At 31.9% G+C, this 72089-nt stretch overlaps 3 protein-coding genes across 3 annotated transcripts in view; all 3 read left to right on the forward strand.

Moving 5' to 3' along the window:
* LOC143049054 (von Willebrand factor A domain-containing protein 2-like) overlaps positions 1–1975 on the forward strand; it is a 17259-nt gene extending 15284 nt beyond the window's left edge. The window contains exon 5 of the mRNA XM_076222848.1: positions 1767–1975. The gene's annotated coding sequence lies outside the window, so the exon portion shown is untranslated. The remainder of the gene's footprint in view (positions 1–1766) is intronic.
* A 25186-nt stretch (positions 1976–27161) lies between these two features.
* On the forward strand, positions 27162–34463 carry LOC143048901 (matrilin-1-like). The gene is made up of 4 exons (XM_076222767.1): positions 27162–27255; positions 29560–29868; positions 31281–31538; positions 34444–34463. The coding sequence occupies exons 1-4, from the start codon at positions 27162–27164 to the stop codon at positions 34461–34463; spliced, it is 681 nt and encodes a 226-aa protein (XP_076078882.1).
* A 33479-nt stretch (positions 34464–67942) lies between these two features.
* LOC143047243 (microfibril-associated glycoprotein 4-like) overlaps positions 67943–72089 on the forward strand; it is a 5196-nt gene continuing 1049 nt past the window's right edge. The window contains exons 1-6 of the mRNA XM_076220258.1: positions 67943–68068; positions 69044–69127; positions 69595–69725; positions 70313–70409; positions 71174–71338; positions 72005–72089. The exon at positions 72005–72089 is cut by the window's right edge and continues 1049 nt beyond it. Coding sequence (XP_076076373.1) covers positions 67987–68068; positions 69044–69127; positions 69595–69725; positions 70313–70409; positions 71174–71338; positions 72005–72089 — 644 coding nt within the window. The 5' untranslated portion in view covers positions 67943–67986. The remainder of the gene's footprint in view (positions 68069–69043; positions 69128–69594; positions 69726–70312; positions 70410–71173; positions 71339–72004) is intronic.

Below are 72089 nucleotides of genomic sequence, written 5' to 3' on the forward strand. Positions count from 1 at the left end.
TAGTCCTGGAACAGTGGTGCAACAGAATAATACAAGAACTTCACTAAACAATAAACAAAGAACGCATATGATCAAATGCAACATACAACAACCACTCAAATGCAGACTCCTATCTTAGACAGGCTTAGACTATTTGTTTTTGTATATCAGAGAGGTAATTAAGGGGAAACAGCTTACCCTGTCCGCATTAACTGAAAAAGCTAGCTTAATCCCTCACTTGTTTGACAGTCGCATAGATTTCTATTATATTGAAAAGGTAAAAGTGTTAAACATTGGAATTCAGCAAACAACATTGTGTTATAATCTTAATCACTATAAAAAAAATAGTGTGATGATGATTTTGTTAAGTGGTTCCAAACATTCCACTAAAATTTCAATATATTTAGAAAACGGATTCTGTATTCATTGTCCGAAAACCACAAAATTTACAATTTTTCAAACAAACAGGTACCATACCTCTTGAATGGTTGAACATGTTGAAGTGAAAACGACGAAAATCTAATTTTAAAAGTAGTGTCCTGAAAAAGACGAAAATCGATCTTATCATAAGAAAAACACAGAATATTTTTTAACAATCATAATGGTGAAAGTAAAGACGTCGAACATTTAAAGAAATATGTATTTAGTGGTTCAAAACATTAATGATTTGATTAGAATTTCAATCAATTTCATAAAGGGGTTTTCTATTTGTAATCCAGAAGCGAACAAAAATTTAAAAAATCCACCAATCAAGAAACATTTCTCTTGATTGATTAAAGTGAAAATGATTAAAATCCAACTTAATTTGAGGTGTCTTCGGTGGTCCAACACATTGTACAACATTTCAATCAATTTGATAAAAGAGCTTCCACGTTTATTATCGAGAAACCACAATTATTTTTGTTTAACAATCAAGTACTCTAAAACGGTGAAAGTGAAATCAAGAAAATAGAACTTATCCTGTTTTTAATGCTCAATCACATTGTATTAAAATTTCTTTTAATTTTAATTTCAAAAAGCATTTATCTTCTGGAAACAAAGGAATGAAGGACAGACATATATATGATATACCCCAACTCTGTCGATCGGAGGAGTCGAGCGGGGTATGAATAACTAGAATGTGGCTTCTCCCAAACATTTTGTTAAAAGAGTTGCAATTATCTTAAAAAATAAATAAATTAAATGCTTTGTCTTAATATTCTATATATTTATTACCTTTGGTTTACCTTTACAAATGACTCTTTTCTCGTTTGTATGGTTTTACATTTGTCATTTCGCGGCCTTTTATAGTTGACTAAGAGGTATGGGTTTTGCTCATTGTTGGAGGTGACCTATTGTTATTAACTTCTCTGGCATTTGGTCTATGGTTTAGAGTTGTCTCATTTGGCAACTACACCATATCTTCTTACTTTTATTAGTTGGTAAAATATAGTTTCTTTTTTACATTTTTCACAATAAAAACAAATACTACTATAACGTATACGTCTTCCTACACAGTGAAAACGGATGATTCCGGTTTTCAATGACCACTTTGTTATATTTTATATCATGCTGAAATCGACTTCAAATTTTGGGGGTAATAATTAAAGGCCAAACCCTTGTAAAATATTTAGTTGGTGATACAATACGCTTGCTCCCTGTTTACTTGTGAATATATCTGTAAATACATAATGTAATCATAATTTCCTAGGTAAGTAATTTAACATGAAATTCGTACAAAGTATGAGTGAGAAGTAATACATTATTCCGTTTAATGGACTACATTTATTTTAAAATATATATTTCAGATCAAATAGTAGCAGTATGATGAATTTATCCGTTGGAGAAAATGAAAATTATATTTATCAACGTATTGCTGAATTTGTATATGAAAATATTCAGTGCCTACTATCCCCTAATTTATCCCCTATTAATTTGAACACTGTATGTACATTTTTTGCTCCTTCTTAGTTCGTAATGTTCTACAATGATTATGACAATAAAGATATTAATTTAACATTGTTACTTTTATTAAAAAGTTAAAAAAGATTCACTGCAAATAAATCTCTCTCGTAATGCTAGTACGAATTTGAAATATTTCTTTTCTAAATTCATTAGTACAAAATGAATAAAACTCTAATACAGATTTGGTTCCTCGCTGTAACCTGATATTTTTTCTTGCAAAAACATGTATAATATTTAGTGTTGTCAATGGTTAACTGGTTAACCGTTCGAACGACCGAATACCGAATACCAAAAACGCTAACCGGTTAACCGGACTTTTTTCAATATTAATAGATTTGATATAAATTAGTATTGAAGTCATTAAATAGTTGTGTTTTCTTTAAAAATTGTCGTCGTGGTAACTAATTTGACGGATCAATTGTCCAGTATATTGATCGGTATTGTTAATCCAGAAATATATAACTAATTGGAACTTGTCTCTCAGATCTGGGCAAGAAAACATAATTAGTTTCATGTTTTTTAACAGTAATTTTTAATCAATAATACGATTAGATTTTACGATTTACTTCATCATTTCATTTTTGATCTTATATTGTGTAGACCTACATCTGAATGACTTTTGTGCAATGTCCGTCGTACAAGTCTATGTCATACTTTAAACTAAATGCTAACTCAAAAACTTTAAAAAGCAAACCAACGTGAATGTAATCAATGTATACTTGATGGTACGAATATCAGGATTAATCAATTTTAATTGAAACACCTTGAATTGTTTTCGGAAGAAACAAGACAAAATGGAAGAATCATCGGTTTCAGACATATTCAATTCTACGAGATAAAGACGTTTTTTTTATTTTTCGATTTGAAGTTAGTACAACGCCATAGTTGATACCGTGTATTTGATTATCAAAAAGTCAAACTTCGACAGGAATCTTCACAGACAATCCTTATAAAACCAAAGGCCAAACATCAATTCATCGTATTATAAAAACGTAAATGAATGACATAGATGGAATGTAGTTACACTGACGCTCATACCGGCCACATCTTCTTAATATATCAATGTATAGGGTACGATTGATAAAGCCGTCAAACATTAACTTAAACTACCGGTTAACCGGTTAATATATCAAACGATTATACGAGTAACCGGTTTGGCAAAAGTGTACGATTTGACAACACTAATAATAACATAATAATTTAATAAATGTAAAATTTAATACCAGTATTCATTTGACATTTTCATCGATATATTATTCAACACTGTTATATGTACATACACATTAACTCTTTATGATCTATTTTTATCAATATGACCATGAACGGCAAAACTATACATTGTAGGTACTTTGAGCACCTTCGATAGACTAACAGCTCGTTTATTTCTTTATATCGTTTATGGTAACCGCAAATTTTAAACCGCCATATGATTTCACTTGCATATATTTTCAACAAATTTAAATCCAAAATAACAACAACCGGCTCGAGATATCTTTTATACATTCCTTAGTATAAATAACACAAAACTCTGATATAGATGTGGTTGCTCGCAGTACCTTTGACAAAACAACGGAGAAGATACAATTGAAATAAAATGCCAAGATGACATATTTGAAATTCAAAGAAAGAACTTCAGCGAATAAAAGTGTTTATCATAATTACATTTTATCGATAACGATTAGATTCCACATTGGACACACTTTTTCCATGATGAAAACGTCCACCAATAAAAGGTGAAATGATACTTTAATCCATATGAAACAGAGACCACAACCTGAATTTCTCAGATAAATCAGGCGACCAAATAAAATCTTGTATACGAAACATAACTATATTGTTCAAACTAATTGTAACTCAAGTCATCCTACGTGAAATACATAACTACAGTTCACACAAACTGTAACTCAAAAGTAAAAAAAAAACCAAAATACTGCACTCTTAGGAAAATTCGAAACGGTAAGTCCCTTTACAAATGGCAAAATCAAATGTTCAGTCACATCAAACGCATGAAACACAATGCAACCGTCATATTCCTGACACGGTACAAGCATTTCTTTATGTAGAAAATGATGGATTAAACCTGGTTTTGTAGACGTAATCACAGTTCACGCAAACTATAACTCAAGTCACCCTGCATGATATACACAACTACAGTTCAAATGAACTGAAACTCAGGTCACTCTGCCTGACAATAATGCTCGATCTACAAATTTGAGTTAGCAACGTTTTGTTCTTCCCTCAACGGGATTCGAACCCTTGCTTCTGCGATATCGTGACAACAACGCCTGCACGGTGTCCAACGCCTTTGCGTTCGTTGGTTGAGTAATGCCTTTCGTTGTCGCTTTAAGTAGGGTTGTAACACATTATAGTATATGGTGTATAATGACAAGTTAATGGTGTAATTTTCATATCAGCTGTTTTGCCTGTCGTAAATGATGATAATGTTACTTACAATGCCGTCATATCACATTTCAATTTCATTTTCTATGACCAAATTAACACCTTTGATGATCGTTAATCTGTTGGCCATTCGATCTCGGGTTAATAAGTGTCATCACTTCTGATGACACGTTTGCAATACTTCTAATGTTTACTTTGCAATTTCCTTCAATCGAGACAACTTGTAAGCATAGATGAATCAGCTTATTTTCGAAATCAATTGTTATATTAAAAATTTGATGAAAGGTGTTAGTAATGAAAAACAATCGAGTAAGTAAAAATTAACACCTTATTTAGCAATGACCCACAAATTATTATAAAACAACATAGGATCATTTTTAAAAATCATAGTCTTTAGAAAACTAAAATCCACGAATTTAAGAGCCCACGAACATGTAATTTTTGCTCAAACCACGAAAATTTATACCCACGAATAAAAGTACGTTCACAATATGTTAACATATAGCTTTCGTTGGTCCGGTAATGCCTTTCCTCGTCGGCCTTTTTTATGGTTATATAGGACGATGTACGATAAGTATCAGTTGGTTGTTGGTTTGACATTCTAAGGTTCATCGGGTCATTGAAGGCAGATTAATTAGAAATTGTAACAAATCTCTTTGTTCATCAGAAAAGAAACAGCGGTTCATAAGATTTTTCCAAGCGATTCTGCACCCCGCAATACATTGATTTTGATTTGCAAGACCATGACTAACTGGATCTTTTTAAAATCAAAAGACAGTGCAGCAATTTGTGCCAGACCTGTAAGTGACTTTAATCAGTTGTATACACCGGAACATGACATGAGAAAGAAACAAATATGAGAATTATTCTTCCGGATGTGTTTGCTAATGAACATATGGTAAACAGTATTAAAGGGATCGCATGTATTCATCCCCAGAACCTTATGTTTTACTTATTTGTATAAGATATTTTCCTAATGTAAAACATGATGAATTGTAGTTTTCGATTGGATGCGTTTCTTAACCAAAAAATGCAATCCTGTTCATGCTATATATGCAAAATTATTGGACCAATGATATCTGTCTCAGCTACTCACTCTGAAACAGGACGCGACACTCTTCTTTAATTGGAATTTACATAAAAGACAGTTAAAAGGCTTCGAAACAAATCCCTAATATGTATCAAAATATGTCAATATAGCTGGTTCCAGGGTTTCCCCTGGGTCAATTAATTTTTTCGCCACCTCTTTCGCCAAAAAAATATATTTTTCGCCACTTTATTATTTATTTTCGCCAAGTAACATAACTATATTTTTCGTTTAAAATTTACCTTTTTTTACAACCCCCCCCCTTTTCCCTTAAATAAGATGATTTTGCCCCATTGTATCTATGATTATTCTCTCAAACTTATTTTAAAGTCTACTTTTTAATGAATAAACACTAAACATTTACTTAAAAACAACAGATTTTTTTAACTTAAAAGGGAAAAATATTCATTGTTTTTTAAACAACTTTTCTAAATGAGGGGCCACTATACTTTTATTAATAAAGAAGATATAAATAAGTCCTGAAATATAACAAAATTAATGGACATGTTTTGATCATATAATACCAGTATAGTTCGTAGGGAAAGTTTCTTTAAAAGGAAAAACTAATGCGCCGTTGTGTACTAAGAAGTTGTTTTTACAATAAAACAAAAGCTTTTTCACATAAAATCACATGATATTGATCCCTCATTCCATGTGTAGTCATTACATTGAAGGGTTACTCTCATTTTCGAGGGGTTGTTCCCAACCTTTTTGATAGATTTCTTCATAACGACAGTTTTCTTCTATTGACCATCGTAAATGAAAAAGTTGAGACCTAAAACTATGCTTGAAACACGTGTGTCACTCAAACGACTTTAAAGTAGTCTCCCTAATCAATTACCTGTATTAAAGTCAAAGGATAATTAAAGTTTTAAATCGGAGAATTTTCTTGCTTAGAACATTTTTCGTCACAACAACAGTTTTCTTTTCTAAACTATCTTCAAAAGGAGAGGAGACGTCAAAAGTTTGCTTCAAACACCTGCGTCGCAAAGTGGTAAATAAATTCTGTATGTGACATTTAGCGGAAGCCATTTAACCAAACCATTTTGTCAAACAGTTCAATCAACACCTTTATTAATTAGTCCTTTGTTGTCGATAGCGATTAAATGCAATCAGCTGTTTATTGATTTTCTGTCCAAATCTTAATGAGGTCAAGGTGAATTCCGAGTATTGTCTGATCCGGTTAAGTCCGAGAATCTCTAAAAAAAAGTAAATAAACAAGATGGAGGAAAATAAATTGTTATATATATTTCTTTCGCCAAATTCTTTCGCAAACGACGAATTTTTATCGCCACAATTATTATTTTTTCGCAAATTGCCAAAATGGCGACCGCCAGCGGAAACCCTGGCTGGTTCTAATTAAACTCATCCTAGTTACCATGATTGAAATTTAATATTTACGGCAGACGCGCGTTTCGTCTACAAAAGACTCATCAGTGACGCTCGAATAAAAAAATATTAAAAGACCAAATAAAGTACAAAGTTGAAGAGCATTGGGGACCAAAAGTTTCTAAAAGTTTTGCCAAAACAGCTAAGGTTATCTATTCCTGAAGTAGAAAAGTCTTAGTATTTCAAAAATTCAAAGTTTTGTTAACAGTTAATTTATTTTAATTTTATGAACATATCAATGATAACTCTGAAGTGCTGACTACTGGGCTGGTGATACCCTCGGGGAAATAAATCTCCACCAGCAGTGGCATCGACCCAGTGGTTGCAAATAAACTCAACATAGATCGGCCTTTTCTATGGTTATATAGGACGATGTACGATGAGTATCAGTTGTAGGTTTAACATTCTAAGGTTCATCGGGTCATTGAAGGCAGATCAATTAGAAATTGTAACAAATCTCTTAGTTCATCCGAAAAGAAACAGTGGTTGATAAGATTTGCAAGCGATTCTGCACCCTGCACTACATTGATTTTGATTTGCAAGACCATGATTAAATATTCTTAGTGGGATCTTTTCAAAATCAAAAGACAGTGCAGCAATTTGTGCCAGATCTGTAAGTGACTGTAATCAGTTGTATACACCGGAACATGACATGAGAAAGAAACAAATATGAGAATTATTCTGCCGGATGTGTTTGCTAATGAACATATGGTAAACAGTATTAGAGGGATCGCATGTATTCATCCCCAGAACCTTATGTTTTACTTATTTGTATAAGATATTTTCTCATGTAAAGCATGATGAATTGTAGTTTTCGATTGGATGCGTTTCTTAACCAAAAATCCAATCCTGTTCATGATATATGAAAATTTATTGGACCAATGATATCTGTCTCAGCTACTCACTCTGAAACAGGACGCGATACTCTTCTTTAATTGGAATTTACATAAAAGACAGTTAAAAGGCTTCGAAACAAATCCCTAATATGTATCAAAATTTGTCAATATAGCTGGTTCTAATTAAACTCATCCTAGTTACCATGATTGAAATTTAATATTTACGCCAGACGCGCGTTTCGTCTACAAAAAACTCATCAGTGACGCTCGAATAAAAAAATATTAAAAGACCAAATAAAGTACAAAGTTGAAGAGCATTGGGGACCAAAAGTTCCTAAAAGTTTTGCCAAAAACAGCTAAGGTAATCTATTCCTGAGGTAGAAAGTCTTAGTATTTCAAAAATTCAAAGTTTTGTTAACAGTTAATTCATTATAATTTTATGAACATATCAATGATAACTCTGAAGTGCTGACTACTTGGCTGGTGATACCCTCGGGGAAATAAATCTCCACCAGCAGTGGCATCGATCCAGTGGTTGCAAATAAACTCATCATAGATACCAGGATTGAAAATTTATATTTACGCCAGACGCGCGTTTCGTTTACAAAAGACTCATCAGTGACGATCGAATAAAAAATATTAAAAAGGCAAAATAAATTACGGAGTTGAAGAGCATTGAGGACCAAAAATTCCTAAAGGTTTTGCCAAATACAGCTGAGGTAATCTATTCCTGAGGTAGAAAAGCCTTAGTATTTCAAATATTGACACATCTGTTCAAGTGAAAAGTCAATTCATCGCAGATCTATATGACCAAGAAGTAATTCTTAATCAGTACATGATGATCTCAATAAACTCAAAGAGTTATGTCGGCGCTTCTTATGATGCTTCATCATTGTTCATTAGTTAGACTGACTCCTTTCCAGGAATCATTCAGACAGCTTTTTAGTCGTGTTTTACTCTAAGTGTATATCCGAATGAATACATTTATCGCCAAACCACCACCTGTATCGCTTTTTGAATATGAATATGTTGAACATGTTGAAAAACTACATAGTTTCAGTATATTTTGAATCCAATATCCTCTGACATTTTACAGGACCTTCTTTGTACATTGAAAAGGCAGAACTATTTGTAGAAAATCTTTCGTATGCACTAGCATTGTTGTTGTTAGAGCAGTGGTTATTATTGATCTCAATGCCTAATACTTCATGATTCTGTTGCTAGTGGCATCAGACTTGATGTGGTTGGGCAGCTATAGGGAGGTCGCCGATGCGATTATCGTAACGCCAAAGATTTTCTTGCGACAGCAAAAAAGTAAGATTTTACCCAACTACAATTGCTTAGAAAAAAATGAAAAAAATATTTTGTGACAAAAAAATTGATTTGTAGTTAAAGTTTAAACATTTATCTAACTAAGTGTATGGGTATTGAAGTGCGTTGGTACGATAAAAAAAACGTTTGAAGTGGAGATGTTTTGAAAAAAAATAGCCTCCGGAAAAAACTATATGTCAAAGGTACAGCTGATTTTGTAAAGCATTCCGCAAGCTGTTACTTATATGAAATGTTCTGCATTGATGGCTTAAAATTTTGGAAATATATTCAAGTTTCATGATCCGGTTGTCAGTAATACTTTAGTGTCGATTTTCAGTATAGATATGAAAATTCTTTGAAAAAGATGTGGAAAAAAAAATCGATTCCGCCTTTATAAACATCACTGACACTCGGATTCGTTAATTCCAGAACTTTCTCCTTCCATACGCATCCATGGTTTCACATGGAAAACAATAGCTGCTTGTGGAATTGATTGGATATTTTTTATAACCAGGGCGTGGTTTTGGCAAATTTGTGTGCGAAGATTTATCTGTTCTTGCTTAATGGAAACTTACAAATCCGCCACATTTCTTGTCACGAAATTTTTTACTTTAAAAAGATGCTGACTGAGGGTGTAGACAACGATGGACATAGGCTATGGAGGCCAATCAAGTATGGTAAGTACATATACTATATCTTAAAAAGCAAATTCATCCGATTTCAGTGAGGGGATTCCTTGTTCGATTAAAGTCCTAAGAAAAAACTTTAAATTGTTTCTAAGTTGTTTTTTTTTTTTTTTTTTTTTTGGCATTACTGTTAATTTATAAAATAAAAGGGACTTTCTACCAGATTATTTTTAAAACGCTCCCAATTGCCTTTTTTATTATTAAATATGAATATGTAATGAGGTAAATTCTCCTAACGTCCGATTGTGATCCGTTCGGAATATATAGGGTTTTATTCATTGAAAATACTCGGATTTTTCAGTGCCTTACATTGCGTTTTTATGATAGTTGGGAGAATTTGAACAGAAAACATTTCTATTCTTCATTTTTGAAACAGAAATATGTTGTTTTAACCATATAATAATATTTTATCAAAAATATATTCAATCTAAGCTTTTGGATGAGTCAAAATGAACAAAATTTGTCGTTTTTATAGATGCTTACTGTCAAAAATGAATATGATAGTTGGGGAGAATTTGCACACAGTACATTTCTATTTTTCATTTTTAGCTAGATATATGTTGTTTAAACCATAGATTGATACTAAACAAAGTATACATTTATTTTTAATTTGCAGATTAGGCATAATGAACAATATTTTTCTTTTTCAAAGATGATTACTGTCAAAATTGTCTATGATAGTTTGGGAGAATTTGCACACGTTACATTTATGTTAACACTACAGTATGTTATTAAAACTATATCATATAACATACAAATATATTATTTTGAAAACTTGTCATGATACACAATAGTTTTTTTTTTTAAATATGCTCACGGTTTAAAATGTGTAACACATTTTAGACCTAAAATATTGAATGTGTGTCAAATATCTATGTACTCTTTTGTGTTAAAATTGTGACTTATAATGTATGCATATATTGTTATCACATTTTCATTTCAGTTTATTTTATTTGTTTTTTTAACTTTATTTCATTCATTTTATATTATTTAAGAATTTTAGTTGATATTTACAGTTTCTATTTTATTCCTTCAGTTTTAAGTTTAATATATCACTTTTAATTCATTTTGTAAATTAATATTTATGCCTATTTACTGACACATTTATGTTTAAACAGGATTACAGATGCTGTGTTTACTCATAACTCATGTACTATTACTACTTAAATATATGATAAGGATTAAACATCTTTTTTTCCTTTGAAAAATTTCAGTTATAAAAATTCAGATCATTAGAATAACAGTTAAAGTTACATTTGCCTAAATGTTTTATTGTCTTTAAGATTATAATCAGTAAATCCTTATCTATCTATGTGTAGTATGTATATATTCATACGAAAGACAACTTGCATTTCAATTTCAGAATTGTTTTCTATCACTCTATGATGTATTTCAGAATAAAGTAAATTATACTATACAGACTGACTAGAACGTCCTTAATTTTGTTAAGATATTCATTCAAGAGTGTACATTGATTTTGTTATCTTTTGTTTATAACTAAGTTTGTTTTTTTCGTCATTTTAGTTTGATTTTATTGAGTTCTGGAGATTTTTTAACACATGGTAAGTAAATTTTTAAGTTTTTTACGGTCTCAGTTAAAATACATAATATATAGAAGAAAATATTGTATTAATAGTACATGTATTCAAAAAAATTAAATAGAAGAATTAATTTCGACTCTTGTAATAATAAACGAGCCAACAGCATGATTTAGTTTTTCTAATTTTTGTTATTCTCTGTGAATCACAATGCCATGGCTTGTACATTAAAGATTATTGTTTATTTATTTCAGATGACTTGAGAAACACAGCTGATTATGCTAGTAGACGTTTTGAGACTGAGTTTGAGGTAGGACCATCTGGGGTGGAATGGTGAGTGGTACTCAGTCCAAAGTAAGTATGGCAGATATGGTCTAGACTGGTGTTGGTAAAATACAGCTCAGGGTGAGTGAGTTGGTAGGTATGATAGATTATTTCTAAGAAGTCAGCTTGATAGAGTAGATCCTACTTCAACAACACAGGTATGTATGTCCCTCTATCCAGACGACGCCAGTGTCAGAGATGAGTTGGAGGGCTTTCCAGAGTGCAGACGGAAAGAACTGACAGAAGCTGACTTACTCAACACCGGTGAATCAAGAAAGCTTTTTTTCTGGACAGATTTCTCTAGGACTATAAATGCAAAACTACAGGTATATATATAGGTAGTATAGTAGTATTAATAAAGTAGACAGATTTCATAATATAATACATTCTTTGTTTGAAGTAACCAAGATGACTGACACTGAGAAGAATACCATGCATGTTAGTGTAAAGTGAGAAGTTGACAAGATGAAAAAGATGAAGAAAACAAAGCAGACTAGCCAGATAGAGATGCTGAAACCAAGAGTTGTTCCAAATGCCTGGTAGAAGTGATGCCTTGGTTGAAAGATTGAAGTCTCTCAATCTGAAGGTAGGAAAAGTAAGTATTCCTTTATAGTGAAGAGGATTGGTTGGATCTTTGACTGAACGCTGATTTCTGTATTTTGTCTTTTCAAGCGAGAGCCAGAGCACTATGTGTTGTATTGTTATGATTTAGTGATCGTATCATTAAAATAATCGATCTCGTGTTATCCATATATAGTTTACAGTAGTAATTTTATGAGTCAGCTGTTTTTGTTTACGATTTCGCAACGCTATTTTTACGATGGAATGTCACCTCGTACAGAATATTCACGGTTGGTTGGCATGTATTTCAATGGTACTTGATGCGATAATGTGTTTACCTTATTTGCTTATTTATTTTGTTAATGTAATAACTTGTGTTTTAGCCGTAATCGTCTAAATACCAGCAGTGCAATAGTTTATTTACAAGAAAAGCCGAATTATTTGTGTATTGGTGGTCTGTGACACGAGATTGCCAGTGAACATAAAAAACGTTTTGATTTGTCGATCCATTGACCGGAAAATTATAAATAGAAGGTTGGCGAAACGAACTTTAGATTTAATCTCACCGCCTGCAAGAGCAGTCGGAATTTATGATGTCTTGATGTCTTTATAATTTACTGTGAAGGTTTTAAATATTTTAAGAAGACTAAACCTTCTTACACATGGCAATTGTTTGTTTTGAAGAAAAAGAAGACGATCTTCGACCTACGGGAAAGTCACTTCGGCTGTCGTTCCACTTAGTCAACTTTCTATAAATATGATATGAGAGAGGTTTTCTGGAAATCTACTTTCATTTTAGCAAAGACAGAGACGATTACGGCAAATTGTATATAAATTTAAATGCATGTTTTTATGATCAATTGTAAATATTTGATTATATAGATATTATTTAAAATAACTGTAAAATGTTACCTGATTTAGTTATTATTTCAACCATATACCAACTCAAAGGATCCATGCAAATTATGTTCGATCGAGCCTCCTTATTCAATTTAACTTACCAGTCGGTTTAAGGAGCGAACTCGTTACAGTATCTAAAATGGTGACAGGGCCAATGTGGAGATTCTGATGATAAAGTATTTGATAAATTTTTAAATCCTGCCCCCCCCCCCCCAGTTAGACAACCTTACACAACAGATGTTAGAGCTTTTGCTTTCATCCTTCAAGGTTGTTTGTAGCAGACAGTGGAAAGATCACATTGAGGGAGGTAAATATGCTACAGGTTGGTCACCAGAGCTTCTCTGTAGGAGTCGGTGACGGTTCTCAGGACGAATGTTGGATCTGAAAGGATCTTTACCAAGTGAGACTGCCTCATAAGAGTCATGCCGAGAGCCTCCACCAACGCCATGTAGGGGATCACCATGTGGACACAAAACCATACAGTGAAATGGTTAGGAAGTTTGGATGAAGCACATCGTGAACAAGTACAAATGTATGTGTATGATTAAAATTAATTAATACATTTAATTCTATAGCTCAAATAAATGAATTAATTTATACAATGCCAAAAGTCAGTGCTATAATACCACCAGTTAAAGCAGTTAATTGAAGTAAAATCAAGGGTTTCCTATAACTAATCAGCGTGTATGCTGCGCCATACAAAAGATGAGAGAGAGGAAAGACAAGCAGTGCAACAATTAAGTGGGCTGGCTATCCCCCTTTCTAGTCTGCAAGCAGAGAAGGAGAAGTTTCAAAAACTTGCAAAAGAAGAACGGCAGAGACATACAGAGGCTCCAGAGAAAAGGCAGAAGATACAAGGTGGTAAACGTAGTAGTAGGGCAGTTCCAAACACACCAGCACCTGACAAACCTTTTGTGGTAAGAGAGTTCAGCACTTGATGGATCCAGCAAATGGTACTATGGTATAATTACAGGTCTAAAGGTAAGGCGTGGTTAGTATATGTACACCTTAGTTTATGGTGGTGAGACAAAGACTGGCAGCTTCTCTTTGTTAGACGACATGGAGAAGGACGAGTTGAGGATTGTGCCCCTGGATCCGGTTTAAATGGATTTATTTTTTTTGGGGTCAAAATTTTGGTTTTTTTTAAATTATAGATATTTTTTTCATACAGGCATAGGACTAACCAAATTCCATCTAGGATAAATATCAATCAGCCAAATACAATGAAATAAGGTTCATTTGAAAGCTAATATTTTAAGCTTCAATATGATAACAAACATGTGCAAGGAATCTCTAGTTTTTCGTTAAATTTTTGCATAACTGCGCACATATTTGAAAAAATCTGTGATTTACAAAAATGTTAAAACATATCTTATTTATGACATTTTTTAAAAAATTTTACTGCATTTAATTATATTGATATATGACAACAAGGTGCCTTTACATGTAACAGTCACTGACTTCTGTGAAAAATTGCTGTCAATTTAAAAATATAAGATTTTGTGTAAATGTCAGTGTTTTTTTGGCCAAAAATTGACGCCAAAATACTGATTTTCTAAATTTTGTTTAGCTTACAGAGCTTGTTTTATTTGTGAAACAACTTAATACCAATACAAAACAAGTAGAAGAAAAAAAATCTGATTTTTTTTTCCAGCGTTTTCTGACCAAAAATGTATTTATTTTTTTTTGCCAAACAAAAGTACCTTATAAATGAGGCTTGCAGGTATGATTTTGAGTCGGCTAAAAAAAAAATCAAATATGTTGACAATACGTCTGTTAATATCTTTCCGTTGACGGTATAGGTCTCTACATAAATGTCTAAAAATAGCAGTTTATTCATAGATGGCCTTGACACATAGAAAAAAAACTAAATCCAAAATTTTTGTTTACAAAGTTTGAGATATTGTAGTTTTCTTAATATTGATGTTACAAAGGACTTTAGTGGCTTAAATTAGCATAAAAGAGTCGTATTGCAATAATGCTGATAGAACTTGCAGTTCCTTACCCTTTAGTTATATTTGGCCTAAAAAATAGCAAAAAATATGATATTTTTGCCTTCGCAAGAAAAACGCCAAAATTTTTTAATCTAAATGGTCATAACTTTTCGACTACTGGATCGATTCTAAAAATGTTGTCACCAATGAATTTCTTTTTTTTTCTGCTCTTTCATAATAATGTAATTTTATGCGCTTCCTCTTTACTTCATATTTTGGATGACCTCCCTAGCAGCTCTCTCTTAAAAAAAAACTCAAACCAAACCAAACAAAAAACCGGCCAGTTGTCTCGGACCTTTATTGCTGTAATACATGTGTCTTCAAAATAAGATCAAAACTAGCCCTGATATATTTGAGTCCATTAAGTTTTTGATTTCACCGTACTATTAATGGTTAGCTTATTAGAGATGAGCATTATGCACATGTTTAACGTATGTTTAAAGAAGTAATAACAATAATAATAACAATAATAATAATAATAATTAAAACCAATTGTTCAGAAAACAATTGAAGGTCTTTCCACATCAATTTTATAAATTATTGATGAGAAGCTACTTTCGGTTTACTCCAAGTTACTTTTGGCTTCCAAGCATAGGTTTCTTTATACTGATTCAATAAATAAATGTTTCTATATATTTTTGCCTGAAATAAGGGAGATAATTGTCAACTTCCGGTTTAACACATGTCAGTTCCGGTCTCACATGATAGCTTTATTTACACTGATTCCAAAAATATATGGTTTCTATATACTTTTGCCTGTAATATGGGAGATATTAGGTACTTCCGGTTTAGTAAAATTCAAGTCTCAAAAGATAGGTTTTTTGTATGCATATTTAAAAAACATTTAGTTTCTAGGTACTTTTCCATGAAATACGTGCAAAAACAGCTACCTCTGATTTACTCAAGGTTACTTCTGGTTGATATTTTTGAAGGTCTCATGTCAACCAACAGTTTGCAAAAGTCCCTATGGCTTTATCATGTACCAAGTTGGAGTAATAATCAATTAACCTTAAATTGAATCATTTCAGGTCCAATAACTCTGATAAAATGTCAATGGATTGTTTCAGACAAATGTATCGTATCTTAATCACAATTAGGTAAACATTGTGCACAAGTTCTGTTTTATATATCTTTAAAGGGTATCACCAGCCCATTAGCCAGTACTTCGGTAGTGGCATAAAAATACGGATTTTTTGTGTTATTAAAATTTGCTGTTACAAAATGTTAGAAATTGTTACAAATTAAGGAACGTATCTCCCTCATGCAAAGCTCTGATTCCTTTCATGGATTTGGCTATACTTTCTGGACCTTTTGGGTTATAGCTCTTCATCTTTTGTATAAGCTTAAAAATATTTTGGCCACGAGCATCACTGAAGAGACATATATTGTCGAAATGCGCATCTGGTGCAGGAAAATTGATACCGTTAATGTTATTTAAAAGTGACAGAGGAGATGAAGGAACAAGGACAAGTCAAAATTTAGAATTTGACCTTGACCTTTTACCGTGACCTATTTTTTATTCTTTGGACTAAGGACCTCAAATCAACAGACCCTTTGTCTCTATCGATGAGTCTTTTGTAGACGAAACGCGCGTCTGGCGTAAATATAAAATTTCAATTCTGGTATCTATGATGAGTTTATTTACAACCACTGGGTCGATGCCACTGCTGGTGGAGTTTTATTTCCACGAGGGTATCACCAGCCCAGTAGTCAGCACTTCTGTGCTGACATGAATTATCGTTGATATGGTCATATTTATAAATGAACAGTAAACAAAACTTTTTTTTTAAATACTAAGGCTTTTCTACCTCAGGAATAGATTACCTTAGCTGTATTTGGCAAAACTTTTAGGAATTTAGGTCCTCAATGCTCTTCAACTTCGTACTTTATTTGACTTTTTTAACTTTTTTGGATTCGAGCGTCACTGATGAGTCTCTTGTAGACGAAACACGCGTATGGCGTAAATAGAAAATTTCAATCCTGGTATCTATGATGAGTTTATTTACTTATGGCTAACCAGTTACAAATGCATTAGGGGAAACAACTCTAATATTGAGTCTTCGTATCGATTCCGTCAAAATTGGACAAAAAATCCAGAGGATATAGCGAGCAATTTGGTAAAATAAATTTGTCGCTTTCTTTTACGGTTACGGAAGCGATTTCATCACAAAAAAAACAGTGGTTGGGGAGATAACTCTGACAATAAAAAGTCTTTGACTAAACAGGGTCAGTCTCAAAAGCACAATAACTGTTCGATATCATATGCAAATTATCTAAGCGACATCTTGCGAAACCACAAAACAGTGCATGTAACTAATTTGGCGGAAGAAGAAAAAAAATAATCAGAACAAATACAATAGGTCTTTCCGCAGAAAAGTGGAAAGACCTGATAATAATGATAATGATACTGTTGCTTGACTATTTGTCTTTATCATTTTAGACATGGCGTTGCCAGTTTATTTTTGACTTATAATTTTGAATGTCCCTTTTGTATCCTTCTTCTATTTCAAATATTTTTGATAAAAAAAAAATCTAAATATGTAGTTGTACCTTATATGTTGCAGTTGGTACTAACATTCATTACATTTCCTCTAGATAACAAAATGAAATAGTTATCAATTTGTATTTTCGTTTTGGTGATAAAGTATCGTAATTTGATAGGTACAAACTGTGCCCTCTAAGATATGTTCCTTTCATGTTATCAATAATAATTTAGGGACACTCTTGACACAACTCAAACTATCCACAGCTTGTGCAATGTTCTATGTTTTCTGTATCTACAGTGACGCATTATGGAAATATAATTTCACCAGCAGGTATTCAACAAGAAAAATACTTATAATAATATTTACCACAACAAAAACATTTTAAAAGTATATTCAAAATCTTTCTTTTTTGCTTAAAGACGTCTATAAAAGATGATACTTATATTATTTTCATTCACTCATTGTCCCTAGTACTGTTGGTGTGAATAAATACCAAATTCTGTTGTTTTATTTGTTTTGACTAGAATTAAAGTAGATATTCTTGATGTTTCATAATAAATGATAAAATGCTTTGATCTTGATTTCAGTAACTGGTAGCATTCTTTGATATGGTACATTTCATTACAATTCTTTTGTTTGTTGCAGTCTTACATGTATTTTAAAATTGTGAGTAAATCACTTTATGTGAATAGATTTTTATTCATCGTTTTTTTCTTTGAATCTATGTTAATTAATTTGTTAATATTAAAATGTGAGATATCTTCATTATATTAAGATTGGCAATTTTATCAATTTTAGCTCATATCTCCTTAATGACTATCTCTCTCCTTAAGTTTTTCTAATTTGTAGGACTCAGAAAATTTTGAAATGTGTTAAAAATATCCTATTACTCATTAGGTAATATATTCCCAATTATCATTTTTTACAGTGCACAAAATGTTCACTTTTCATCAACCTTGGTAAAGATACTTAAAGACATATAAATCACAGATACAAGTAGAATTATACTCATAAGTACTGTATCAAAGTATGCTTGAAGATACTGTTATCAAGGCCAAATTACTTACTGCGCTCATATAGAAACGCTGCTTTGTTATAATCTAATATCTTCCAATTTTAATCCGATTTTTTTAGCAACGTCACGAACACTGCTTGAAAATACGATCTCGTCTTAACCCAGGAGAACTTGTTTGTGCAGATGTCTTTCTCTGATTTATTGAAGTGTTGGGTTGCTGTCTAATTTACACCTACCCATAGTATATTTATTCCAATATCTCTGTTTTCATATTTCAGGCTATCGGTTCGACAGATGCAATCAGTATAACATAGATAAGACGACTGTTTTACAGAATGACAGGTGTATTGAAACATATAATATTACATAAAAAGTAATTTAAACTAGAGAAATTTGAAAAGATCCATCTTCCGGTCATTCCGAAAAAAAAACATGTGTCGGATTTGTATTACCGATTGCATTTAACATGCCGATATCGGGTAATATTAATTGTGTGATACAAAAGCAGACGATAATTGGAACGCATAGCTATGTTTTTTTGTTTTTTTTTTTTTGTTTTTTTTTTTTGTCCTCACAAACGTCAGAAATATACATTGTTACACGTTTTGATCAAACATGTCTGTACTTATTCCGTTGGAAAATCTTTAAACAGACTGTCAGGAGTACAATGTGCATTACATTATATAGTTGCTGATTATCTTTTTATAGTATGATGCAAAATTGAAGGATAAATATTTACCAGAATTGAGCTACGAAGATTTTAAGACATCATGTATTATACAACCTGTGGAAAATAGTTCGTATGCTTTCCTTGAATATATGTACCTTTTAAGATACATTTGATCATCATCTGACCTGTGCCAAAAAAAATGAAATCAGAAACACAGAGTAATCATGAAATCATGATGAAGGTGGAGATTAATGTTTCCACACAATAAAAGATAAATTCTTACCTGTTACTTAATAAAAATGAAAAACATGCTGATAAATGTGTACGCTCAAATAATTAAAAAAAATAATTCAGATTACAAATTATCTATACACAACTAAAACATTACACATAGTCAGCTTGTAAATTTCTACCCTGTTTGAATTTATACTAAACAGTTACGAAGTCAACATAGTTCAGTCAGTTGTGTAAGGACTCATCCCTCGACCTTTCTAAACTATCAGGGGTATGAAGAAAACAAGCGTCATAAATCACGGCCTGTAATCTACACACGCAGAACATTTGGTTCTACAATGAAAACCGTGAGAGGATTTTCCGGTTGTGCTTGAGTGGAGTAATTGACACCGCTTCAAAAGGTATATGCATTTCTAAATTGCAATTTTCTTATTTAACTGATCAAAATATTAAAAATTGGAGAGTGCTATGCTGTGGTGAATACTTTAACAAAGAGAAACATGTATCATTTACTGTTGTACGTGGAGTTGAACTCCTACAAAATGAGTTGCCCCACGAGAAATTGCCTAAAACAGTGACATTTAAATTTTAAAATGGTTATATTAACAAACCTAAAGTTCAAATTTACTTTTTATTCGGTTAATATGTATGAATGTCGTTTTTGGCGGCGTGTACGCTGTCCGGTGTTGAAAGATATCTTAATAAATCTAAAATCCTCATATTTTCATTATGTCATGCGTGAGGGGATCGGTTCTGATTGATGACATCGTGAATGCTTGAGGGGACGTGATATCATACAATGTATCATTTTATATGCGTGCAATGAGTCATTGAAAGTTGTAATATGGCTGGATTGTTCATGAAAAAAACACATGTGTGTGCATAAAGAAAAATCATGAGATAGAATTTTGAAATAACAATTAATCACCAAGTTTTCTTTAGATGAATCAATTATTTGCAAATATGTCTCCAAATTCGTGGATTTGGGCAAATAATCGGGTTTAGTTTACTACCTCAATTTGATATTAGTTAATCTTGCAATTTTCATTGTTATTAATAAATGCTATATCAGTAGTACAAATCTAACCTTGAATTTTATCTAAAATCTATCTTATTTTGGGGTTTTTGTTTTTAGAAATCCAAATGAGACGTCATTTTTTGCGTTGATGGCTTTGGCTAACTAGGCTGTGAATTTTTATTTGCGGCTGGATTAGGTTGTTTAATGTATCCGTTTTTATTCTGTAGTTAGTCACCACTTCGATTTTAGCCTGTCTATCTTCTATATAATCATTTTATAAAAAAAATACTGGTTGCAAAAGTATGAATTATTTTATATAATAAGGATGTTCTTATCTCAGTCAGAAAACCCTAGTCGTTTTAGGCACAACTTTTTGGAACTTTTGGTCCTCAATGTTCTTGTTTTGGCTTTCGAACTTTTTTCATCTCAGCGTCACTGGCTAGTCTTGTGTGGACGAAACGCGCGTCTGACGTATATTTTTTAAAACCTGGTAGCTTTTGTAGCTATTATTAGTTTGTTTCTCTGTCCTATATATTCTGTCATCTATTTGTATTGTAGTCCTGCCATGTAATGTTGTCATTTTAATGTTATATTAAATACTGCCATAAAAGCGTGAGGTTTTGCATGGCATAAAACAAGGTTCATCCCACCATTTATTTTTTCTTCAAATGACCTGTGTCAAGTCAGGAAAATGGTCATTGTTATATTATTATTCGTTTCTGTGTGTTTTACATTTTAAAGTTGTGTTTCTGTTGTCTCGTAGCTCTCCTCTTATACTTGATGTGTTTCCCTCAGTTTTAGTTTTTAACCCGGATTTGGTTTTTTCTCAATCGATTTGTGAATTTCGAACAGCGGTTCACTGCTGTTGCCTTTATTGGAGACATATTTGCAATTTATTGGTAAGACTTTTTATTCATATACAGAAAACTTGGTGATTTGTTGTATAAATCAAAATATTTTTTTTTACTTTTAATTGTAGCAAGAAACAAAATCCTTGACACAATATTTTCCTTTTTATTTTTTGTAAAATATATAATACCTATCTTCCCACAACTTATTTCAAAATTCTATCTCATATTTTTTTTTTATGCACACAAATGTGTTTTTTTTTTTTTCATGAACAATCCAACTACATTTAGGCAGCTTTCAAAGACTCATAGCTTGGATATGATGATATGATTTCACGTCCCCTCACGCATTCACGATGTCCTCAATCAGAACCGATCCCCTCACGCATAACTTAATAAAAATATGAGGTTTTTAGATTTATTAATATGTCTATTAACACCGTACAGCGTAAACGCCGCCAAAAACGATATTCATACCCATTGACCGAATGAAAAGTAAATTTGAACTTGTAGATTTGTTAATAGAACCATTTCAAAATTTAAATGTCACTTTTTTAGGCAATTTCTCGTTGGGCAACTCATTTTGTAGGAGTTCAACTCCACGTATAACAGTAAATGATACATGTATCTCTTCGTTAAAGTATTCACCACAGCATAGCATTCTCCGATTTTCAATATTTATCACTTAGGTAAGAAAATTGCGATTTAGAAATGCACATATCTTTTGAAGCGGTGACAATTACTCCACTCAAGCACAACCGGAAAATCCTCCTTATTGGAGTAATTATTAAGGTTCGAAATGTTTTTTGTACATTTTAATACTTTCAAATTTCACGCAACTTAGCTAATCAACTTACCTGTCTACATATTGTTTGTTTATTGAATAGTTAAAGAATTTACTTTTTTTTTAACTATTTTACAATATTATACGAAGAGTTTTTATTCTTCTGCTGAATTAGATATTAAGTGAATTATAATTGTGGTACATTTCGGCTTATGCATATCTTATGTAATCTTATTGAACAATTATTAACCATACTTCCTGATGTGAATTTGGCAATTTTGTGCAAACTTGTGGGAAATAGGGTTGGCATTGTCGAAATGAGAAAAAAGATAAAAATATTAAAGTAATATTTCATAGTGGTACAAAATATTGTTGAATAGGTAAAATCGATGAAAAACAATACTATAGAAGTAAAGATCATTGCAAACGTTTAATACTGAAAAACATGTACACTGTATTTAGCCCTTTTCCGGGAAATTGGACGCCTTTTCTAGGTCAACTTACATAATACTGCTATTTATTATTCATGACCGTTCATACACAACATTACCAGATTTCAGACATAGAATAACTTTGTATTAATCGGATTAAAAGCAAAAGGAAACATTTACTGCATCGTGTTTTGTTTTATTTAAAGGCAATATTATGCACATTTTTTTTTCTTAGGATTAAAAAAAAAAGAAAAGGAAAAATAGTACTTGAACCAACTTGGTAAAAAAAAACATACATGGGTAATCGAAGACCCAATATTTCTAAAGGTCATATATATAGCTAATGTTATCTATTACTAGGGTTGGAAAATACTGAATATTGCGAATATTTCAAAGTTTATAAACAGCTGTTAATAAGCATGACCATGTCAATAAGAATTAATGTATGTTACTCTTTAGGTGCAACTGCTGACATTTTTTTTGTAATGAATTATTTTCATATTGTTTGAATTTTTGCCTTGGTTTTCATCTAGATAGATATCTTCTTCATCTCTGTAGACAGAAGTGTTTTAGGCAATAAGAAATATTCATTAAGAATTAAAGAACCACGTGTATACATTGGCCTTTTTGTCGAGGCATTTTAGTTTCAATTGAAACGTACTCTAAAACTTGATCAATGTTATTCTGGTAGTTTATTTGTAAATTGTGTTCTTTTTATGTTTACCTGTTACCTATTTTTTAATATTCAGAGTATCTATTACTGATTGTCTTTTTCCAGGATAAAACAATTATAACTGTATGTTACATTATGCACTTTTCATTTTATTATTTAGGGGCCTCGATGGCCGAGTGGTCTAAGTAGTTACTACTGTAATCACTAACCAGTCAACACTGAGGTTGTGAGTTCGAACCCCGCTCGTGCGGGTGCGGGTACACTCGACTCCAATCTTAATTGACTAGGATTGTCAGTTTTCCTTTCGAAGGTGGGTGGTTTTCTCCGGCTTCCTCCACCAATAACAACTGGTCGTCACGAAAAAGCCAAAAAGCGGTGCTTAAAAGTGGCGTTAAATACACATAAAATCAAATAAATTTTATTCTTTTATTGTAAACAAAACCTATACAAGTAGTTGAAATTGACATGTCAACAAGTTCTAAACATAAAAACAGAGTAAAATTATGTTAAATTAAGATGCTGATAGCAACGGAACACCCACTATTAGATCTAAACTGACCACGAGCGAAATTGTAGAACTAAAGTGAATTTTCTACCATTGAAATATTTAATTATCGACTAATACGAACATGACATGTAATCATAGTTTCAATCAAAACTAGCATTTTCAGTTTAAATAATCTTACAAATACTGCAAACAAACTATTCATTTACAATTATAGTTCTTTGTAGTCATATAGAATGGTATTGCAATAAGGAAATTAAATATTTTTCATCTAGTTCAAATGTTTGTTGTGTATAGAGCTCATTAACGGAATATAAGGAAACCAAATGACGGTAATAGCTCAAAAGTTCCACAGAACGTTAATAAATCATCAGATTTTCGAAAAATTCGACATCCAAAATTTAATACATCGTATAGTTTACAAAATAGAGTTATATATACTTTCAAGTCAAGAATCTCTAGTCTTTGTCTGGTACCTCTGTTAACTACTTGTATTGGGTATTTTTATATTAGTTTGTTTACATGTTTTTCGAACTTAAATTTTGCGTCCATTTCGATGAATCAGTATACATTGTTTTTAGGGGCCAGTTGTAGGACTCAGGGTTTGGATTATGTCGCTGCGTTGAAGACCCATTGGTGACCTTGTGCTGTTTTTCTGCTCTTTCGTCGGGTTGTTGTCTTTTTGTCACATTCCTTGTTTCTATTCTCAATTCTTTTTACAAGTTTGTGTTTATTGCAAAAGAGACTTAAACAACAAAATCACACTTTTATTAAATATGCTTCAATAAATTCGTAATCTTGTTAAAACAGGAAAACTGCGCAGTGTGTATCTGTTGCTTAATCATCCATCTAAAACGATTAGTTTTGAAAGGAAAAGAAATTATTCTAAGTAGTGAATAAACGCATTTTATAGTATTAAAAACGATTTTAACACGGCTTCCCATTTTTTAAACAAATCAACAGCTGTTAGTTTTGTACCTATTTAAGAATATTTATCTAAATATGTGTTCTGTTGGAAGAGTACAACTTCGAGGCTCTATTTCTATTCTGTTTTACGTTAACGTCAATACAAAGGGTAAGCATTTTCCTTAAAGTTCGGTAGTTTTGTTATTTTACTTTGTATATTTCATTTACACTATTATCAGGTTATATAGTACAACGCAAAATCATAACGAAAAAGATCAAAATGGGTGTAAAGACAAGAAAACATTGCTTTAATTTGATCAAAGGTATCTAATTAATAAAGCAATCATATGACCTTTTTTGAGAACATAATCATACTAGTAAGTTTAACTTTGAATTTAAAACGATATTCTTACCATTTGTATAACATACTGGTGTAATTATATATACAATTGATCTACCCTTTTTTAATTTGCCTTGGTATATTTGTTATACTTTTTTTGTGTATAAATAATAAAATCAAAAAACAAAGGCGAACTTGAAGAATAATATTAGTTACATAGTGTGTTAGTGACCTAATACGATATATACGGGGTCAGTAAATTCAATATGGGGTGAGAGCGCAACTCGAACCCCATATGGAATTTACTGATCCAATATATATCGTATTAGGTCACTATCACACTGTGTAACGAATTTATCTTACCAACTATCTTTATTTGTTGAATTTAGACTAGAGTTGTCTGAATTGCAATCATACCACATCTTCTTATGCCTTTATTAAAGTGTTCAATTTTAAGAACCTTCTTCCATTGGTCTACACAAAAAAAACTAATGTCACCAATAACAATTTAATATCAACAACCTTGAAATAACAATATTTAACAGAATTTTTAATACATTTAAATAATCAAATAGTGCCAAAGTTGTAACTACACTACTAACCGTGTACTAAAATAAGCCCCGCCTCCCTACTAACCTAATTTGGAATATAAACGGTCTCCACGCGGACGCTTTTAACTAATCATATTCCTAGAAATGTATAGGACGTAAGATAATGGTTGTTATCGTCACATTTTGTGAAATTTAATTATGTAATTCATAAAATCAATTAAAATATCGCCATGTTTACCACTTTATCTTATTCAATATGTATATAATAAGTAAAATAGTACAAATAATTTTTTGAAATAATCAGAATTGCCGTCTTAAAGTTGGAGAAACCATTAAAAAAAGTTAATAGCTATTAATGAAATGAATGCATGTTTTTGTTACATAAATGGGAGGTTTATATTAGTTTTAACTCAATTCCTTATCAATAAATAAGGTCATTATATATGTAAATTGGTATGTTCCTTTTTCATTAAATACTGGAATAAACACGGTACAGATTATAACTTTTGGCCTACTTCTACAGAGCTCATTCCTTTGAAGGTTGTACTATTAACACAAATCAAATTTCAGTTGTTACTATCTTATATATTTGGTGGGGTACCCAGTCAATCAGTATTTACTAATAACATCTTAAATGCTTTTTATAGGGTTTGCTATTATCGTAATTCTTTCATTTGTTTGTTATTACGGAAAATCATTTGAAATACAACGTAAAAGTAGATGACTTGCGTTAAGTAATTTATTTGATACTGAAACTATTCCTACGTACGTAGTGTAACAATGATGAATTAAGTGGACTTTGACCATTCTTATTTCAAACTTTATCCTTTTTTGTAGAAGAAAATTTACAGAAGTACTAATCGAAAATATCAATCAGAAAGACTTTGCATATCTTCTGCTATCTTTTATTTCTAATGTTTACGGCGTGACCATAAGTGACATACTGTGTATATATCCTGTTTAAAACATCTCTTGCTGTACAATATGAAAAAAAATAAGAAAGTGTTGTATAAATACCAATGAGATAACCCTTCACCAATCCCGTATCGCATAGTCAGCTATAAAAGGCACTGGAATGACAGATGTAAAGCATTTCGACCTAGACAATTTACGCCATGATTTATGATATCAAATAAAGGCAACAGTAGTATACCGCTGTTCAAAACTTATAAATCCATGGACAAAAAACAAAACCAAGGTAATAAACTAAAACTGAGGGAAACGCATTAAATATAAGAGAACAACGACACAACATTAAAATGTAACACACACACACACAAACACAGAACCGGACTAAGCATTAGACAAAATCCTTTGAGAATAACAAATATAACATCAAAACCAAATACATGAATTTGGGATAGATAAGTACCGTGACACGTCTTATAGTAATGTGAATTCACACTCAAAAATTAGAGAAAACAAACGACACAACGGAAACACAACGTTAAAATGTAACACACACAGAAACGAACTATAATATAACAATGGCCATATTCCTGACTTGGTATATCAACAATGATATACAACAACAAATGACAACCATTCATTTTCAGGCTCCTGACTTGGGACAAACACGTACAAAATGTGGTGGTGTTAAAATAGTTTCACGTCCATTAGCCTAAAAGTGGGAATAGTACCAGTACTTGGAATGCCGATTTAACCGTGTAATGAGTGATTTGATGATTTAAATGATAATTGTTATAGTATGTCGATGTTTGATATTCATTCATCTTGATATTTCCAGAAATATGACAATATTATCTGCAAGTCTACTTATATCAATAGTAGTCATCAACATAGCCCAGGGTGGTGACCTCGAAATATCTAGACCACCAATTACAAGTAAGTATGTATAGAAAAACTATATATACAAATGGTATAAAAACGACGTTGAAAGGAACCATATGACTTTGACTAGCAGCTTTGTACGTTTTATTAACTCGCTTTCCCTAAAATAATGAAGGTAGTAAAGAGTTAATTTTTCACATTATTTACTAATAGATTTTCACTTGATACATTGAAACCAGTTAGTGCACACAAACATCTAGGTGTCATATTTAGTAATGATTGTAAATGGAATAAGCATGTTGATAAACTGATTGAGAAAACTACGAAGCAGCTTAATGTTTTACGCAAACTAAAATATCGATTAAAAAGGGAATATTTGGAAAAAAATTATATGATTTTTATTCGTCCGATACTTGAGTATTCATCAGAAGTTTGGGATAATTGTGGGAACACAAATTCTGATCGGATAGAAAATATTCAAATCGAGGCTGCTCGCATAGTTACTGGATTACCAAGTTATGCTAGCCGAAACGCTATTTACAGGGAGACGGGATGGGAAAAATTAAGCGTAAGGCGGGAGGTAAAAAAGTTAGCCATGTTTTATAAAATTATTAACAATCAGGCTCCAGATTATTTACATGACTTGATTCCAGAATTCGTGTCTGATATTAGTAATTACAATTTACGAAACAGACACAACATCACTATTCCAGTGAATCGTTTGTCGGTTTATCAACATTCTTATTTCCCAGCATCCATAACATTGTGGAACACTTTAGATATTATTATTAGACAGAGTCCTACATTTTCATCATTTAAAAGCAAATTGCACATGTTATACTATAAGAATAAAAAACCTCCAATTAAGGCATTTTTGCTTTGGAGACCGCTTACTATCTGTATTACATGCAAGGTTGCGAAACCATTGTAGCACTCTTCAATCTGATTTGTTTCACGCAAACTTAGTACAAGATGCCAATTGTTTATGTGGCTTCATCAATGAAGATGCTAAACATTATTTATTATATTGTAACAATTTTTCATCACAAAGGCTTTTAATGATAAATGAAATAAATACTTTCGCTGTCAATATTACAATTGAGTTATTGCTCTCTGGTGATGAGTCTTTGAGTTCTGAAGAAAATGATAGTGTTTTTCTATCTGTACAAAAGTATATAAAAAGTACCAAGCGTTTTTCTCAACTTTGACAACCTTATTCTGTAACAGATCTTACTAGAACATGATCAATGTATGTATGCTTTTTTGGGTACGATAATCGAATGATCTTTATGATTGACTTTTGTATTCTGAAACGTTTCAATGGATTTAAGTATAAATTTTAAATAAAAATTGATACTTACAATTGCGTGTAGATTTATTCCGTTTTTCTGTTAATCCGTAACTATAAACTATGAGTGTGTAATTTACATTTAAACAAATTCACACACACATGACTAAAGTCACTTGTCATGTACACTAACATATTTAATTTACAAAGTTCGGTGTGTTTGCATTTATTTCTACTGAAAATAGGCGCATTCGATTGGTTATACTAAGTGGTAAATATCCATTGATTCGATTCTTAAAATTTATATGTAATTTTATTTTTATATCTTCATGCTAAAATAATAATTGGTTAAAGTCAGATTTATGTAATGTTCATTCATGTGTATATTTATGTATATATTGGAGAAGACGTTACTAAGTTGAAAAACTTGTGTCTAATCCATTTGTCTCTTTTTGGAACAATAAAATATGTTTAAGCTACTTGATATTGATGAAAAACAATAATTGATCTGAACAAATGGCAACAGAAACGCACTATAACGAACAAGCTTGATGAAAATTGCATACTGAGTATATATCTCCCTGTATACCACCGTTCCCCATGTGAAATTATAATTTTGAAAATACTTTGAGCGACAAAATAATTTCATATTTCTTCCTGTGTGACGTTTACATTTTCTGACGTCAAACACGCGAAGCAATGAATGTGGTTGTTAAATTTGATGCTTTTTGTGTTTTTTTGTTAAATATTTGTTTGTATAGAGATCGTGACACAGTAATGACTGTTGTGCCCATATTTTGACAATTTTACCTATTAAGTCTTGTTCTCGCATCGTTGTAAATATAATGAAAATTGATGCGACTGTCATAAAAGTGAGAGGTTTAGCGCTATAAAAACCAGTTTCAATCCACCATTTTCTACATTTGAAAATGGGTGTACCAAGTCAGGAATATGAAAGTCGTTATGACAAATGTTAAAATTGTATATGTTAAGAATTTAACAACCAATACATACCGTGCATATCTATGTTAGTAAGGCTTTATAATATTGTTATTTCATTTTTTTTTAAGATTTTACTGGAAAGAGAGATATAGTTTTTATTCTGGATTCGTCAGGCAGTGTTGGAACTGAAAATTTTGAAATTATGAAAAATTTTGCAAGGTCTATTACTCGTCAATACACCGTTGGAAATACAGCAACACAATTCGGCCTAGATGTATTTTCGACAACCGTAACGACAGAAATTAAACTGAATCGATACAACAAGTGTGCGAGGTGTCTCCGAAGGAGAATAAGACTTGCTAAATATAAAGGAAAACTAACAACTACTTTTTTTGCCTTGGACCATGCACGAATCAACAGTTTTTCAGAAAGTTATGGTAGGTTAATTATTTGCAATAAAAGCAAGAAATCATATATGTCACAAATGATATCTTAATGAACATTTAAAAAGAACAAAAATAAAATGTGCATACGAACAATAGAGCAGTCTTTGCCCAAAGCGCCTGTGATTTACACAACAGACATTGGATACTAGTAAATCTTATTCTGTATGTCACATTAGAAGAAGACGGGTGGGATTGTGCGGAACATGTCCATCGTCATCTGTGAAACAACTATACCATGACGGTCAACCAACTCCGTATGGCGTGCAAGTGGTATTAATATAAAAACAGTGCAGTGATCGCAATTGGCAAAGGATGTACAAATCTTTAAACTAAGGCTCATTTAGGGTTTTAATTGAATGTAATTTTAAACTTGTTCTTCGTTCAAGTGGCAGATTAGTATAAACATATTTTATTCAACATATGCAAATGAAATGAAAAAAAACACAATTTGGCAATAACATATTAGTACAATTGAATATCCAGAAACAAGCTTTTAACTTATATTAATCCGTTTCCAGATAAACCAATTACAACATTTTATATGTGAAATACTAAAGACTTATAAAGTGTAAAATAAGATAACTAAATGAAAAACAAACAAAACATATAATAATGTTGTGAACACATGATGATGGAAACAAATACATGTTCTTGAAATAAAATAGTTTCGCATGTTTCCGAAAGGACACAAGTATTTGGATATAGATATACACTGTAGAACTATTGAACGAGATATGTGTAATCATAAGGCAGATCTTTTGATCTGAGTATGAATGTTTGAAATACCCAGAATACTTCGATGTTCTGTTCATAGCTAAGTTTCATGAATATGACCTACCGAATTAGACTATTTACCGGATTTGATATCACATAAGCAACACGACGGGTGCCACATATGGAGCAGGATCTGCGTACCCTGAGATCACCCGTAGGTTTTTGTGTGGTTCGTGTTGCTTATTTGCTTTAGTTTTCTATGTGGTGTCATGTGTACTATTGTTTGTCTGTTTGTCTTTTTTCATTTTTAGCCATGGCGTTGTCAGTTTATTTTCGATTAATGCGTTTGGCTGTAACTCTGGTATCTTTCGTCCCTCTTTTAGTATGAACCGTATAGCAAGCATTTGGTGTATGTGATACATTTGACCTAATCTCTTACCAATGTATAATTTAAAAAGTAAAATCACGAAAATTTCAAAACGGAAAGTCCTTAATCACGTGGTAAAATCAAAAGACAAACCACATCAAACGAATGGAAAACAACTGTTATATTCCTGACTTGGTAAAGCAAGTAATATAGTGCCAGATCAACCTTAACACAAGAATGAAGACTGATAAAATTATAATAAGTTTCTTTCAAAATGAAATTGTTTTCCTTCAAATAAACAACTAATGATATCTTATTGCAGGGGCGAGAACTGGTGTTCCTAAAATCGCAATTGTTATGACTGACGGGAAATCTCAAAATCAAGATAAAACTTGTGATTCAGCGGAAGATCTGCGAACTTCTGGAGTGACCATCATAGTTGTCCCTATTGGCAATGGGGTTGATGATAAAGAGATTGAGTGTATAGCATCAGGTCCTTCGTTCATATTACCTGTTCCAAATTTTGCTGGACTGAGGAAGCGTGGGTTCAAGGATAGCGTTGCACGGAAAGCGGCTAGTGGTATGTTTATAGATGTTATTAACTTACATGTATTCATGAATTTTATGTGGTACATAACACTACGGAGAGATAACTCTGTAAAAACCAGTGACATTTTTAAAACGTTCTAGTGTTAAGGAAATATTAAACTTCTCTATGATTAAAATTACATATCCAATATTTTTTTCCAATTTAGAAAATTTCATATTTTGTCATATTGTCAAAGTAAATATTTTGTCAAAATTTTATGAAAAGTAAACGAATTTTAATCAAGGTGTTAAGTACCACATTAAGAAAAATCTTTATCCATTTATTGCGAACCCAGTGAAAGTTTTCCACAGTGCCATATCTATCTGACCAGGCTATTTAAACATTTGTAAGTTAACCTGTCCTATTAAATGAATACAATAGGTATTGCTCTCTGTGTAGTTTATTTGTTGGGACCTTTACATTTTCTCTAAGAGAACTATATCACTCATTAACAATTTATCTGAGTAAAAAAAATATCTTCAGAATAGATAAAAAATACATCTTAATTCTCAAAACTGCATGTGATGTTGTATTCATTCAACATTAATAATATGTTTTCAATTAATTGAATGTAAACAGTGATTCAAACATTAATAAATGAAATTGGTGGATTTACTGCCGTTGTGTATTCATACGCCAACATGTGTGTACGTTGTTATTGTTAATATAAATAATACAAAAAATTCTTTGGTCTTATTTTTGATAGAAATTAAGGTATTTATTCGATAGGACAGGTGAACTTACAAAAGTTTAAATAACATGGTCAGATAGAGATCGCACTGCGGAAAACTATCATTGGGTTTTCAATAGAACAACATAGTAAAATAAATTGATAAACCACGTCCACATGTTTGGTGGGTCATACTAACATGTCTATAGGAACTGACTATATGTCTGTTGACAGACTGGATTTCATATCTGTACCCAATCTTTGAAGATGTTTAAATGTAATTTTGATTAAAACCTTTCTTTAGTTCTAACTAAAGAGCATTCAGTTTTTAAGAATGTGTGTCAATCTAAAAGCTTTTTTTCCTGAAGAAAGAGTTATAATACTGGTGGATTTTTTTTTCTAGTATAAGGCCCTCCATGCTCTTAAGGCCAATGAAGAGCGCCAGACAGTGTAGGATCAAAAAAAGGTATGTTTATATCATAGAAATTAATAAAAAGACATTTGCGGTAAACAACAATGAAAAAGTATCCAAACAAGTCAAGACCATTTAGTAGTCAAATTATCAACATGTGATACTTGGGTGTATCTTTTGTTTGTTGAGCAAGGTCACAGTGCTTACATTACATTTATTTAGTATCAAAAAACAGTTTATTTGCATATACTACAGTCAAAATATTTTTTAATACATTTAAATTAACTTATGCTTCGTAAAATTCCAGTTGCAAATATTTCATTCACATCAAACATAAGAACTCATCAATTCATTTTACTAAAGGTAGGCTTTACTTGGTGCGCTAACCGAAATGAAACCGGTTGCGACTGCATATATACATCCAACACAACCAAAAACACGCCCTAACGGTTTTTTGTCTGACGTGTTTACATTGTGATTATGTCATCTAAGTGGAAATCTATTAGTATTTGAATTTATCATTTCCATTTCATTTTAATTATTTGACCCTTTCAGTCTATTGACTTTATTTATGCATTATGATAGTTTACATGTTTTAAAAAGATTGTGATTAGGTCAGTTGAAGGGAAGCACTTTATGATAGCTCAAATATATATTTTGCATACAGTTGTACAAGCATTGATCAATCTTTTTGACTGGAGAATTTTTTTACCCTCCAATCAGCGCATGCATTCATGGTTTGTTGAAATCAAGGCTTTGGCATAATTAGCATGTTACAGTTTGTGTTTATGTCATATAAGAACACTCACAAATGACAAGTTGTATATTTAAGAAAGAATTAATGGGGGCTTGAATATATCGTGATTCTACCACGGGTTGGCCCTTTATTGCAAATATTTTACCCTGAGCGATAACGAGGGGTAAAATATCGGCATAAAGGGACAACCCGTAGTAAAATTCCGATATATTCAAGCCCTAATGAATTATTTCGATTCTAATTGGACAAACACGGCAATTCTGTTGGATCGGAGCGCTCTAGGTGGAGGCAAATATTTGCCGTTCCCATAAATAAACGCACTATTAAATTGGCGAATAAGAACAGAGCAAACTAAATTAGTGACATGCTTAAACTATTTACTATAACGTACTTGGATAGTTATGGATGAATATAAATGATTATTTACTTATATATGTCTTATATGTATAAAAATGGCTTATACGACATTTTAGCCTCGTTTGTTTACGTTTCCTTGTGTTGTGATGATTTTCGGTTTCACAAGCGTGTATTCTCCCGTAAAATGCTTATATTCTCATGTCATCGTTCTATGACATCGGGTACCTCATTCATAAAAAAGCATATGACGTGGGAGTACGATTGGAACAGCCCAGGCAATATATTCATATTTTACCACGGGTGTGTACTCAAAGTGTTTGAAGGACTTCATGTTAGAATATTTGGTATACAGTTGAATAAGCACTGGCTCATCTAAATTTACAAACAGCTAAGACATATCTCTGTGTCATCAGTTAAACATATCTATAACGATTTAATAGTTTGGAGCCTAATTTCTACGAACAAAAACAGTCAAATATTCTATGGGGAAGGTTTATGACCTATTTGCATCCTGGTCTTTACGTAAGTGAATCAATTTTATTTAAGTCAGCATATACGTATAATCAAGCAAAACACATGAACTCAAAGTCCTTTAAATGATCATATGTATTTTTATATAAACATTGTATTACTTTCTTGCAGAGAATTTGTGTGAACGAATCCATTGTAATAATTTGATATTTTTATGTATATATTTCAGATAGAATAGCTGCTGTATGATCGCTTACGCTTGTGATAGGGTAATTTTTAAAATACACAAAATAATTCTGATAAAAAATAATAGCCAAATTTGTATGTATTTTCATTGACTGTTGTAAATTATCACCTACCATTATGAGGGCTTAGCAGAAATTTCGAAAATCTGCGGCAGGCCGCACCAACATTCGAGAGAAAAAAGAAATGACTAGAAAGACAAATAAAGCGAACAGCAAACGGGATATGCAGCCCAACTGTACAAATACACAATATGAAGTTGTTAAACCAGTTTAGTGTGCACAGACACCTCCCAAATCATTATATATCTTCATCATCGTTTAGGTAAATTCCACAATGAAAAAGCTTTCAAAGACTCTTATATGATGACATCAAATATAAATTATAAGTAATAGAACGTAGCTAAAAATGTGCTCGCTACAACTGAAAGATAACTAAGGTAGTCACGATTGTTCATTGAATACTACCTCTCAAGAAATTTTACATTTGTAGGATATATTTCACTGTTTATTGTTGCTTCAGAAAATCAGCTTGAACGGAAAAAAAATAACTTACTGGATAATTTAGTTCAACTTATCTTGGTATCCTAGAACTAATTGATTCAAATTTAAGTGTTGGTATACCCACTGCATGAAATGATACGTTTACAAAATTTATTCTCATATTAAATTTCTAGTTTTAAATTTAACTTCTGATTTACGAAGAATTATTTAAGTAGTTTATGAAAATTTAATGCTTTTGTTAAATTTCAAATTTTCTTGAGTTTAATTCCTATATATGGGTTATTAAATTTGTTAATTATTTGAAAAATAATACCAGTTTAAATTTGTTATTTAAAAGATTTAAATCTAGTTTATCCTCATTAAACTTTTAGTTTACAGATATGTTTATATTTTAACAAAACTACTAATATAAGACAATTTAATTGAATTTAAATTGGATTTAGTAACAAGATTATACGAATGTATTTTTTTCAATAAATTTGAAATTTAATGCCAGTTTTCGTAACGTGTTTATATCTTGTTTTATTACACGTGACTACTTCTCCTTCTTCTTTGTGTCAACAAGGCTTCAATACTGAAGAATACATGTTGTACAAAGTAAAACCGAGTGTTATTAAGAAGAAGAAAAAGACAACATTACAATCTGGCTTATTAAAATTGTCCAAACAGAAAAAAAAAATAGAAAGTTTCGTTGCAAATATATAAACAACTTACGTAAGGAAATATTCAAATTTTGAATATCCCAAAACGTTTCACAATGACAACCAATGAGGGGTATAGTTAAACCAAGATACAGGTCGTTCTCGAATTTCCATAGATATTTCTGGTTATTTTTCTCAATAACAGAAAATACAAAACTGACACAGCAAATGACAAGAGCTTAGATAATTGCTTAATTTCATCGTTTGTTTTTATCGTTTTTTTTTTTTTTGTTTTTTTAAATTATTCAGTTCTGATAAGTTTCAACAAATAAATTTATTGAATTACATATGTACAATACAATACACAAATAGAATATTTTTTTTTTGAAAACAAGCAGTTTTGATTATCCCCCTTATAATAAACTAAATATATTTTGACATTTATGACATTTTAATTACAATTGATAATATTTATAATAATCATATATATACTATTTTTTCCCTCAACTGTGTACTGTCTCAGGTATTTCGTAAATATCGTATTACTTTAGTAATATTTATAATGGGATACACTCTTTTTGTCAACAATATCTGTTTCAGAGGAAAATATTTGTTTTTAAATTAAGTTATCTCCCCTAACATTGCATTGGTAAAGCTTAAAAAATACATATGAAATCTGTCTTCCTTTTCATATTTAATACAAGTTTAAGAATGGATGGATAATTCTTTATAAATTTAACAAAATTTGCCGCACACTAGTATAAAAGGACACAATAAAAAAAAGTGAGAGCTGTTTTAAGCGCAAATTTTTGAATATTCACTAAGTAAACGGGATTGTTCTGTATTCCGGTTGTATTTGCTCCTGACTCTTTCGTAAATCATATTACGTGTTTGTACAACATAGTTCGCGTTTCCGTAAGGTCTAGTTATGAGGGCGCATTACCCAGACGGGTTAAAATACAAACATAGTTTACACAAATATGCAAACAACTATGACGATGTGGTATGTTACGGATGGATAACCACGCAATAACGAAGCCGTACAGAAACATACATGTATATAGATACATTCTTTTTTGTGTTAACATGATATATACCCATGTATATTTCCAGACATTTATATACCAAAATGGAGACCTATACCTATTATAATGATTTAATATGCGCTACATTGTCATTACCTCTTAAAACAAAGCTTATATATAGACACTTGGGAATTCCTACAGTCTATTTGTGATGTCAATTGGGTGCACATTTCAAAATAATGCGGAATATAATGTGGTTTTAACCGCAACAAAATAAATACTAACATCAGACACTTAATCAGAAATAACCTGCTGGTAATCTGTGAGGAAGGTATTGGTCTGTGTAAGAGTTTTCCATACTTTGCCAAATTTTATAATTTCAAACATTATAAAAAAAAGTATTGATCGCTGACCCTTTTTTCAAGCTTGAGTTTGCAAAAAAATATCAGATGAAAGGATAGCTTGTAAAATATGTTTCGGAAAGCAAAAATAAAACAATACATAATCACCGTTCTCATTTTCATAATAAAGTATAAGATGCGGCCGTTTAAGACCAATTAATAATTTCTATTACAATTAACAATGAGCAAAACCTTTACTTTATAGTCAGCTATAAAAGACCCCAAAATGACAAATGTAAAACAGTTCATACGAGAAAACTAACGGTCTGATTTATGTACAAAATGTGAAAATTCCTTCATAACATGAATTTTCTTAATTATTTGCCTTGTATAAAACAATCCCGATTTAAAAATTGTAATCAATGAAAAGCATTTTCTTTTTAAAAAATAATTTGGACCCCAACCAACTTTAATCATTGAAAATTGGCAACGGCAGCATAAGAGCACGTATTTCTTTTTCAATCGATGCACTTTTTATAAAGTTTTTTGTTAGAGATTTTTGAAAATACTAGTATGCTATTTTTAACTTTTCCATTAAATCGGGATTGATGTTAAGATTGTGGACTTACTTAAATACGTTAAAATAAATGATATGAATTATAATGTAAGTATAAGTCACTGTTTAAGAAAAATTAAATAAAACCAAATTCTGGGACTAATATATTGAGTTAGAATAATAGTCTCAGTATTAAAGTGTTGATAAAAAAAGATTATGAAAAGAAAAATAGCTGGCGATATACTACCCACATCTTTCACATAACCAAAGACAAATCAAGAAGCATTTGAGCATTAACGTAAATTGAGGGAGCGAAATTACCAAATTACAACAAACATATATAAACGTGTAATTGGGGAAAAGAGACAGAAACAATTAAGACACGAATTATTTACAATTTTACTAGCAAAGATAGGAGACATCCTCTGTCAGAGAGAACATTACGGTGACCTATAGTTGTTAATGTCTGTGTCATTTTGGTCTTTTGTGGATAGTTGTCTCATTGGCAATCATACCACATCTTCTTTTTTATATTGCTCAATTTTAAGGTTATAAGCAAAGACAGCCAATGTGATATGTTAACTTGTAAGCACGCTCGTCCTAAGAGTAAAGAGGTAAGCCTCAGATTTGTCCTACATTTGTTTCACTCATAGTATCAAACTAAGTTTAAAAGTTTTAAAACATTTCGAAGAAAAAAAAACGCCAAAATATATACAAAACAGACTTTTTATTTCATTTTGTAACATAAATTAGGCAGTTAGTTTTCTCGTCTGAATTGTTTTACATTGTCATTTCGGGGCCTTTTATAGCAGAATATGCGGTATGTGCTTTGCTCATTGTTGAAGGCCATACAGTGACCTATAGTTGTTTATTTCTCTGTCAATTTGGTCTCTTGTGCTCTGTACTTTAAACGTCAATTTCACATGAGTGGTATATAAGGTCAACGTTTGAAACTTTTCGTGGAACAACGTCAAAAATCGACGTTTTATTAGGAACGTCGTGTAACGCTAAGTGGAACGAATACCGTGCGTAACGTCTTTGCTATTGACTTGTAAATTTTATAATTAAAAAATAAACAAAAGTTGTGCACATTTACAACGCTCCAGTCTTATTTTTATCAGTTAACTGCATAACTTCAAATTAACATGTCATTTAGATTAACCCCATGCAGCTAGGTACACAGCTTCATTCAATGAACATGATTAGAGATAAAAATAGATGTTAATTCTGAATCAGATCTTTTCTTTACAATACAACCTATAAAAGAAAAAAAGGGGGGTGGGTTATAAGATGAAAACTTATCTGTAATTTTAAATAAACTGATGTGTTCAATTTTAAAGGGTGAATGTGAATATAAAACTTATAATATATGTCCAACAATAATGTGTCCCTAGTACACGGATGCCCCACTCCCACTTTCATTTTTCTATGTTCAGTGGACAATGAAATTAGAAAGAGCATATCATAAGGAACATATGTACTAAGTTTCAAGTAGATTGGACTTGAACTTCATCAAAAACTACCTCGACCAAAAACTTTAACCTGAATCGGGACAGACGGAATAACGAACGAACGAACGGACGCACAGACCATAGAAACATAATGCCCTCTACTATCGTAGGTGGGGCATAAAAATGGAATCCGTTGTTTAATTTTCTGCAAGAAGGTAACACCTCTCGAAACGAAAGCTTATTTTTATAAGCTAGAGTTAGAGGAGGTGATAAGGTCTCTGTGCAATGCTAGGCGGTGTTGTCGTAGAAGTTAGAAACAAAGTACACGTTCCAGCTCCGGTGCCAGGGAGGAAGTTACGAATCAAATCTACTCTAACATCGTTAGGTTGATTTTCTAGGCACTTTCTACATATTCTAAGGCCTGGCATTTCTTAATCATAAGAAATCCGATGGAGAAGGTATAATTTGCAGTTGTCACTACACACAGGCAGACATATATTTATATTTATTAACAGTGATTGTACGGTTCTTAAAATAGATTAGCATCCTGTAATTATACTGAAGAGATGAGTAGATGATAATTTCTGTACACTAAAAATAAATACTTCGTGTATTGTATCAAATCGGCGGAAATGTCATACGCTCATCATCAGCAATATATAGTTCGGACGAGTTTGAAAATCTGGTCCGATCAGCTTTTTAAAAATATGTTATAGCTTCAGAATACGGATCAGTTTTAAGGGAAAATTGCATTGTAAGTAAACTAGCTCATCATATTAATAGATACCAGGATTTATATTTTGTATTTACGCCAGACGCGCGTTTTGTCTACAAAAGAGTCATCAGTGACGCTCGAATCCAAAAGAGTCAAAAGACCAAATAAATTACGAAGTTGAAGAGCACTGAGGACCAAAGCGCTCTCATGTCGACAATTTTTGACAGATATTTATTAAAAGTATATCGTTTATATGAGCAATGTCTAGTACTAGTTTGAAATTCAATACTGGTCACTTTTCTTTTACCGTCCGAACCATTACTGACGATTTATCTCTGATATAAGTTTGATACACAATTGGCTAACTAACCAGGTGGAATGACAGAAACACGGACACATTCGGACGCCCAAAAGTTTAATGTCCACCACAACGTATGTCGCGTAGTGGGATACATTTAAGAATTAAAAAGAACAGTTTTGACTGCCAACCTTCCCACCAAAATATATATAAAACTTATTTTATTGACACGATTACTAATAAGAACTTTTTTTTACATGTATATGTACTACCGAAGTTTTCAAAAATAAATTCCAATTGTCATCCCGTTGACAAAATATAAAAGTTATATCATACCGCCCATATATGATTATCACAAATGCATGTCCTATGGCGAACAATAAGGGGATGGGATTGGTTCCAGCAAACACATATATACTATGTATTTCGTTAAATTGTGTACGTCCCTGTCTAAAGTCAGTATCTTTTCTATCAGTGGTTGTCGTTTGTCACTGTGTATATCACAAACCCTACCCTTTTCGATGAGAACCAAGAGCTTCAAAATTGTAATGACACAACGGAATAGAAAATAAAATATGGTGAAAAAGTCCAAGTTTTGCCATGATAGCATCATGTTTGCTGTTTCTTTACACATTTTATAATTTTTATTTCAGAAATCTTTAACTTTGCAGACTGTCTCACTAGACATGCATGTGGTATAAATACAGCAACTCTCTCGAAGGGATTTAAATAAAATTGAGAATGGAAATTGGGAATGTATCAAAGAGACAACAACCCGACCATAGAAATTCCCGCACCCGGAGGCGTCCTTCAGCTGGCCCCTAAAAAAATATATACTAGTTCAGTGATAATGAACGCCATACTAATTTCCAAGTTGTACACAAGAAACTAAAATTAAAATAATACAAGACTAACAAAGACCAGAGGCTCTTGACTTGGGACAGGCGCAAAAATGCGGTGGGGTTAAAGCTTGCAAACACAGTAAATCCAACCATTCAAAACATCTCTATATCCTATGTCAGCAATTTATAATTTATTGGCTAGCTTTGAACGCTTTCTGTCATAATAGTTTATCCTTTCCTACGTTTCCATAAATCGGAACGCTCACTTTCTCATTGAATTGTTTAACATTTATGATGTATATAATCTCACGGTGTGCATTTTGCTTATTGTTAAAGGCCATATGGTATCTCATATAGTTGTTAACATAATTATAAGTTATTTAATTTTTTTTTGGGGGGGAGGACAGTTGTCTCATTTGCAATCATACCCGTGACATGTTGTTTATAGGGTACACAACAATGGATAATACCTGCTTTCATTAGACTAGTTTGTATAACAACTACTTTGTTTCTGTTTAATGGATTAAGGAAAAAGAAATAAGTTAAACTGTTTTTAAACTGACCGCGTTAAGGGGACGATAATTTACTTTTCCTGGGTTGGCAATACGCGTTTGTCCTCTCAGCATCTAAGCCAATTGTATTTATATATAATTCATATCAGTTTACTACATTTCATATAAAAAATGTGTAATTTCACTATATATTTGTAAATTGAACTCTTTCTTAGAATATGTTCTATTGTATTGTATATCATTGCATTGTATTTTATCTAATTGAATCATTGTTTGTGTGTATTGCTTGACCCTTATGGGTCATGTGGAAAGTAAAAACACAAAAATACTGAACTCCGAGGAAAATTCAAAAAGGAAAATCAAAAATCAAAAGGCAAAATCAAAAGTCCAAGCACATCAAACGAATGGATAACAACTGTCATATTCCTGACTTGGTACAGGCATTTTCTAATGTAGAAAATGGTGGATTGAACCTGGTTTTATAGCTAGCTAAACCTCTCACTTGTATGACAGTCGCATCAAATTCCATTACATTGTCAACGATGCATGAACAAAACAAACATACTCAATGAGTAAAAATGTCAAAAATAGGGGTACAACAGTCAATATTGTGTTATCATCTTAATATCACTACATAAACAACAAATGTAACAAAGTAGCACAAAAAGGCATACATCAAATTCAACATTCTCATTTTGCTTTTCCTATACGGCTGAATTTATCTATGTAAAGTCTACCCATAAATGAAAGAAGGTTTTCATTACTGGTGTAAAATTGCGCGTTTGAAATTCGCACAGGTAGACATAAAAATAATTTTGTCGTATGACGGCATACATAAATGCAGACTCACGTAAAGTAGATATAACAAAAAACAGACTTACAGTAAAAATAATAAATAAAATAATGGTGTGGTTCAAAGTATGACGGGATACATAAGTACAGTTTCACGTCAAATACGGCTGAATTTATCTATGTAAAGTCTACCCATAAATAATAGAAGGTTTTCATTACTGGTGTAAAATTGCGCGTTTGAAATTCGCACAGGTAGACATAAAAATAATTTTGTCGTATGACGGCATACATAAATGCAGACTCACGTAAAGTAGATATAACAAAAACCAGATTTAACAGTAAAAGTAATAATAATAAATAAAACAATGGTGTGGTTCAAAGTATGACGGGATACATAAGTACAGTTTCACGTCAAATATATATCATAAAAAACAGACTAAACAGAAAAAGTAGTCTTATTGAATAAAATAGTTTTGTCATTCATAGTATGTCAAGATCCTTAAGTAAAAGTAATATCAATAAATGAAATAATTTTGCCGTTCAAAGTATGTGGTTTTACATAACCACAGAGTCACTTCAAATGAATATCTAAAAAAGACATATAAAAGAATACTATAATACGTAATTAAGATGATAACAAACGTCAGTACGCAAAATCTATACTTCAAGACCATCTTGTATTATTTGTGAAGTTGATACGGAATATTTATCAACAAGTTCTGGGTATCTTCCGATGAACTTTTTTAGAAAAAGGACGAGACGTTCTTTGACATATCCCTGGTTCATCAATTTTCTGCTCAGACACTGGTGACGTTTTACAAAGTCTGAATAGGAGCTGCAAGCTCTTGAATACCTAATAAGTTGGGAAATGTATATTCCATATGCAGGTGAAGTTGGTATATTACTACTAAGGTGGGGGAAATTGATAATTTCAAAATTAAAATCGTCTCGTTTGTCATAGATTCTGGTACTGAGATGACTGTGTATGTCAAATTCGAGGTATAAGTCTAAAAATGAGGCAGAGGAAGCCGTGTCTGTGGTCTCTTTAATTTCTAGTTCTGGTGGGTATATTAATGGAATCCAATCAGAAAAGTTCGGATTGTTAATGGAAAGAACATCATCAATATATCTGAAAGTGATGTTGATTGCATCAATTCCTCTATTGTTAAAGTGAACAGGAAGGAATTTCCTCTTTTCCTCATGTAAAGGTTCCGATCTTACTGGTTTAAAGAGACGGAAAAGAGTTACATCACAAATTATACTGACAAGTCTGTATATTGGAGAAAATGTATTAGTACCTCCTTTGTCAAGTGCATAATCTCTCAAACATTTTAGAAAATTAACCGGCAGTGAAAAAAGAATAGTTCTAATGTAATGTAACCCTAACGGATGATGCAGATGAGAAAGAAGGTCATCAAAGCTTCCAGAGGCCGATCTCGATTTGGAAGACTTTTTTACATTAGGCCGATGGTAACGTTTTTGTCCATGACTACGTTGGTTTCGTAAGGTAGTATTAAATAAACTCATTACATTAACATCACTGCAGGCTGGACTTGACAAATTTCCTACTCCTTTGACATTATCATTGCAACCATATGGCATTGCAGTACCTAGTTCCCTTATCCAAAAATTGTCTCTATCTTTTCGGAAAGGAGTACTAAGTACTGGACTATTTGTGTGGTGATAAATTTTCTCGATGATGGGTGTAATTTTGCAATAAAGATTAAATTACTGAATTTGCAAAGAGGCATCAGGTTCACGTGTTGTTTTACTCGTTTTTTTTTGTTTTTTTTAAAGAAAATAACTTCTTTAATTCAGTATAGTTTAAAGATTTGTCTACCGAAGACGTAAATCGTTTGTTTTGTTGTATATTTGTTTTGATTTTGATCCAATGACCTATTACTTTTACAATAAAGAAACCACATATTGTGCACATTATCAACGCTTCAGTATAAAATATTCGTTAAAATCATAGTAAATTGAGTGTGATAATTGGTAAAGGCAACGATATCCGGTCATCTCTTTGTTAAAATAATAAATTGACCTGATAAGCTGAAATGATCAGTTGGAATTGATTTTTTGGAAATACGAGATTTCAGATAGGTCGTTTAGGTTTATATTTCCTCGTTAGAATATTATAAAGTCTTTTCATAATACAAAGCACACACAAATATAACACAATTAACCATATTTTTTTTAATATACAACAATTATAATAATATCCAATTATATTTTTTATTACAATTGCAATGCTTACTTAATAGTTAATCTAAATGGCTCAGCATAAAATTGGTGCATGTTCATGGTTCTCATACGCAGAAAATATATGTTACAAAATAAAACAGATAGGCTCCGTGTTGAAGGCCGTACATTGACCTATTTATAATGGTTTACTTTTATAAAATGTTATTTAGATGGAGATTTGTCTCATTGGCACTCACACCACATCTTCCTATATCTATAAATAAAATACAGGGAACAAACTTTTAACAAGAGAAAAGTTCATTCTGAAAGTATAAAAGACTAAAAAAAAACATTGAATGTATGTTCTTTGAAAAGTTAACATTAACTGATGAAAACAATAAAATGTTCTTGAACAGCCGAATTAAAACAAAATATGAGCTCGAAATGCTATAGTAAGTAATCATTTCTTAGAAGTTGAAAGAAGTCAAAGAGAAAATAAATGTGTATTCATTGTGTATATAAATGTAAGTTTGTTTGTGATTAAGAAAATTTGAGATTTCAATAAAATTATGCATTTGTAAAAATAAGTCTGTATGTCTATTACAAATATTTTATAAAGACCACGATTCTTCTGCAATATTTTATATAAAACGATCCAAGTACTATACATTTAAAAGAAAATAGTTTCCAAATGGATAATATGAAGATAAATGATACATGTACATATGTACATACGTAAGGTATCGAAAGAAGTTTATATTCCCTTGAAAATACGGCAATTTTGTTGCACTGGATTTGCCAGAGAGACCCCCCCCCCCCCCGCAACCGAAATAAAACTTGCTATTTAAAGCCTTTATCTTTGTAAAACCATAAAAACAGAAATATCTGCAATTGAAAACGGGGCTCGAATGCAATAACTTAACATTTAAATTGACTTTTACTACCACAAGTGGTTAAAGTAAACTTTATAGTTGGAACGTACGTACTTTGTTTAAAAAATGACGGCCCCAACGACAAAAAAAGTCAAGAATCAATATTTGTTTCAAAAAATTCAAATCAATATCATATAATATGTGCATTAAATTGTATACATTTTGATAATCAATAGTGAAATAATGTTTATATATTCGTTCCAGTATTTAATGGACAAATAAAGGAAACTTTCCTTCCTGAAAGCTCACCATCCGCTCGTACAAATTTACAATAAATTCGTGCAACAGGTATAAATGCAGATGGCCCAAAAGGTTCAAACATTTCTTTGCTCCACACTTCTACTGGTCTCCCACAGTGATACCTGTATCTAGCTGGTAGAGCACGTAACCACTTTACCCTCGCAAATAAGAAATAAGATTCTGGAATTACAGCTTCCGATAAATCTGGATACATGACACTGTAAGTACGAGAAATAATACGGTGTTCGTCATATGTAAGACAGTGTCGGGATGCCTTTGAGTATTGATATGCACCAATGCGTGACCAGTCCTGGTTTAAAATTGGGGCACTTCGTTTTGCTAAGTAGAGAAGATGTCTAACCTCTTCATCAGCTATGGCTGCTACTGCTCCAAGGGTATCCATCTGTTGAAAGTGTTTTATTAGAGTGATTTCGTATTTTTCTGGTAGTTTTACAGATTTTACAAAGGAATCTCGAGTAAAACGTCGCATCATCTGCAATTCAACCGATCGATTGTTTTTCGGCAGTGAACCAAGGTGACCATTATATCGTTCGAAGCTAAAAAGCCAAAACGAATAAACTGGCCCATAATCTCTTATACAATCGCTCAAATGATAGTGCAAATGCATGTTCGGTGTAACTCGATCCTTGCCATACTTAGCTTCAAAGTGTTTGCAAAACTGTAGGATGCTATCCTCATAATTGCCTTATATCCGCCTCTGTAACATACTTAGAAGCGATTGTATGGCTTGCAAGTACGAATTTCCGCCAAATATCCAAATCTATATTAGGTAAGACATCCTTTAGTGAAAATATGGAAAAAACATTTGTCCAATTCTTCCATTGCTCTGCAGTAAATCCACCGATAGAGGAGGATATTTTTCTTGGTATAGCACCGATGTTGCTAGCAGCATTTACAGAGTCTACCCTTTCCTGTATCGTTTTCAATTCTTCTGGTAGCAAAATTTTCAATTCCAACCAAATTCTAATTAATTTCTTCGCTGTTCCCTGGTAAAGATTATGCATCGGGTCTATAATTGACATCCTGATTGGATCAAAGTATTCCAAATCCCAAAGGGGAGAATATCTGAGACCGTATTTGCTTTCTAGACTGTCTTTTTCTGTTTGTGTTTTTGCATGTCTTATGAGATGAACCAACTGTCGCTGATGAATTAAATCCCGGGGTATCCAATTTTCAACGTCAAAACCACCATATATTTTCCTACCGATATCACCAGGAAATGTTTTCATGCATTTGGAGCATCCTAAGGTAGCGCCATGGCCTAAAAATCCACATAATTTCCTTGTTGTAGGAATATCGCAGCCGACACACATCAATGCTAACTTGAAATTCTGTTTATCCTTTTTACTTTGAAAAGAATTCGACGAAAAACCGTGTGTCCATACACTTTTGAGTTCATCTATAAGTGGGTCAAGGAATGTTTGTAGACTTGGTTCTTTTCCCATATCCGGTATTATACCGATCAGAACGACATTTTTTAACTTAAAACGTTCGTTTCTTGGTAAATTTAAAATTACAGCGCATGCAGCGTACATAACACCTACAGAATACTGAACATGCTCATATGGCTGGAACCAGTCCAAGTTTATCATTAATCCATAATGTCTCTCGCTACACAAAAAGTTGTTTTTCTCTGTACCTTGGAATTCTTTCCAAATTCGTCCATCGTAAACATCTGCAAAAAAACCTTCTTCTTGTCGTCTTGATCTCCATTTTTCACAGTTCTTTTCAAATTCAGGAAGGTGGACAAGACTTGAAACTGAAGATTCCAAAGACTTATAACAAAATGTTTTATAAGGATATAGCTTTCTGTTCCTTTGCAGCTGAACAACTTTCAAAAGAAGTTCTCCACATACTTTTCTCCTTCCGATCTGTGGATGATTTGGGAAGCGAATATTCTGACAGGTTTTTGAGACTTGTTGACCCTCGATAATGTGCATACAGTCTTCGTATTCATATAATTTGTAACACTTCTTGCATATGACATATTTAGTAAAATTATCTTTCTTGAAACCGATATCTCTATATAATTTGTATACAGAAGCAGGAAAAGCAGCTGATATTGTTGCAATTGCAACATTTTCTGCAGACAAAGCATTGAAAAAATCGCTTAAAAATGAGAGCAAACGCTGGATTGCTATATCTGGAATAATGTGACAGGCCTGCCGTGTACAAACAAAAATCAATAAGGACATTAAAAGAGAAGGCATATTTGAGCGGCTACTGTCATGATCACCGATTATAGTCTGAAATTGACGTGCATCGTCTCCTGTGTTGAAATCAGAATCAATGTCTGCGATCGTTACATTGTCCCAAATTTCTTCTTCTTCGCTGTCGGATTCATCTGAGTCGTGGTTAAGCGCCTGCAAGTCACTTTTTAATTTTGCCTTTATAATAGAAATTAATGGTCGGCCATTTTCATCAGCTATGATGCCAAATCGGGGCTTGCTGTTTCTTGGTTGTCATCTATCGAAGTTTCCTGACTTTTCAATGTCTTACTACTACAGTGCCATATACTGTTATTATTGTTGTGCCAAAGCTCATTAACGTAATTTACTTTCGTGATAGAAGTTATTACGTTGTTTAATGCAAATAGTTTGTGCAGTTCATTTTTATATTTCATAATTCCTGCAATATTTGGGTAATGATTTTACCGGGAGTTCGTAGCACATTTTAGGTTGTCATTCGCGACTCAGATGTTATGTGGAGTAATTTTCATAGGAACTGCATAACAAATCATTTATATATGTTAAAGTTGTATGGAATTACCTTTTACACATTCATTTATAACGATAATCTTTCATAATTGTAGTCTTTTGCTACACAGCGTGTATGTTTACATTGTAACCGTTAACCGGAAGTAGGGAATATCTATTTTTGTGTATTCACTTTGTAAACTAGGTCGACTATCGTCAGTTTCAAATTTGGATTGCCAACGATCAGCTGCTTTCAGAAACGAACTTCAGAATATATATAACTTCACAGATTAGTTATTTTATAGGTACTTAAACACATATGAATGAATGAATATTTTATTTGCGAAAGCATAAATAATATGCTATGGCAATACTTAAACAAGTATATACAATGTGACAAAATAACAGATAGCAGAGAACAATACATAATACAAGTTGCTTTCTTTAAAAAAAGAAATGCAATCGTAAACCCAAATGCTTGTTTGTATTAAATATTAGACACTTGTTTTTTAAGATAAGAGTTTATAGTTTTTAGATTAAAGTTCAAATGCAAATGTGAAGAAATGTAAGAAAGCTATGTATAGCCTAGACAAAACAGCTTACACCTTGTACTTATAAACAAACTAACTAAATTGAAAAAAAAACTAACATAGTCAAACCTGAAATTTTCACTGAATATCCATCTCCTAAACATTAGTTTGTTAAAGGCCACATTTATGAACTGTTGTTAGGTGTTCCGGACCTCCCCCCCCTTTTTTTTTATCTGTACACGTTCTTTATTTTACTTTCAGAGGGTGTCTTTTACATGGCAAAGTTGCACTACTGTCTTATGATATGTATGTAAATTCTTTTAAACCAGGTATACATTCATAAGCACATGTCCCAAATCAGAAGCATGTTGTTTAGTGGTGATCTTTTTTTTTTTTTTTGGTGCAGTTCATATTTGGTTTGAAGTTAAATTAGATTTGTTTTTTTTCCTGTTTGAATTGTTTTATAACAATATGCTGTTTGTGTTGAAGGCTGTATTATAACCTATAATTGCTTACTTTGACTACACTGCGTCTTGTTGGATAGTTGTCTCATTGGTATTCGTACAACATTTAAAAAAATAAAAGATATTCCCTCGGACATTTGACAAATCTATTAGAATAATCTAAATATTGAAATGAACTGAAGTTGCCTTGTATATATATAGGTTTCTTATATTGACCAACCTTTATTCTCTCGTGCTTCATAGTTTTATACTGGTCATTTAGGGGCACTGTGTAGCCTACAGAACACTGAGACGGCTTGTATTGAAAGAAAAAAATGTAACCTGTAAAATTTTGCTTAATTGTACCACATTTTGTCTTGAAAGGGAGTTGTGTTATTGATATTCATGCTAAATCTTCGGATTTTTATATTGAAGCAGTTTTGAAGGGAAAAAAGTCATTGATTTCCAATATATTTTTTTTTACTCAAATTAGTCGATATATACTAAGAAACTAATTTCTCAATTATATATGTCATACAATATCATGTAACGCGTTTACATCGGTACATTATCACAATGGTCACACAAAGCTCTGCTACTTGCGGTCAAAATTATGAAAATCACATAAATAAAACAAACTTCAAAATTTCCTAAAAACTTTTTTACATACATAAAACCTAAATATCAACTATCTCGTCGTCTCTCAAAATCTCCTTACACTATTTTACATTTTCGTATTTAATACATGTATATAAAACCGAAAATTCATCATCTTATAGAAATTTTATATTATTATCATTTATTTTAATTTTGACGAACTTGATTTCAGTTTTAGGTTTCTTCATATTTAATATCTACTTATTCACATTTTAATAACGGAAGGGATCCAGATGTAGCTATAACGTTAACAATCTGATTTGTCAAGTTATTTTAATCAAAAAGGTTATATGACCTCCTTGTTTTAATAAAAGGAAATAATGTTGCAATAGAAAATATAAGTGTATTTGAATCATTTTGCAATTTTAATGAAAATAAAAACGGAAATGTACTTTCATATCTAATTCAAACGTTATTTTAAATAAACAAATTTTTTTTTTTTTTTACATCTATTCAAGGACGTATATATCAGATTATACACGTCATTGGTCTATCCTAGACTTAAATTTTTAATAAAGTGCAAGAAAGACTTCCTTTTAATTTCAGTATGAAAAAAAAATAATTAACCTGCTTTGTACATCATGTACATCTTCCCTTGACTCAGAACATTAAATGAAATGCTATATATAGCTAGTAATACTTCTTCTACAGATTTTAGTTTTAACGAATCTCGTTTCGAATATAAATAGCATTGTTAACATGAAATCTGATCTTATATCTAAACACAGCTGGTTTCAACTCTAATCAAAATAACTACGCATATATGTAGGTAAATTTATATTAGCAGCTTGTAATTGCGTGCAAGGAGTTTTCAAATGCTTATCAATGAAGCTTGCATCATAATAAATTTCGCATTATATGTAACATATCTCTATAGCAACTTTAAGATGCTCATGCTTATTCAACAGGTCAATTAATAAGCTATTGCGCATGTATATAAAAGGTGGCCATAGAAAGAACAGATGTATTCCGAATAACATCAGGTGTTCCGAAAGACTACAGACATCGTCCAATATATACTGCGTAAACCCCCAGGGGTTTACGCAATAATAAAGGTACAATTAATTCACAATACATGATCTAATTTTCCAAGCATATTTCAGATAATAACACAGTTTAATTGTGATTGATTTTGATTTTGCTTGAAGTAAATGAAAAAGTTTAAAATTATTTGGCCAAGAACAATAATATTTTGGTAAATGTTCTTGTCTCACAGTTCTGTAGGCTGGACAAACAAGTATGAAGTGGTATTCATTTTCAATACAAGCCATATTACAGCATTCACATAGACGCATATGTCTAGGAATATTTTTATATCGCCCTAATTCCAAATTCAGTTTCAAAGTACCACTTCTCAATTTTGTAAGTAAGTTACTATTAATAAAAAAAATCTAAATAATTCTCTATTACAAAGTCTGTTTTCAGGTGTTTATAAATACACAGTTTTTCACAATCATTTATTGATGCATACCAAGTTTGTAAATACTGGTCCTTTATACGAGTTTTTATAACATCTAACTGTATATTTACATAATTCTGTGCAGTCCAAACATAGTTCAAACCAAGATTAAACAATAAATCACGAACACTAGACGCCCAGTTCTTTTTACCATTGTTTGCATCTTCTAATAAAAGTTGATAAACATCATAAACAATAGGTGGCTTATTTACAATAATATGAAGCCAATATTTCAAAATAATTTGTTTTCTTGAGACATACATAGGCAAATGACCTAGTTCACCACATAAAAAACTTAAAGGAACATTTTTACTTAGTTTTAAAAAAAATCTACAGAAACGGTTGTGTATTTGCTCTATATCATTTGCACGGTGAAAACCCCATATTTCAGATGCATAGTTTAATACGGAGCCAACCATACTATCAAACAGTAGACATTCTTGACTTGTGGATAAAAACACATGTTTTAAAGAGTTCAGAAGTGACGAAAGCGCTCTTGATCCCTGTTGAGATAATCTTTTTTGGGTATGTAAGAATTTTCCATTATAATGAAGTAGCATACCTAAATACACGTAAGAGTCCACTATCTGTAGTTCTTTACCTTCATACGTGAAACTGAAGTTAGCTGGCTGCCATCCATTTCTAAAAACAAAAATTTTGGTTTTGTCTGTATTAACCTCGATGTTCCATTTCTTACAATAGATTGATAGATTATCTAGTAATTTTTGTAACATTTCGGGAGACTTACTAAACAATACAGTGTCATCAGCGAAAAGAATTAAGTATATTAGAAAACCATTGAGTTGTACAACGTCATCACTAGTATTTACGGACATATCTTCTATAATATCATTGATGAAGAACAAAAATAATAAGGGAGACAATGGGTCCCCTTGTTTCACACCAAGTAAATTGTTAATTGCGTCCGAAAGTAAATCACCAGATCTAACTCGTAGCCGGACAGACGAATAAATAGATTTGATCATATTAACGAATTTGCTACTGACACCATTTTGTAGAAGTTTATATAATAAGATCCGCCTGCTTAGTTTATCAAATGCTTTACGGAAATCCACAAAGGTACAAAACAGTTTCATTTTATGTTGCAGGACATGTGTAATAATTCCATGGATAACAAAAATTGCATCTATAGTTGAACGGCCTGGTCGGAATCCAAATTGGTTATCAATTAATTTTTCCTCGTCTTCTGACCACGCCAGTAAGCGACTTGTTAATATAGACGTAAATAGTTTAGATAAGACACTTACTAATATAATAGGTCTATAGTTGTTTGGGTCCGTTAAATCACCACTTTTCGGTACTGCAATAACAAGTCCTTCTGTCCAGAGTTCAGGAAAAATCCCATTTTCAAATACATTATTAAATAGTGTTTTTAAGATCGGCGCAAAAAATAGTGGACCTGCTGAGAACATTTCACCTATAATTTTGTCGTTACCCGCACTTTTTCCGGATTTCAATTCGTGTATTGCTTTAATAACTTCTTCATCAGTAATTTCAGAATCTAAAAAGTCGACGTGGGATTCACTTATTTGTATATTATTTAGCAAGTCTAATACTTCGTTGCAGATATCTGGTGGGTTATCCCCAAGAATAGTTTCAAAATGGTTAAACAGTACATCATTGTCTACTACACAGCGTGATTTAGTCTTAGGTTTTATGGTTCACCAAAATTGCTTAGGGTCCGTTTTGGCAGTTGCACATAATTCACTTCCTTTCCGACGCTTAAACCTTGCCCTGGCTTGTCGTTTCGCTTTGTTAAATGAATTTCTGGATGAAATATAGAATTGTCTGTTAATATCTGTCGGATGACGCAGAAAAGTGTTCCGAAATTTATGAAAGTTCTCTCGTTCATTAACGCAGTTTTCATCAAACCATTCGTTGTTTTTACGAATGTTATTCTCATTTTCATTTATCAAAATAGATCTTCCGAAAACTTCAAATGCACTGTTATAAAGTATTTGAGTTATCTCCCTTACCGAATCATTGACCTCGTCCAAGGTAGAAATATCATTCACTAGTGAAAGCAATCTGTCTTGTTGATTATGTAGTAACTGGATATAATCAATGTTTTTATTGTTATCCCATTTAATATACGTGTGAACTTTTGGTATATTGTGTGACGGACGAATGTTCGTAAAATCTAGTTCAAAATAAAGTGGTGAGTGATCTGAAAACTCGTTCAACTGTAACACTTCAAAATTACTAATTAACTCGTAATCACAAGGAGAAACAAGTAGATAATCATTAACACTTCTTCCGTTAGATGTACAGAAAGTAAAATTACCGTGTTTGTCGTTTCCGAGTCTTCCATTGGCTACCGTGAGACCAGTGTCATAGCACATCTGTAAAAGTTTACGACCAAAAGAATTGACGAATTTGTCCATAGAGCATCTATTTGAAATAATGGGGTTTTGCACCTGCTCAACACTCTCAACATATTTATCTAAATTATCATTAGTCAAAAAGTCGTTTGCTTCACCTATACGACTATTCAAATCACCACATACAAATACAGTCCCTTTTTCTTTTAAATCTACAACAATACTTTCAATTACTTCATGAAAATCATGTTCACATATTTGATAAAAATTTGATTTTTCATGAGGAATATACGAGAAACACATATAAATATCATTATTAATAGCAAAAAAATCTCTTTTTAGTTTAATTACAACAATTCCATAGTTCAATTCTGTTTCAATAGATACCATCACACAAGTAATTTTTACAAAAAACAGCTATACCTCCTTCATTTCTAGTACCTATATTTTTACAACGATTAATACAAGAAATATTAACAAAACCATTAATATAGAGACTATTCAAATACTATTTATTGTAAATTGCAATACATTTCACATTTATTTCTGTTATAATAATTTGAAATTGGTAAACTTAATAAACGGTCGGCGCTACAATTGGTGGCAGCGGTGAACGAATTTAATTTTTATTAAATTGCAACTGAAATTCTTTTGATTTAAAAAATATTAATACTCAAAGTGTAACTTGATACACAAAGAGTTTTAACAAAAAGGGGGAGAAAAATAAATAAAGATAATTTTTAAAAGTATAAATTAAGAAACACAAAAAGTTAATTTTAGACTTAAAGTGTTATTTAAAAAATTTATATATATATATATATATATATATATATATATATATATATATATTGTAGTGAACACTAAAGAGTGACTGACACTCAAAGGTATAATATTTAAGTATTTTTAGTGAACACTAAAGAGTGACTGACACTCAAAGGTGTATTATTTCATTATATATAAGTGAGCACTAAAGAGTGACTGACACTCAAAGGTGTATCGTTTTTTCCATTTAAAAAAAACAACCATAAAGGTGAACACTAGAAAGATTTCTGATATTTTAAAGTGTAATAATCATTTTCATAATAAGAGTAACTGATACTCAGCAGTAAAAAAAACAACAAAAAACAACAAACAACATACAAACAAAACAAACAACAAACTTGGGCAAGATAAACAATCCTCTGTAGTGCACAGATTTATTAAAGCATTACACACAGTATATTATAAGATATAAACCTTGCTTTTGCCCAAAGGCAGTATGAATTTACGGAATAGAGGGCTACCATTGCCGATATTTTCAAGCATTGAGGGAAATTCTAGTATGACGCCAAGCTTACATACATCCACAGTTCAAGCTGGTCCATCTTCATTAAATATGGGTAGTAGTAGTAATTCATTAGGCAGTGTTTCAATAAATAGTCAAAGTTCACATACATATACAACTAGTCCACCTATTCAAAGTACTTATAGTTTTCCGTATGGTGCACAGAGCACACATGCCCCTGTTCAAAGTGCACCGAGCACTAACATGTCAAATTATAGTGCACTGAGCACAAATTTGTCAAAACAAAGTGTACAGAACACTTTTTCACAATCAAATAGTGCACTGAGCACAATTGCCCCTGTTCAAAGTGCACCGAGCACTTACCTGTCAGATTATAGTGCACTGAGCACAAATTTGTCTAATCAAAGTGTACAGAACACTTTTCCACAATCAAATAGTGCACTGAGCACAAATTATCCATACCACTGCGCCCCAAGTGCAATGAACATTCCTCGAAGTGTACTGAACACTCAAAATAAAGCAAGTATTGACATGACTTATGACCAGAATGTTAATCCACCAAGAATGGTACCACGCAGCGACACACATATCTACCCACCAAGTAACACCATGGATACTAATCAGATAGAAATGGCAAGACTGAGGGAGAAGATAATAGAAGTTGAAAGAGAAAGAGATTTCTTATGTAAAGAAGATTTTCATTGGACAATGCGATCATTTTTGTCATACCGTAAATGTAATTATGCGATTGCATAAACATTTTTGGGATTGCATTTATAAAAATGCGATCGCATAAATAATTATGCTATTGCATAAATAAAATTGTGCAATTGAAAAATTAATATGGCGATTGCATAAGACGCCATTTATGCCATCGCATAATTATGTTTGCCATCGCATAATTATTTATGCAATCGCATAAATGAATTATGCAATCGCATAAATGATTTATGCGATTGCATTAAAACACGATTTTGACACTATTCCCGCGCCATACAAACTTAACATGGTCCGTAACATATACATGCATACCTGGAAAGTACAGGAAATAAAATACATTTTTTCTGTTTTTCTGAATAATTTGAAGACCCTTTTTCCCATAAAATCATAATGCATATTGATAAAAAGGTATTAAACTTGTGCAAGGGCTTTATAGCCAGTCAAGGTCGTTAAAAAACCGTTATAGTCAGCATCTGCATTCCAACTAAATAAAATTAATGGGTGTAATTACTTAATCTGATAAGATTAGATAACGGGCTGTGAATTTAATTAATTAATATGTTTACTTTTGATATCTATATAAAAGAACGAGGTCCAGTTTGTTAGCCGCCCTGGGGTAAAAACGACAAATCTAGGAAGTCAACTTAACAGTTATAGGACAAACGCCAGATTTTTAGTTTCTTCAGCAAAATAGCCAGAACATTAACCAATTAACAGCTTATTGGCAAACCATTAATTCAAACACTTGTTTATTTGTCATCACAGCAGGAAATCTTCGGATTACCACAATATCTTAGATGACTGACCAGAAATGACCACATGTGTATTATGTATTGTAAAAGTACTGTTCTACATAAATAGATTGTTATCAAAATCAGTTAGTGGCAAAATCTTCTGACGTTTGAATTTTATATACACAAGGTCCCCCCATTTTCTTTTAAAGTTTTTGCAATGCAATAAATTAAAAACAAAATATGTGTTTTTAGTATTTTATCTTTATATTTATATATTAAAATCTCTAATATGAATTTGAATAAGAAATGACTGATTTTTATAAAAAAAAAAAAAATTGTATACTGGAATGAAATTTGAGTTATCAAATTTAATGTTCTCAAACCACAGTCACACTTTTTTTTGAAAATGTTTTCTCTAAATAATGGTGTCAAAAATTCAACACAGTCAAAAATTAGGCCGTGTTCACATTGACCTAAACTCGGTGTTGTGTGAGTGTAACTCACACATAAACTATAAGTGTGTGATAACATTATGTGAGGGAATTCGACGTTTGCTGTACCACTGTTCACTCCAGTGCCATTTATGACAATACCACTGCATCAATCATAATGAATTTTTTTGCAGTGTTTTAAGAAATGATTTTACTTTGTTGTCGCGTATTATTCGTGAAACATTCAATGATTTAAAAAGGCGAATTTTCTGTATAAAGTCAATGATTATGTTGACTTTTGAAGGCCAAACTTTCTACAACCTTAAATACGCAAATAAAAGATCCAAAAACTATACCAATACAGAATGACATGTTTATGAAATTATAACAAATCTATTGGTTAACAAATTTTTATTCATTATTGCAAAATAATGAACTTAAAATATCTGACATTTTCTCCCTACCCAGTTTACCCCTATACATTTTTATGATGTGGACTGGTCATTATTATTGAATCGTAGGGAATTTGATTGGATTAAGTTGTTATTAGTTTACCTACAAACTTGTTTATGCTTTTCATACATGACTATTGATTAATTAGAACGTGAATAAATGTGTACGGTAACTAAAATGACCTTCAAACTGGACACTGGACGAGTCAATATTATGTTTTATCAATGAAAGTTAAGGTATGAAAGGTAAGAATTGTCATTTCTTCTATTTTCACAAAATTTTCTGTTTACACAGTTGAAAGTTTATTTTTTAAAAGCTTATTGTGGAGATAAAAGAGAAAGTTTACAAATAAGACGTTTTAATCCATTAAACAAGTCATTTTCTTAAGAGAAATGCCGAAATATATTTTACGCACGACTACGGCAGGTAAAACTATTATTTATCTTAACAAAAAAAAGCATTTTTCAGTCTCATTGGAATATGTTAATTACAATTAATCCCAAACTTAAGAAGTAAGTGAATAAAGTCAAACTATGTCCGATCTGCCTATTTCTGGACATCAAAAGTCAATACGATCGTTTTAAAGTCAAGTTCGTCTACCTCACAAAATCTTGTTAGGCACTATAAACAAAATTACGTTCCCATTGATAAAACTCAATGTTTACATGTAGTTTAAATCGTGTTTTGTCTACACACAGTCGATAGTCGATGTAGGCCTTGTGTAGGTTTAGTGTACACAAAACTAGGCATTCAGAACTTAAATTTTCCCGTGTATATTTAAAAAAGAAATAATTCTTATATTAAATTGATATTTATAACACTTATTAATAAAATTTTTTACAGAAATATTTGTCTAAACTTGATATATTTAGTTGTTATATAAACACATTACGTAGCCTTATAATTCAAAATCAAGACTCGTCCATCATCATTGCCGAACACATAATTTATTTAAAAATGTCTTCCCGAATCGATTGGACGTACACACTGACAGAAATATTTGCAACTGGTCTGTATACTCAAACAACGATTCACTCATAAATGCATTACTGAAAAAGGGTGAGGTTAATTGTTTGTTTGTGTAATATCTCATATCCGGTAAAATACAATAAGAAATAGAAAAAAAACATTACACCCTCTCTTTGCCAAATACTCCTTGGAGAAAAAATACCATTTGAAACAAATAGAAAAGATAGAAATGTAGTGATCCTTAAAATCGCAATTGTTTTTCTTCGTCTGTAAGCACGCTGGTGGCGAGTCTGCGTTTTTAATGCATAATTGAGACATCTTTAAATTACTGCAAATCATCCAAAATGACTTTTTTAAAGGAGCAACCACTTAATTTTTAAAATAAAGGGGAATATTTGGGGGGGTGGGGTGTTCTGAGTCTGAATTTTTTCTCGCGCGAAAGTTTATAATTAGTTATTTTTTTCGATGGTACCAATTCAATATTTAACACTATAATGTATGCGGAAACTTTGGATTCAGAATATTTGTTCATTCTTATCATCTGAATGATCCGATTTTTTTTAATCAAATTGTGGGAAAATCCATCCCCCCTTTTTTTTTAAAGTCAAATAGTCGTTCCCTAACTGCTAGAAAAGTTGTTCGAAAATTTGAATTCGGTTCTATGTAATGAACATCTAAATGACATATAGTTTACAAGTGTTCTTATTTGTAAACTCTGTGCCATTTAAATGTTCATTACGTAGAATTAAATGAAACGTTTTCGGACAATTTTTTCTAGCAGTAGGGAACGACCAGTTGACTCTAAATTGGGGGGGGGGGGGATGGAAATATTCCGAACCCCAGTTGGATAAAGAAAACAATTCTGGTTCTACAGATGACAAAGAATATGCTGAATCAAGAGTTTCCCCATACATTATAGTGTTAAATGTTGAAGAAAAAAAAATTGATTACCAGCATCGAAAAAAAACCGGAATAAAACGTTTGCGCGGGAAAAAAAACTGACTCAGATAAACAAACAAAATAACTCCCCCCCCCCCCTTTTTTTTAAGTTAAGTAGTTACTTCTTTATGAAAGCCATTTTGATGATTTGCAGTAGTTTAAAGATACTAAAGATGTCTCGATTAAGTATTAGAAAACGTAGGCTGCAACAACGTCCTTACAGACGAAGAAGGATTGATATATTAGGGATCACTATATTTCTATCTTTTCTGTTTGTTCAAATGGTATTTCTTCTCCAAGAAGTATTTGGCAAAGGTAGGGGGAAATGTTTTTTTGACTTTTTAAGTGTAATTTCACGGGTCCGAGATACTAGACAAACAATACATTTACCTCACACTTTTTAAGTAATGCGTTTATGAGTGAATCGTTGTTTGAGTAAAGACCAGTGGCAAATATTTCTGTGTAAGTCAACTTGATTCGGAAAGACCTTAATTTTCAAATGAATTATGTGTTTGGCAATGATGCTGCTTTGAGTCTTGATAAGGGCTTGATAAAGCTGCGTTAAGTTTTATTTCTAAACAAAACAAATAAATATATCAAGTTTAGACAAATATTTCTGTAAAGAACTTTATAAATGATTGCTATAAATATCAATTTTATTCGAAAATCGTTTCTTCCTTAAATATGCACGGTGAAACTAATGTTTTAAATGCCTAGTTTTGTGTACACTTAATCTACACAAGGCCTACATCGAGGATCGACTGCATGTAGACAAAACATGATTTATACTACATGTAAACATTGAGTTTTATCAATGGGAACGTAATTTAGTTTAGTTTACGTGTGAGTTACACTTACACAACACCGAGTTTAGGTCAATGTGAACACGGCCTTATATAATCGCGATATGTTTTTGATATCAAAAAATTATGAATGCGATATATTTCTAATATAACTGATGTAGTTTTCTCATATAAAATGAATACGATAACACGTCACAATGCATGTCAAGATTACCGCAAGCATAATTCAAACTTAGCTCATGACCGGTTTGATGTTTGAGAACCAATATCACTTAAATTTGTACCTGTAATAAAATTAACGCTTACATTAACTAATCATTTCGAAAACGTTGCTTGACCATATTGATAGTTGACAGTGTTGATACCTTGCTTAGTCCATTGTTTTCAATCAATGGTTTTAACGACTAATTCTATTTGAAGGGATGATGCAATGGTGGAATTTAAATGCGTCTACTGTAAATAGTCTACCAACCCTTTTAGATTCTTATATAGGTGCCACTGCTATAGCCTATTCAAATGGGTGGTATCGAAATAGACAAAAAAATATCATTACTTAAAGTCATAAGAAACCTCAAATTAAAAAAAATAATGCATATGTTTTTTTATAACTCAATGGATAGTTTTCATTATAAAACTTATGTACATAAACTTTTTTCTGAAGAAAATTCTGTAATTTATTCATATTTAGAAGAAGTTTACTTTATTTTAATTGATTCCTTCCAGGAAGCAATTCCCCCGACATATTTTCCGTATGCAAAGTGACCTCAGTGTGACTCATCTCGTAAAAATCCGGTGATCGCAATACGCATGGATGTCCTTAAAATAAACTATTATCTGAATTTACATGTTGAACACGTGCTCAATTTTCATGCTTTTTTGTTGATTTTTTGTTGATTGTTGACAAACAGGTGACAATCGTTAAACTTCGGCTTCAAAACACGAACTTTAATTGCTTGCCATATTTTCACAGCAACACTGACCGATTGAAAAAAATATTGACGATCATACAAAATTTATGCGAAAAAAAAATGATAAATTCGTGCACAGAAGACTAAGTTTATGATGTTTGTATGCATTGGTTAAAGAATTGGAAGAACATTATTTTTCACCGGTCACTCGTTTCATATGACTTTAAAAGGGAAAAAACATTCATTTAAACAATTCAATCCAATATGGTTCCAAATTTCACTTGACAATGAATATTCAAATGGTAAAATAAATATTCCAGACAAATAAAAATGTACAAATGCTTGTGTCCACATGTACAGAAAAAAATATGTTAACACAAACGGAAGAATATCTCAAGAGCGTTTTGTGGAAAAATATGAAGAATGCCTACTAAAACTCAATCTATTAGATAAATTGAATTATTACAGAAAAGTATCCATCATGCATTTGCGCTACTCTATTATTAAAATAGTAAATAGAATGATATACAAAGAGATGCAAATTATATATACATGTAACTATTATATATGTTCCAGACCGTATGAGTATTTGGACCGTACGCGTACGGTCTGGACCGTATGCGTATATTTTCAAAATACGCATACGGTCGGACCGTACGCGTACGGTCTGACTAATATTAAGAAGTTGGTCACGTTTATCAGATACAAATGTATATAACAGATCAACATAGTTTACATCTCAAATTAATGTAAAAAGTTCAATAGTAATTGAAATAAAACAAAATAATGTTATAACTATTTTAAAAAATCACGTTTATTTAATCTGTTAATCTCCTGTTTTTAGCATGTCAGTAATTCATATATTGAAGCCAAGTATGCTAATTAAAATTGAAGTTATCGGAAGTAAACTTAGAGTGGGAGGACAATTGTTTGCAGAATATTAAGGAACTTTACAAAAAAAATGCAAAGCAACGTGCATGAACAAATTATGTTACTGTAAAAAAAAATATGACGTTCTTTGTGGAAGTCAGTGTCACCTTGAGTACCAAAATAGGAATCACGGATATAAAAATAAACACATATTTAATTTCAATTGTTCGCTTAATCATTTCATCCATATACATGTAATAAAATCAATTTGTATAACTAAAAATAATGATTTTGATAAATATTTGTTTAAATTTAACCAATATGATCCCAAAACATCAGCTGGACCGTACGCGTATACTCATACGGTCCGACCGTACGCGTATGGTCGGACCGTACGAGTATACGTATACGGTCCGGACCGTACGCGTACGGTCCAAATACTCATATGGTCTGGAACATATACAAATATGAATATAGATTAATTATAGATTAATATATAACAACAAACCAGAGTATACTGATTTCTATCACTACAATGTCATAGTTATTACAGTGAGGTTGAATTGCCTGTCATTTATTCACCATTTACGCTCGAACTTGTCTCAGAAAAATATATCTCGGTACATAAACCTCACTTTCAGATAATATATGTTAATTTTCTGAGGCAAATGCTTGTGACCATCAACAAGAACTTGCGGTCATTCGGTGTCCAGTACTTCAGTACATCAAATTTCAGAAGCCTTGTCAATACACTTCTGCCTTTTGGCCCGAAAACACAGTTATTTCGTACAGTAACTAGTAGTGCAATTCTTTTAGACAATGAATTCAAATTTGAAAAAGTCACACCTGCTCTATCTCAAAAAGATTTTTTACAATGTAGTGTACTACTAGTGGGACAAAAAATGTCAAATTATAGAATCTTCTGCCAGCTCTAATTCAAAATATCAAAAATTATTTTTTAAGGGGTGTGAAATTCAGTTTGACAGCTTCAGACATAATAAAATTTGACATTTTTTATCTGGACAGATTCAGCACCCCAATGACGGTTTTGGAGGACTGGAAAGCAATTGTTTAATTAAGGGGAAACATTAAAGATTTATAGATATAAGAAGATGGTGTATAGTTCGAATGAGAAAACTTTCTATCAAATTAATAATTTTTTTAAAATAAACCATTATACTTTAAAATAACACGGAGCCTTGGCTAACACCGAACACCACGCTATATAGGACCTTAAAAAAATACTAGTGTTAAACTATGGAACGCCGGAACTATCTGAACAGCGGGGTTTGAACTTTTAGCCTTGGTGTTGACATGTTCAAATAGACCTGTCGGAATCAGAGGCCTATAAGCTTATTTAAAATTATGTTGGAAGTTTAAATGGAAACTTACATGCGAGATGTATACGAGACGTAAGTGCATAAACTTGAGAATGGGAACTTGAAATGTGTCAAAGAGACTATCCCTACCAAAAACATAAAAAAAAGCCACCAATGGCTCTTCAACAAAAAGACGAAATTTCGAACCTAGAGACGGGCTTCTGATAGCCCTCGATAAATACGTGTAGTTCAGTGAAAATCGTAGTCACATACAAAAAAATGAACATTTTTAAAAAAAAAACATACAAGACGAACAAAAGCCACAGGTTCATGAAAGTTTTGTTTCGTCTGTGTATCTTTCCTAAAGAATCGTGTTTGAAAGACTGCCGTCGAAATAGGCATCAATGTAAACAAATATGAAGTTGTTTTTAAGATACTCGGGGTGTAAGTTCTCATCAATAATTAACAAATGATGGTAACAATTCTACAGGTGATTCAGGAAATATCAAATGGTTATATTGGTTTTTACAGAAATTGGAAGTCTTTTAAGGATGGATTTAGAGCAATCTAATTAAAAACCGATCTCTCATCGCTCCTGTTTCTGATATGTCGCGTGGGAGATCTAACGAAACCCGCTTTGAGGTCACATGTGAGTGACCTCGTAGGTGTGTCTTTTTCGACCAATGAAATTGAGTCTTCCACGATCTTGGAAGTTTAACGTAAGGCAAAGGGATGTAACTCATTTTATTTACGACGAAATCGTCAGTCATAATAATTCATAAACTTTTTTGATTGGCTTATTAATAGGTCGTCAACTCATTTGCATATCTTTATAAATTCATGACTTTTAGTTCACTCACATGTGACCTCAAAGCCGGTTTCGTTAGATCTCCCACGCGACATATCAGAAACAGGAGCGATGAGAGATCGGTTTTTAATTAGATTGGATTTAGAGATATTCAAATAGATTTCTACTTAGGTGAGGAAGAAGGTTTAGGTACCGAAAAAAATAGTTCTCTGTTTTTCTAAAAGAGTCTTAATGTTAAAAAATGGTAATGAAACAAATATTTTAAAGTACCGAGAAGTCATAATTTTGCGCGAGGTTAAGATTGTAAAATAATTGAGTACAAATGACAATATTCCTTAATTTCCATTATTTTTTTTTGTCACACTTTCTCGTGAAGCACTTAACGAAAGTTCGTCATATATACTTTGAGTTTTGATAAGGATTGATTAAATACAACAGCAACACTTGTATGCTCGCTTTTCGAGGTCAAAAAGACATAATATTCTTGAATATTTCTTCAATTTGACTTATGTTATAAGGAATTTCTATTCAATGAAAAACGTAAAATCACAACTATGCTGAACTCCGCGGAATATTTAAAACGAAAAGTCTCTAATCAAATAACAAAATTAAAAGCTCAAACATATGGATAACAAATGTCATATTCCTGTATTCGCTACATTACTTACGAACTTCATGATATCGCTGAATTGTGTGCTAAAGTTTTGCAAAACCAAAATATTTTTCCGGGAGGAATAAAAATCTTATAAATGTGGTTATACTTTAGGGAACGAATACATGAACAAATTGACCGAACAAGGATATTACATACTGCGGATAGACATGTGGGATTTTGAAGATAACCACAAATATGCCACCTACGACACATTTGTTGATAGAAACGAGAAGTCAGGGTATACATTGGAGGTAGCTGGCTATGAATGAAAATCAGAATAACTATAATGGAATCAAATAGAACAGAAATATCACAGCATAATATTATACTGGGAACTTGAATACAATGCTATGCCATACATTTGTTACAGAAATCATTTTTACAAAAAAAGAAAAGATCAATTTACTTCACTCCTTTTGAATCAGATTTGTAATAACATGATCAACACATGAGTGCCACATGTGGGTCAGGATCTGCTTACCCTTCCGGAGCACCTGAGATCACCCCTAGTTTTTGGCGGGGTTCGTGTTGCTCAGTCTTTAGTTTTCTATGTTGTTTTTGTGTACTATTATTTGTCTGTTTGTCTTTTTTAATTTTAGCTTCGGCGGTGGCAGTTTATTTTCGATTTATGAGTTTGACTGTTCGATGGTATATTTCAAAAAACTTTTGTGTGTGACGGACTTTTCTGTATTGACCTTTATCCTGAATTCTCAGGACCAAATATGTGAAAGACACACGTGTAAACGAACCTAAAGACATACACAGCCGTATGATTAAAAGGACGTATAAATAGTCTACACATCTGTCTAGATCAACTTTGACTGATAAATGTTATGTTAATTTGGATGGCATATTTAGGACTACATATATTTTTGGTAGATCAGGGAAAACTACAATTTACTACAGAAATTATTCAAAACACCCCACGTATCTGGAAGGGAGCATGTTGCTAAGTCTTTAGTTACATATGTTGTGTTTTGTATAACTGTTCTTTGTCTTTTTTGTCTTCTTTTTGCCATGGCTTTGTCATCTTATTTTACTATATAAATGTGCTACGAAGCATAAAGGAGGGTGGTGGTAAAAAACATGTCAATACGCAAATATTAATGGACAATACCTATAAAGGGAACACATAAAACTTTTGCTGACGGTATAATGGCACAGAGGTGCTTTTTACAAGGTAATTATGTAAATAAGGCAGTGTTGAATCTAACTTTAGATTAGAGAATTTAAGCAGACAATAAATTTAGCCCTTGTTTCAATGATGTTAAATCGTAAAGAAGGCTATGTCTACGTATTATTCAACCTTGATTTACAGAAATATTTTTCCAAAAGGAATTCTTTCATGTTCCTCAACTGATTAATCGAGGAATGAATTAAAGGGAAAGTCTTGTATCAAATGGAAAATTAAAATACTGATTTTGTTTTAAAATCACGTTCTCCAAACGTAACACATGTGCATAATGTAGTCAATAAGGAAATCAAGCATATTGTTCTGGTCCATGAAATCAAAGAAGTACGATTTATCTCTCTCTCATACACAATTCTTGTATTTACGTTGGGCATTCTTTTTAACGAAACAAAGCAGGACCTATTCTTTCAATTTGTCTTTTTGTTTAGAATGTAGAATACTAGTATAAAGAGTTAACGGTAATAATGTAGGCAAGCTGGTCTTTCGGAATTTTAAGTATCCATATATCATTCACGTCGCTACAAGAGTAGGTCATTTCACAATTACGTATAAGTAAGGTATAGTTTACTCATAAAATTTGATGTAAATAATTCAGAAAGAGAAAATTTAAAGTTCAAATGTTGGTTCAAGTTGTTCTGTGTCCCTTTCCACAGGCAATCATTTTACGTTTTCATTAGTGTTGTGAAAATACAATTAAGACTAACCAGTTACTCGGATAATTGTTCGACCGATTAACCGGTTAACTGATAGATTAAGTTGATGTTTGAAGGCCTATCTATAGTACCCTACAAATGTACGTTTTTATAATACGATGAATTACAGTTTGCTCTTTGACATTACAAGGGTTGTCTGTCAGGATTCATGGCGAAGTTTGACTTTTAATTATTTACTATGGCGTTTGAAATAACTTCAGATTGAAAACTTAAAAAACTTTCTTGATCTCGTCGACTTGAAAATGTTTGAAACCGAGGATTTTTTCATTTTCTCTTGATGTCTCAGAAAGTAATGTGAAGTGTTTTAAGTTGTAAACGAGGAAGCCTGTTACTCGTATTGTCAAGTATACATCATTTATTACACTTTGGCTTGCATTTCAATATTTTTTAGTGTGCATTTCGTTTAAAGTATGATTGAGCCTTGCACAATGGAGCACATTCAGATGTAGGTCTACGTAATTTTAGATGAAAAATAAAATAATGAAGAAAATCATAAAATTTAATCGGATAAATGATGTAAAGTTACTGTTTATGTAGACTAATTATGTTTACTCAAGATCGTGCCTCGAGCTGATAGACTAGTTCCTTTTGTATTATGTAGTCAAGATAAGGTTACTATGTTTGAGACGGCTTTGGAGAAAAGATTTTTCTATGTTTTTTTTTTTCCAAAAATGTTCTGTTTTACGATGTTCCATAGCGGATACAAATTTATATATATTTCATTAGTTTTTTTACCACTAGTTTGCCACCTAAGACATTGGTATGGATTCAAGAGATCTCGCAGTTACTTCAACTTAAATCAAAGCCAATGTAACCTCATGAGTATTTTATGTTTCCCTCACTGAAATATGAATCAGTACACATCCAATTAATATAGTTTAAAACAGTCTTGGAAAATATTACCTTGTCAAATTCCAATAACACGTTTCGCAGCTAGGATGTTGGACTGTACTTGTAAATAAGTTTATAAGAATAAACATTTAGTTACATTTTGATATACTATAAGAAAATCATATTGTACCGATAAAATCAAACATTAAAGATCCTAATACACTGTTGAATTGATAAACATTTAATCCTGGTATCTATGACAAGTTTACCATAAATTTGAGAATGGAAATGGGGATGTTTCAAAGAGACAACAATCCGACCAAAGAGCAGATAATAGATAATAATCTAATGATATCTATATTATTTTATTTATCTTTTTAAAATAAAACACATTTCATTATTGTAGCTTTTTTCATTATTGTAGCTATTTTGATATATGAATGGTTTTTATATGTGTAATTTTCTTCTTTCGTTTTGTTTTTGTTTTTGTTTTTGTTTTGTTTTGTTTTTGTTTTTGTTTTTGTTTTTGTTTTGTTTTTTATTGTAAACCAAGCTTAGTAACATTGCAGAAGTAAGTTGAATTCAAATAATAATCAGGAAATTATGCCTCTCAAACTACAAGTATTACGATGACATGGATAACACCTATATTAAAAGTCCCAAGTTATTTGCCGACATATCTAGATAAGATTACAGAGACCACTTAATATTATTGTCATATGTATATCATGTATAAAGAATGTTTGTTAATCTCTCTTTTTCTCGTTTACGGACAACTTAACTGCCATGATATAAAGAAAGGTAAGGGTCATATAATGTTTTAATGTGTGGACATATGATTATCAAAAAATAAACATATGGACAAGTACAAAATGTTATGTAACATTTACAAATTTGTAACATATGACTACCATATAGTAAGGAACAAGTCTAATACGTTTAAAAGGACAATTTGAATAATATGTTTATGCAGAATTGATAATTTTTTAGCATAGCAATGTCGGTATTTAAGCATTTAATATTCAAAGTAGCAGCAATCCAATGTTGTTATAGTATACTGTGTTCTTATCAGAAATACCAAAGGTAGCCTTATCCTTATTTTGCATGTTTACAATCTATGATTTACACTCCACATGAATGAAAGTTTGGTCTGACAAGGTAATTTTTATCTTGACAGTGGGTCTCAAGTGGGTTCTAGAATTGTCCGATTTTTTTATAAGCGTGACCCGTGAAAGTCAAATTATTGTGCGTGGAAACTGGAAACGAAGTCTTGCGTGACACGTGGGGTTACAAGTTATTTCAATGATTAGCGGGTTATGGTAATTTCACAAAACAATAACTGGGACCAGGGATAAGCCGCCCCCACACCCCAAAAAGAAAATTAGACCTGGACACATTGATATATATTTATATTCAAAGACTGTTTAAATAAGATGTAAAATGTATAACACAAAATCATAAAATCGTTAAGATAAAAATTATTCAGTTCGTTCAAAATTTTCGTTTATGTCCGTTCACGTTCTGTTGCTTTTTGGTATTTTGATACTTCAAAGGTAAAGACCAATTAACGAACAGTCTAACAATAGAACTAGTACTGATTAACCAGCATTGTTTTAGTACGTAGTACATATTTGCGGATAAGTATAATAATAAACTAAATGACTGAGCAGGACTTCACCATTTACAATTCAGTTGAAAACTGGTCTGTCAAAATGACTGATTTAGTTGAATTTAAACTTACTAACATAAGCAATAACTTTCCAATGAACATTGCAGAGAAATGTGTCAGGGACCTAGCAGACAAAGTTGCCGATCTTATCACAGAAACAAGGCATGAATGCACTTTGACCCCTTCTGACGGTAATATGCTTAAATAAATAAAAAAAAATCACACATGTAATTTGAATGTGCTGTATATTAAACATCCTATACTTGCAAACTTAAAAAAAGTATTGACAATTGACCCTGCACTTAACAGATAGAAGTAGTCAAATGTGATTGGTGCAGAAAAGGTCTCTGTCCAAAAAAGAACTACCCGAAGGTTGACGAAAAGTATATCCTAGTATGTTATCTTGAATTTGTTATTTATTCACTAGATAATCGTAAATCTACTGACGATGAATTCGGTGTTCTATTTGGCCGTGTAGTTCCCCCGTATTCTTGTTTTTAAGGGTAATTTGTTTTCAATTGTTTTCGATACACGAGTTTATGTACTTCTGGTCAAGTAATTCACGAAAGGCGCTAATGACTATATATTCCTTTGATGCAATTGCATAAAGAGTACATTTACATTACATCATTACCACTTTTTAACAATATAAATTTAGACTTCCGACCTTCCGATTGTGGAGATTTGAGGAAGGCAGTGCACAAAAGTGGAGTCTATAAAATCTACCCTGATAGAACTTCCGGTTTTCATGTTTTTTGTGATATGAAGAGCTACGAAGGTGGTTGGACGGTAAGCATATATTTTAACACGTAAGGTTCAGTTTAAATTATTTGGGGAGTTGATCAGGATCAGAATGTTAAATTATGGGTGACACAGTTTTAATGATTATGTTGCAAAACTGTCGCAAATAATGAATATTACTGCTTAATTGAGGGCCTGGAATAGGTTTACGTTCTAATAAACTGACAAGTACAATTCTAATTTGGTTATGAAAATTTAACATTGTCATTTTTTAAATCCAATGTGTTACAAATTATACACATAAAATTTTATGGTTTGACGGTATGTATAATTAAACACATGTAAACTTCTCTCAAATATTATGTTGCATAAACGTGGTTGGTTGTTGAATTTTGCAAGTTTCGAGTGTCATTGTTTTATTAAGGGCATAACATTAGATCACTTTGCTTTATAATGTCAACTTTCATTTTTTTTAAACTCAGAATGTGAAAATACATTATTATAACATTTGTTATCTAGTCCAGTTGAACTCAAGTCGTTTGTGGAAGGGATGCGCAGCTGAGTTATCAAGTACACCAACTTTTTCACATATTTGAATACTAGTAACAAACGTTTTACCCTTTGATATACCGCAGGTGATTCAAAATAGGACCAATGATTATATTGGTTTCTACAGAGACTGGGACGCTTACAAGGATGGATTTGGAGATTTGAAAACTGATTTCTGGTTAGGTGAGGATTTACCTTCTGATAGGATTATACACCAGAAGAATATCAGAATGTTCATACAATTATTTCAAACATATTACAACAGTTATATATAAAAATGTGGTATGATTGACAACTCTCCACAAGAGACCAAAATGACACAGAAATTAACAACTATAGTCGGTCAGTCCTACACCGTCTTTATGAACTTAGTAGAAAGTAAACAACACATTATCTGTATTTATGAAATACTATCTTGATATAAAAGCCTTCGGTAGTGTTTATATATAATAGCAACTTCTTAAAGATATTTTTTTAACTGGCAATGATTATTAACTCATATGTGATCATTTTGATGATAAATAGTTATTATAACAGATATCTAAAAATTTAGAAATGGGAACGAAAAAACTTTTTAATTTTAATATGATTCATATTGCGCGAGGTTGAGAGTGTAGCATTATATACACCATTCCATATTATTTGAGCCATAGCCTGGTTAGCCTTTATTATAATTTTACACTGGATCAAGTAAACGGGGTATATTTTGATGAAATGCTTTAGACCATTTCATCATACTGACTGCTTTTCCTCGTGTTTTATTTTTAAGTGCAACATTCCAATCCATGTTTGAGACTAACGTACTTTTAGAGGAAAAAACAAGCTGTGTATATTATCTTTTTTAACTCGTTTTGTTTAAATCATAGTCAGGCAATCATTTGCAGAAACTTTTACTGAAGCCAGTGAAGATATTAAAAACTATAATACATATGTTGCTTTTTCTACAGGGAATGAACATTTAAACAAACTAACTGAACAAGGATATTACATACTGCGGATAGACATGTGGGATTTTGAAGATAACCACAAATATGCCACCTACGACACATTTGTTGTTAGAAACGAGAAGTCAGGGTACACACTGGAGGTAGCTGGCTATAATGGAAATGCAGGTAATTCAATTGGAATAATTCAAATGGAATAAATTGAATAAAAATATCTAAATATCTTAAACATTTTTGTACGAACTTAAAGCTAATGGCATATTATATAGTAGTTACAAAATAACAGTGACAAAGAGATGAAATGATCTATTTATTAACTTGCTTCTCCTGAAGCTCTAATATGTATGCACAATGTTTACAATCCAAAGATGTAAATGAAACGAAACAGGTACATAACGTTTTGATTAAAAGGTATATAGTAATAATGTCCATATCTCCCAATGGTAACCTTTGCCTGATAAATGTACCAGTGAAATGGATTATATATGTTAGATTGCAAGGGTGTTGGTGAAACCAGGAAATCACTGGAATAAACACAAAACAATATTTAGCCGTTTTGACTACCTTAACCTTGCCCATTTATCCGTGTATGTCAAAAAAAAAGAAAATTTTGCGTAAAGCACCCAATGACACAAACTGACTAAAATATATTGCATAAGTCCAACAAAATCATCCACTAAATGTTTTAATGGAGTCAAGTATATCATGTATATCATGTCTATCCTATGAACTTTATCCAACAATCATTTGTTGCCGCCTTGTCAATGTGTCATTTTCTATTTCTGACATCGTACGGGTATTGTAAATAAAAAAGTTCAATCTATTTGTTTGCAGGGGATGCAATATCGATTCATAATGGAAATCAATTCTATACGAGGGACAGAGATTCAACTTCTAATTGTGCTGTGACGTCTAAGGG

Source organism: Mytilus galloprovincialis, chromosome 10 (assembly GCF_965363235.1).
Source record: "Mytilus galloprovincialis chromosome 10, xbMytGall1.hap1.1, whole genome shotgun sequence".
NCBI classification, from domain to species: Eukaryota; Metazoa; Mollusca; class Bivalvia; order Mytilida; family Mytilidae; genus Mytilus; species Mytilus galloprovincialis.

What these genes read in the sequence shown, in the direction of transcription:
- LOC143048901 (XM_076222767.1), top strand. Translation starts at nt 27,162, where the DNA reads ATGACAATATTATCTGCAAGTCTACTTATATCAATAGTAGTCATCAAC. An exon ending in CAGTTTTTCAGAAAGTTATG is followed by an intron (nt 29,869 to 31,280) that starts GTAGGTTAATTA and finishes ATCTTATTGCAG; the next exon opens with GGGCGAGAACTGGTGTTCCT. An exon ending in TGCACGGAAAGCGGCTAGTG is followed by an intron (nt 31,539 to 34,443) that starts GTATGTTTATAG and finishes TATATATTTCAG; the next exon opens with ATAGAATAGCTGCTGTATGA.